Source organism: Girardinichthys multiradiatus, chromosome Y (genome assembly GCF_021462225.1).
Source record: "Girardinichthys multiradiatus isolate DD_20200921_A chromosome Y, DD_fGirMul_XY1, whole genome shotgun sequence".
In the NCBI taxonomy this organism is placed as follows: Eukaryota; Metazoa; Chordata; class Actinopteri; order Cyprinodontiformes; family Goodeidae; genus Girardinichthys; species Girardinichthys multiradiatus.
Genome location: NC_061818.1, coordinates 16,070,972 through 16,141,580, shown reverse-complemented (window position 1 = coordinate 16,141,580; position 70,609 = coordinate 16,070,972). Strand labels below are relative to the sequence as shown.

The following is a 70,609-nucleotide window of genomic DNA, read 5'->3' as shown; positions in this document are numbered from 1 at the left end:
TGCATCTTTTAACAAGAGCTAAACTATCTTGTACACAAGTTTCCATTGTAATATCCTGATATAATCAAACCAAACAAGTTTCTGCGGGGCTCTTGGTCTGTTCTTTACCCAAACATCCGGTTTTTGTGAGAACAGCAGTTAAAGCCTAGCCTGTTAGCAAAAATGCTACAAAAATCACCGACAGGACAGTCAAGAGGCTGTCTATTGTTGTGTTTTATAGCTCAGACTCGCTTCTGTTTGCCTGTTTACAGGTTATTAGAGACAGCGTCTGCTGAAAGCCTCTTCATAAACTTTATTTACCGCTGACAGTCGCCTATAAGTATTAGCCCGCTGGTGTTAGCATTTAGAAACACTGTAGTTACTGCTGACCGCTAAAGCTGGTTAGCTACATCCATTTTGAGGGGGTTAACCACCAACAGGACCCGTCGCTTTTACCTAATGCGACAAATTAAAAGCATATAAAGCCAATGTTTCTCTGCATCCTCTCTGAAATCGATTTATGTGCAGATATGACATGCTAGCCTAGATAATACCAGTGTGTATCGATTGGCGTTTGGCTGCTGTGCTGTGTCAGCTGCAGTTAGACTCGTTGAACTTATCCCGACCTGGGGAAGTTGGACACCCTTGCTCTCCGGGCTTCACGTACTCAGCCCACCAAAGATATGTTTTCAGTTTCTGGGTCAGGATTTTCCTCGCAGGGATCGTAGGGTGTCTATTTCTCCCACTTCCTTACGTGGATAGAGCATGAACAATGGTTTTCTCTGGAGCTTAATGTAACGCCACTAGGCATCGGGGGGCCTCTATTTAAATGGAAATGACCTTCCTTTTAGTGACTATTTGTATGCTGATGACTTTAAAACGGGACTAACATAACTTGCTTTACTTTGTTTGAGTTGCGAGTGTGTGATGGTAAAGAATGTTCAAGCTAAATCTGGGGAGGTCACCTGTCTAGAAACGTTCCCCATCACCTTTATTTATTTATTGTCGCTTTTTGCTGAACTGGATTTCAAGCAAGTAGAGAAAAAGTCAATGAGCTAAAGCAGGAGTGATCTTTATTTCAGATTTTACTCAACTCTAAAGTGTCTTTAGGTAATCTCTTTAACTGCGCAATGGGCCAGGTTCCTGCCGCCTTTTGTTAATGTGGAAACTATGTTTTTTGGCCTGGTCGCAATCATGACAATTCTGCTGAACTATGATGTAATTACTGGTTAGAGCTACACAGTATCCCTGTGTGCTATGGATACAGCATTCAGTAAGACTAGTTTATTTCATCTGAAGTGAAATGATTGTATGTAAATGATTTATTTGGTGACTCTGGGTCAAATCGCTCCTTCGCCAGTTAGTGCCCTTGTAGTAACACTTTTCTTTCTTTTTTTATTATCATTTTGTACCTGTAAGCCATCTGTTTTCCACAAATATTCTAAAAGTATTACTTATTAGATTTGTCTCTAGCTAGTTGCGTTTTGTTTTTTTTAACTATGGAGATGAATTTGTTTCCCAACCTGTTTCCATTTATTTTAATTCTGATTTCCTGTTTGGGTTTGTTGATGTATGAAATATAACCGAATATAACCCCTGCCCTGATCAAACCAAAATAACTCAACACACACACAACCACATTTTCTTACACTAGACCTTCAGGAGATGCTACTAAAATACGTTTAAAGACTTTTGATCTTAAATTCGTGTTATTTTTTTATTAAAGACATTGGGTGGGAGACATCCTCCTGGCGCTTATGAGTTGACACCTGGTCGATCCAGAATGTCCTGCAGCAAACAGCTCTTTTATTGTACAAAAAACGGTTTGGTATGAACCCAGCAAAACAACAAAGGCTCCTACGCCTGTATTTAGCCAGTTAGATGAGCTTTCACTGCTCTAGATGTCCAAACCTCATATAGATTTAAGTGAGTGAAATGCTAAAGCACACAGTCTTAATGACATTGTAATGAGGTAGATTGCATCTCCTGTAATTGTCTTAATTTGTGATTGTATTTCATTAAAATGTTGCACTGATTGTCCACTATTAGCCAATGTGCACAGACCTCTGTACAATAATAACCAACTCAGGCTTGCTGTAATTTTGAGTATGAAATGCTCATGACTGGGTTGAGATTTTCATGGTATAAATAACTAAGTTGAAATAAAACCCTGTCACGGTGTGCACGAAAAAGTAGATGCAAAACTGTTTATCTTTATCTTGTTGTCATTTCTTTTTTCCAAAATAGACAAAACAACAATTATTTCCGTTGCTGCTAAAATTATATAACAAATGGATTATTACAGTTATAAACATGGTATCTGTAGAGTTTATTTATTGTTATTTTGATTCTGACACATAAGCCAAAATATAAAATAAAGCACTCATTGAATTTAGTGGTGTTTAATGCTGACTGTGTTACTCTAAGCCAGCGATAACTCCTGTCACCCCAACACTTTTCCCTGGCATCTCATTAAAAGAATTTAAACTGTAGTAATGGTAAGGTTTTAGCAGCCTTAATAATATAACTTTTTAAAACGTCGGTATTCCTTAAACCCAGAAATAAATCCACACCTACTTACAACTATGCAAAATGTGGCTAATTGAATTAAATGGTTCATTGAAGCAAAGCATTGTTCTAATCAAGTTATTTCGGGTGCTCTAATTGTTTCGACTTTACTCCATTCAAAGAACTTCAAGAAGATCCAAATAGATCTGATCAGAAAGGAGAGACTCAGATGATTTACAAAAAAAAAAAAAAAAAAAAGCAGAGAAAGTGTGTGTTTCTAAAACACTTTGCTCATTATTTCAACATGGATGCAGAGGTTATTACCCCCCAAGTGTTGCCCGCCCCCTCAGGTATGACTGGAATCCTAATTGGGTGAGGAATGTGCATTGAGCCAATGGGCCGACTATGCTGCTGGCCAGCTCTGTTTAGTCTGACAGACTGAACGATTGTTTGGCCTACATCAGAGAAGCCTGTGTGTCTGTGACAGGGAGTCTGACTCTGGGTCACACTTCAGAGCGCCCTCACAGTGTTTATGCAGGCTTTTATTTAGCTAGGCAAAATGTAGTTGTTGTATTTGATGGGTTCTGTATAATACCCCATCTGTATTGTGATTAAGCCTTAAATTAGTGGTTTCACAAAGATTTTCCCAAAGAGGTCGGCACGAGAACATAAGAGTGTGCAGCATTAACTCCTGGCTGGTTTCCAAACTCCTGCAGCTAGCTCTTAAATAAAGCACAGACGGCCAATGGAGACAGCAAACATGCTGTTTTCCTCATGTTCTAGTCAACAATAAAATTTCCGTAAATATCTCAAAATGATTGACCAATATCAAAAACACATGTTGCACCATTAGAATCCAAAACAAAAGTAAATAGTTAACTTCCTGTAGAAATGTCTGACTCAAAGGTCCAGCTAGTTTCTCTCAATTCGACAAAATGAGAGTGCAAACGTGATGATTCAAAACGTTTTTATTTCCCTTCTTTTGTTTTATATTATTGAAAAAGGCTTTATATAACTACAATATAGTGTACACAGGACAGCAATTTAGGTGTGCATGGTCAAAACTGAGGAATGAACCAGTCAGTCAGTCAGTCATTTTCTACCGCTTAGGAATGAACCATTTCCAGGAAATAAAGCCATCTTAGCCTAGGCTGCGTTCAAACTTGTTAATCACTAACTGTTAGGTGGGTGCTGTTGTCAGACAACAAACCATTCATGCTGCAAATGGCCAACATTTTCAGTTGTTTGTTACTGTTATTATCTGAGCTGGTATTTGGAGCCTGGAATTACCAGCATTACTTCCTTTGGTTGTGCATCTCTGAATGAATTAGGAATTTCACTGTAGACTTCCTGATTTCATGTAGCCGTCACATGATCAAGATCTCCAGTCAGGAGCTTCTAGACATGCTGTCAGCACTATAGAGTTACTGATCCCCACATGAGCCTAAACCATGCCCGATAATGCACTCATTACAAACTGGACTGCTAAAGCTGGTTTAGATGAGGTTATATTATAGTGTTGTTGCAGGTTATTGAATATCTTTACACAGTACCGCTGCGTTTTAGATTGCATCTTTAAGACCTCTCTGTCAAATAATTTAGATGAATAATAATGTTAAGTACTAAATTAATAAGACATACAAAATGCAAGGGAGTTAGGTGAAAAATTAGGACCGGTTCTGATGAAAGGAGAAGGAATGTGGCAAACTATGGAGCCAACAGCAGGGGACGGTTATTTTCTCTCTATTGCCAATAAATAAATAGATAAACAACCATGATCTCACCAGAAACTATTATAATTTTGCCATAATATTATAGCTGTAGTGAGACATTACTTGCAGTTGTAATTCTGCACAATTCTGCACTTTTTATACAAGTGTGGAGGTGCACTGTGAAATCATTGGGTGACTGGAATCTGACAGTTTCCAACTTTATGATCAGCCTAAACTTCAGTAAGAAACTCGAAAGTCCTATTTTTTTCTCATTAGTGAATGCATCATACCTAACAGATCAAGGTAACAACACTCTTTGTTGTAAAGGTTCTTACTGACGACCAAGACTTAAAGTTGGCTATTTTCAGTAAGTTGTTAAAAATGAAGTCAGAGGAAGCATAAAGGGGTCTGTAAAGGGCATGTTAATACAGGTAGCTGTTCAACAGCTGCCTGTATCAAATATAAATACGACGTGGAATGAGTCGGAAAAAAATATATAATAAAAATAAAATCGGTTATCAGCCTTAACAGCAATATAAATATTGGAGATCAATATCAGCCTGATTTTTCACATCGATGCATCCCTGGTTTTATATTATTGTTGTTGAACATAAGTCAGAATCATCTCAAACATCTGGCTAAAGCTAACTTACTTTGCATTAGATGCTAGGCTGCTGAAATCAGAGGACTACTGCTGTTGTTTTCTTTTGCATGAAGGACAAAAACATCTTCAAACAGTTTTCCTGTCACTGTTATAAGAACAAGTATACAAATTTAAAAACTGGTTATCCAAGGCAGTTGAAATGTCTCAGTTTTGACTGTCCAGGTGTTCTAACTTCATTTTAGAACAGAAATACCATCGGCACGGTTCTTTTCTGTTGATTATTTTACGTGCTAGGACATTTTCTGCTGCATATTAGCAGAGGGTTTCTTGAGTTGTGTTCAAACAGCGAGAGAGTGACAGGAAGAAGGCTGAAGAGTGAAAGGAGGATTAAAGAAAAATACCTTAAAACTGTGGTGTGCAAACTTTACACCGCACGAGCCGTAATAAAAACTAATGGGTATGCTTTATATACATTTGTAGAAAATTGACGTCTTACCATGAGTCTAGAAGCATTTGTTTTTGCTTTCGAGTAAAATCTGTAAATTACCATTAAATAAACAAAACAAAAACAAAAAACAATACATGAGTGATGAGACTTGTTGTACCAAACATGAAGAAGATTCTGGTTTGTCCTTGAATGTCTCGGTTTAAAAATACATTTAAAATTGTTCTCCATCTGCACCAACTGCTTGTGCTGGTGGCCCAAAACTGGACCGTTCATAAATTGTGGTAATGAGCCTCACATCATCATGTTAGGGGGAGGCCCTCACTGTGGACAACACTGTCTTAAAGGGGAACCAAAGTGCGTGATCGTAGGAAGGAATAAAAATGTGTAGGATGTGTAAAATACGCAATGATATTCAAAATGGAGAGTTTGCAATAAAGACATCAATACTGTGACACTTTTTCTTTACTGAATATTTTATTTAGCGTTGCCTGAAGTTGTTTGGAAGACAAAACCTTGGTTCACGTGTTCACACATTTTTCTTTTATTAATATAATTTACACCACCACAAAGGAAAGGAACGGGCTTATTAATATGCTTCACATGCAAGTGAATGCCTGCTCCATCATCTCATAATAGTTCCAGCACACAGTAAACATTAGTTGGTTTATTAAAGAACACGAAATGCAAATGTCATATTTGTGCCTTAGTTACATTTCTGTTGTTTTAGGAAGGGAAACTCTAAAAAAGGATGTTGGAAGTAACAGCTATCATTATTAGAATAGAGCAATGCTGTATTTCTGATGCATGTCATGAACATTGTGTGTACATATATTATGCCTTTATTTGTTATTAAAAGGTGTTTGTTCTGTCCTGGCGGGGGTCTCGATGGCTAATTGTATTAGAAACTGACATTAAGACCTCACAACCCGGTACTGAACAATCTCCTTCTTCATCTGCTCCCAGACCTGTTTTCTCTGCTCCTTACTCTAACTTTAAAGCCAATAATGCCAGGAAGTAAACTGGCAGTGGGGAAATTGGGCACCGGCTGAATTGTCTATGTCCTGGCCATCCGTTACCTTGGCAGCATGGGAAATGTCCTGAGACGCTGTGAAGGGGCCCATCACACATTCAGCACCACTGAGGAGGTGGTCAAGAAGCGCATAAAAGCAGGGTGTGAATCTTCTGTTTCTGGGGAGGGAGCGGAAGATTAGAAGTGCAGCTAGCCCAGCGTGACAGAGGAAGAAGGGTCTTCCTGTACGGTCTGAATAAAAGAAAGGTCAGAGATCACACTCTCAGTTCTTTTCCCCTCTCTCTCCTTCATGGCGTCTGCCGAAAAGATGAGATTTCTGTGTGGAATGCGTGAGTCAGATGGGGGAGCTTTGAAAGAGGTTGACTGGGGAACAGGGAAGGATATCCTGTAAGCATTCTCCATGGGTTGATCACAGGAAGTAGGACCCGGCTGAGCCAGACATATGCTCGCCACCAGTCACCACATCCTAAACCACCGACTCCCTTACTCACTGCCTGGATGGCTGACTGGGGGGAAAAAGCTTGGCGGGTTTTAAATCAGCCTGAGAGGATGGTTTCAGGGATCAGTCCTATTAATCAGTAACAGACACAAGCAGCCGGCTTCATTCACTGATCTTAGCTTGGATACCATCCCCAGTCAGGGGTAATAGTAGTGTCTCAGAATTTAAAAGAAAATCATGTGGTTGGTTTTATTTAGAACAGAATTCTTTTCAATTAAATCCAACTTACTGTTTATTAAAGTTGCATAACTATGATATAATGTTATATGTTAAACCTTTTGTCGTTTTGCTCTTTATAGAATAGCATAAATATTTTAGGCTGATATAGGCTGATATAAGTTAATTAGCAGGGCCATCTGCTCCAGTACCCAGCCTGCAGTTAGAACTGTTAGCAGACTGTAGATTAAAGCAGTGTCACTTTAATAAAAGTGAGGGAAGGTGCTCCTTTGTTTACACACCATGGCTCTCTGTTTTTGTGACCAGAACTATTTTTAAATAAGTGGTCATCTTTCAGCCACCTGACCAGCAATGTGCAGCATTATGTTAAAGCTTTGGTGTAGCTTGTCCAATTATTTCAGTTAGAATAGAATATTGTTATCTATAACATTTTTTTCATTATTTTGATTATGATTTACATATTTGTAAGTAAAACTATAGACTGACGTTTTCTCTAGCATCCTATTAAAAGGAGTTTAAACCTTTGGAACGTTATTATGTTTCATTTGAACTCTTTGTTAACTGCAAACTAGAAGCAGGTTTGTAAACATATTTTGATGATTATAACATACTGTATGTTAGTGGAGTAGGAAGTGTAATACAGCAGCCAATAACAGAGAAGATCAACTTCTACCTACCTAATAGGTTAGCACACAGCTAAAAATGGCTGTAGTTGAGTAGTGTTTTCTACACCTAAGCCAAATTAAAGTGACGCTGTCATCCTCGCACTCCATAAACAACACATGCTTGCCTTCAGTCTGACAAAGTTCTGATCAGTTCGAGCTGTTCTGGTTGCAGCGGGCAGCCTCGTCTCAGCAGTAGCATTTATTTCCCTGCTCACGCAGTTCTTAGCTCATCACTATTCTCTGGCATTCATATTTTATCTTCGACTACATTCGTCCTCCTCAGAGTGTTTATTATGCACCAGAATTTATTAAAGCTGCCTACACACTAAGATTAGCCTCTTGTTTATGCGTTGTTCATTGTTTTTTGTTTTTTTTCTTTTGCAGTATTATGTGCCAAGAACCTAGCCAAGAAAGACTTCTTTCGTAAGTATTGTTGCATTTTCCATAGATCTACTGTTAATTATGATTCATGCACACAGAGCTGTGTTTTTGTGCTTGTGGGAGCATCTCTGTTTACTGAAATGTGTTCAAACGTTGTGCGTACAGGCCTACCGGATCCTTTTGCTAAGGTGGTGGTAGACGGATCGGGTCAATGCCACTCCACAGACACAGTAAAGAGCACACTGGACCCCAAGTGGAATCAGCACTATGACCTGTAAGCCTGTAATCCCTTATGCCTGAATTTCAGGCTGTGTTAGAAGACACAGAGTGTATCTAAAGACATCTAATGGGTTCCCTGTTTTTGCAGCTACATTGGAAAGACTGACTCAATCACCATCAGCATATGGAACCACAAGAAGATCCATAAACGTCAGGGAGCAGGTTTTTTGGGCTGCATACGACTGCTTTCCAATGCCATCAGCAGGCTAAAAGACACAGGATGTAATTTAGATTCTTTTTTTAAATCCAGTTCAGCCTTTTAATTTTAATTAATTATGTTTTTATCTGATGTGTGATTTTGTACTTTCTCCTCCAGACCAGCGTCTAGATCTATGCAAGCTGAACCCCTCTGACAGTGATGCAGTAAGGGGGCAGATTGTAGGTAAGGATGAACACACTGATAACCTATCTCTGTCACCCCTTGGTGTTTTTCTTTGCAAATTCTCAGCTGCAGGAATGTTGTGTGGGTCGGTACCAAACTTTTTTATTCATATGTTTTTTGTTTCTTTGGTATGAAAGGTACAGTTTGATTGTTTCTGTCCTGCCACTTAGGGAGTTTTTCAGCTGTTATTTATCTTGTTTGTAGTGAGCTTACAGACGCGGGACCGCATTGGTAGCGGTGGTCCTGTAGTGGACTGCAGAGGACTGTTGGAAAACGATGGGTGAGCGCGCCTCCAGTTCTTCATGATATAACGCGCTAACTTAAAGTACATCTTTTTGTCTGTGTGGTAACAGTTCAATCTGACTTCAGAGCTTTGAGTAAAACTACTCTGTTTGTATTTTACGGCTTCACATACTTAGGCCTGTTTTTGAGGGGTGTTTCAGTGAAGAGCCGCTGCCATACTCCGACCCCACCGGCGCTGCGGGGGGCGGGAACTGCCGGTTGGACTCACCAGGTCAGGAGAACCGCCTGCAGACTCAGCGAATCAGGGGGCAGGACTCCAGAGGTCATGGCCACACCCCTCAGAACAGGCCTCATGGGCATCAGCCGCCTGATTTGCCAGAGGGTTATGGTCAGTTATGGAAAAAATATAATCACCCGTTTAAATCAAATATGGAACATTTAAAAAGTTCATGAATGACATGTTTTGTTATTGTAACAGAACAACGAACAACTGTGCAAGGCCAGGTGTACTTCCTCCACACACAGACAGGAGTCAGCACCTGGCACGACCCTCGGATACCACGGTAAGATTACCTACCACCGCGATTGAATCCAAACACAACTGGAACATACAAAAGATCTGACAAATGTAGCATTTAACCAAAACCGTTTCTGTGCTGCTATTATGTTTAATTGTGTTTAATAAAAATCAGCTTTTCTGTTTGAAAGAATGGGTTGTTAAACATTAAATGGATAAAAAGGCTGAATTTAGTCTTGGCTTTGTTTTATTTCATTGCTTTCAGCTCAGTTAACGGGGAAAAACCCTGCAACTTTAATCAGGGTTTCCAAGCAGCACTGAAGTCTGAATGAGTATAGAAAAAAAAAACCTGAGCATAAAATGTATTCCTTATTCAGTTAGAAAAAAGGTAAAGATCTGAATTTCTAAAAATAACTAATTTTTCTTGTTGTTTTATATTTAAATGGTGTCCTTCATCTTTGATTTTCATCTCGACTTGAGTTTTTATCAAAGTCAGAGACTGTTTTGATTTTAAAGTTTCTGACTGATAGCCCATAAATAAAGGCTCACTCAATATTAAACAAGGGACCGTTTCACTACTTTTTAGGCCTCTGGGCCCTGTTAGATCCCGGGTAAATCTGGTCTGGTTTAAATACCAAGCAAAACTGGTAAAATCTTCCATATTTACAACAGATTAAAGGCAGCGAAGATACCAAACTGCACATTTAAAGAATCTGGGTCCTGCAGATACAAATTCACTACTAGGTGAATGTTTCTGTTCAAATGTCTTGAATGTTATAAAACCTGATGGAAAAAAACTTCGAGTCAGAAAAGGAAACCTGTGTCTCTGCTTCTGGAGTAGGGATCTGGCCAGTGTGAGCTGCGAGGAACTCGGTCCGCTGCCGGTGGGTTGGGAGGTCCGAAGCACTGTGTCCGGCCGCATCTACTTTGTGGACCACAACAACCGAACCACGCAGTTTACAGACCCACGTCTACACAACATCATCAGGTGTGTGATCTGGAAATACTCCTGTTTTTTCCAAACTGTATCCTGAGCCAACCTCAGGGTGGCATCTACAACAGGTCCTTATTAAGTGGATTTAAGTCCGATTTCGACATAATCTATTCTGGCACTGGTGTACAGCTAAAACCAGTCTGGATCTGAAGGTGACCTACTAACACTCATCAGTTCTGTTAGCACTGCTGAGAGATGTGGTTTACCGAAACGTTGGCTTACAGGAGTTTTAGCTGCACGGCGTCTAATCCTGACTGTCTCTCATGGCCTTCTGCCATCTCACCGAGCTCCTGCTTCTTCCCACCTTCCAGCCACCAATCCCAAGTGAAGGAAACGCCCCAGGCCCCACCGATGGATGTTGGGGTTGATGAGGGGGGAGGCGGAGGGGTGAGCGGCGGAGGAGACGGAGATGTAGCGGTGCGCTACGAGCGAGACCTGGTGCATAAGTTGAAGCTGCTCCGCCACGAGCTGTCGCTGCAGCAGCCTCAAGCAGGACACTGTCGCATCGAGGTGTCTCGCGAAGAGATCTTTGAGGTAAGCAAGTTTAACGTTCCAACAGGAATACATACTTAGCAGATAAATATATATTAAAAACAGCTTGCATTTGGACACATTCTTCAGTAAAATACATTAAAAAGTGCAAATCTATATGTTTCTAACACCTTTTTGCCATTAAAGTTGAAATAAAGTATTTTTAACCTCCTCTCATAAAGTAAAACTGATTTATTCTCGCCAGATGAATCAGTCTCTTCTAAACAGTGAAAATTAAGCCACAGTAGAAAGATTATTCAACTTTATGGTCGACAGTGTATAGTGGATAGAACATGCAGCAGTACCATTCATAGAGATCATCCTGTTAAAAGGAGCCTTTTTTAAAGTGAAGCACATATAATGTAAACTCAGTTATGAGCGCCGTGTTTAAAACAGAGCACTAGGACGCAGTAAAAACTCGTGCTTCAACAGTGATAAAATGTCAGATTAGCAGCAGAACAACAATCTGTTTCCGATCTTCCTGAAGTTTCTTTTGAAATCTCCCATCACAGAGTTTAAACTAAGGTGGAGTTAATGTATCTCACTCACAGTGTTTTGTTTAACTCAGCTGATTAGGATTGTGAAGCGTTCACAAGCACCGCTTGTTGTTTAAAACCGTTTCAATAGACCACAAGTGGTGAGATTAGGGCATCTGTTTGCAGGGGTACTGGGATAAATACTTTTATTTATGTGATAAAATTGTTTCTGTGCAAGGAAGTTTAAAAAAACGAACTGGATGAGACATTGAAAACGGTGTGGCTCTGATTTGGCTTTAAGGTTCGAAAGTAAAACAGTTCTTTTCTAAACCATTTAAAAACTGGCTCCAGTAACAGCCCTGGCTAAGAACTGGAACCTCTGTGGTGAAAAAGCCCAATAGGTTCATATTTTGCTGTAATTACAGATGCAAGTCTTTTAGGATATGTCTTTACCAGCTTTGCACATCTAGAAAGTCTTCTTTACAAAATGTCTCAAACTCAGGAAGATTAGATGGACTGCTTCTCTGTGCATTAATCCTCAAATCTTGCCATAGATTCTTAGTTGAATTTAAATCTGGCCTTTGACTTGACCACTCTAGCATGACTATGCTTTGATCTAAACCATTCTATCGTAGCTCTCTGACTGTATGTTTAGGGTCCTTTTCGTGTTGGAAAGTGAACCTCCGCCCCAGTCTCAGGTCTTTTGCAGCCTCTAACAGATCATCTTCCAGGATTGCTCCGTGTTCAGGTCTATCCATCATCCTATCAATCTGACCAGCTTCCATGTGACTGCTCAAGAAAAGCATCCCCAGATCATGATGCTTCCACCTCCATGTTTCACAGTGGGAACGGGGTGTTCATGGTGATGTGCACTGTTAGTTTTCCACACAAAGTTCGGTCTTGATTTCACCTCACAAGATCTCCTTCTTTAACAGGTTTGCTGTGTCCTCTTGTGGCAAACTCCAAACTGGACTTCTTCTGGCTTTCTTGTTGCCATTCTTAGACGTTTGAGGAGTGCACAACCAATACTTGTCCTGTCGATGGATTCTCCCACCTGACCTGTGGATCTCTGCACCTCCTCCAGAGTTACCATGGGCATATTTGCTGCTCACTCCTTGGCAGCTTGTCAGTTTAGGCGGACAGAGATGTTTAAATAGGTTTGCAAGTGTGCCATAATTGTTGCAGAGTTCAGATTGCTCAGAGCTCTGTGAGATGTTCAAAGCTTTGGATATTGTTTTATAACTTAATTCTCTGTGCTCTCCCTGACCTGTCTTCATGATGCTGTTCATTCTCTCATGTTCTCTGACAAGCTTCACAGAACAGCTGGATAAATACGAAGGTTAAATGATGCCCAAGTGAACTCTGGGTACTATTAAGGGACTTTTAAAGACCGTGCAACAGTTGGATGTTGTGTATCGGTTGTATTATTTATTCAGGTTTGTGTGTGATGTACGTCTGTATGCTGTGTTCACAGGAGTCGTATCGACAGATCATGAAGATGAGGCCGAAGGACCTGAAGAAACGGCTGATGGTGAAGTTCAGAGGAGAGGAGGGCCTTGATTACGGAGGAGTGGCCAGGTGATTATTTTTTTATACTTTTTTTAAAATTTATTTTCCTCAGTGACATGCCTCAGCTCAGCAAACAGAGAGAATCAGACATTGGCTCTTCATCTTCTATAATCTCCATCCTGATGTCATATTTTATTAAAAAAGACCGCTCTGAAGTAAAATTAGTTTGGGTGAAATGATAAGAATGTGAACCCAGTGTTCAACTTTCTTACAGAAGTACCAATCATAACTTTTCAGGTTATATAGTGTGTAAAAGAAGCAGCAGATCCTTCCAGTTCGCAAATTACTAATTAAATGTGTGTGTGAAAAAATGTATGTCCCCATTGTAGCTTTGAATAGAATAGAATAAAATGTTCCTTCATTTGTCTTCGTTTGTGGAAATTTCAGTGTAACAGCAACAAATGGACAGTAGATGTAGATACACCCATATAAAGACTAAGCAATAATAACTGGTTTTGTTGTATCTTTAAATCATTTATCATGTTATGAATGTTGATTTTACTGCAGTCATTTAATACTGCTTAACATTGTCTTCAGGGAGTGGCTGTATCTGCTGTGTCATGAAATGTTGAACCCCTACTACGGGCTCTTCCAGTATTCCACCGACAACATCTATACACTACAGATCAACCCCGATTCCTCCATCAACCCTGTGAGTTTACGCCACTAACAGCCGCTTTATGTCGGTGGTAATAATTGGATCCAGAACTTGTGTCGTCTCTGTCTCTCTTTCTTAGGACCACTTGTCCTATTTTCACTTTGTGGGCCGTGTGATGGGCCTGGCGGTTTTCCACAGTCACTACATCAACGGCAGCTTCACGCTGCCCTTCTACAAGCAGCTGCTTGGAAAACCCATCCAGCTCAATGACCTGGAGACCACGGACCCTGAGTTGCACAAGAGCCTTGTCTGGATATTGTGAGAACATTGCACTCTGCACAAAGATCAGCTCAGTCTAACATTAGAGAGCCTTTAAGTTACTTCCTTTATTTTACTCTATATTTTACAGTCCAGTGTTTCTCTTTTTATTGTTGTTCGTGCAGAGACAATGACATCACTTCAGTCCTGGATCACACATTTTGTGTGGAGCACAATGCCTTTGGGAAGTTCTCCCAACATGAACTCAAACCTAACGGCAGAAATATTCCCGTCACAGAGGAGAACAAGAAGGAATATGTTAGGTGAGAACAGATTTGGTTCTTCTTAAGTTGTTGATGCTTAGGAATGCTTTCCGGTGTGGTGTGCTATACTTATTTTGCTCCTGTTAACGGTGTGTTACAGACTTTATGTGAACTGGAGGTTCATGCGTGGGATCGAAGCCCAGTTTTTGGCTCTTCAAAAAGGATTCAGTGAGTTGATCCCACAGCACCTCCTCAAACCGTTTGACCACAAAGAACTTGAGGTACATATCTCTGAACAATAAACCATTATTTGAGCCAAACAAACTTATGTTTGCATTGGATCATCATTTCTTCATCGGGCTCGGCACATGAAACCCTGTTCTTTCGATCTCTGCAGTTAATAATCGGTGGACTCGGAAAGATAGACCTGGCAGACTGGAAGGCCAACACCCGCCTGAAACACTGCACCGGTGAGAGCAATGTGGTGCGGTGGTTCTGGCAAGCCGTGGAGGCCTTCAGCGAAGAGAGGAGAGGGCGCCTCCTGCAGTTTGTCACTGGCTCCACTCGAGTTCCCCTGCAGGGGTTTAAAGCGCTGCAGGGTGGGTCATGGACTGGTTCAGAGCCTCCACACATCATCAGCACACACCTTTCATCACTTGTGTTTAATATTAACATCTGATCATTTATTGCCAATAAGTAATAATAATGTAGTTTTGATTCATACAGCACTTTGTTTATATAAGGAAAACACAAACAGGTGACTAGCATATAAACCCTGAAATACACATAGAGTTTAGAAGCAGCTTCAGAGGTTCTGAGAAATGGACCCATAGTTGATTAATTGCACAGCTTAACACTTACTTACAGGTGAAACGTAGCTGGTAGTTAGGTTTTATTAAATGGGAAAAGTTGGTTGGAAACAAGATATGTAGTGCCTTTAAAAAGTATTCACACCCCTTGAGCTTCTTCACATTTTTGCCAAGTTACAGACATCATGTATTTTATTGGGGCTTTATCTGATGAAACGACAAGCCACACATAATGGTGATATAAAAGCCAATGATACTTGGTTTTTAACATGTTTTACGAATAAAAGTCTGAAATCCAGTGCAACTAATTGACCTTCAGAAGTTACTAAATAAAGTTTACCTGTATGTAATTTAAGCTCGGCATAAATCCAGCTGGTTTGTGAAGGCCTGAGAGGTTTAATGAAGAACAAACAAACTGCATCATGGAGACCAAGGAACACCTCAGACAGGTCGTGGAGAGGGTTATGGAGATGTTTATAAGGAGCTCTGGGCTTTATGCCCTACTGTCTTGAACTGTGTGCAATGATCATGTGACCAAGCCATGTAGACAAGAGATTACCAATATTACAGCAACTACTAGAAAAATTGTATAACAAGCATAAAAGGTAACAAAAGTATATACCCACAAAATATAGAGTAAAGCCCCCCTCACCACTGACGAGATAAAAAAGTCATCATCAGGTGGGGACTATGCAGAATAACAGTGTAGCTTTTACTGAATCTAAATGTGCTCCACAGTAGACAGAGACAGGACATTTACAGAAAGCCAAGGCTTCACTTCACCTGGAACGCATAATCCCAACTGTGAAACATGGTGGTGGCAGCACCATACTGTGGGGATGCTTTTGTTTACCCTGGACAGAGAAGTTGGTCAGAGTTGATGGGGGAGATGACTAGATATGGTACAGTCCTGGAAAACCTGTTAGAGGCTGCAAAATACTTTAGACTGGGGCAGAGGTTCACCTTCCAGCAGGACAACAACCCTCAACATGCAGCGGGAGCTACAGTAGAATGGTATATTCATGTGTTAGAATGGCCCAGTCAAAGTCTAGACTTAAATCCAATTTATAATCTGCAGCAAAACTCTGTGAAAGAGACTTAAAAATAAATGGAATAATAACAATAATAAAACATTGGGCTCCCAGATGCTCTCCATCCAATCTCACTGAGACTGAGCTACGTTGCAGAGAACAATGGACAGAAGTGTTAGCTGGTTAAGAAATCCTCCAGAAGACTTGCAGCTTTAACTGCAGTGAAAGGTTTTCTACAAAGTACCGACACAGGAAGGCTGAATAGAAATACACACACAATACTTCACACATTTTTATTTGTAAAACATTTTGAAAACCATATAACATTTTCAGTCCACTTTCCAATCAGGTGCTACTTTGTGTTGGTCTTCCACATAAAACATGTTGAAGTTGGACTAAGCACTGTGTTTTTATACTGGGACAGACAACTGGACATCTGTGGACGTTTTTTTTTTCTGTTTTTAAAATGACAGGCAATCTGTTTCCCATTGTAGAGCAGTGATAACTAGAATGTATGTGTGTAAGGCTCTACAGGTTCTGCAGGACCGAGGCTCTTCACCATCCACTTGATAGACGCCAACACAGAGAACCTACCGAAAGCTCACACGTGGTAAGGAGATACAAATACCCCCTGGTTTATTTTACAACTACACTCTGACAAAGTTGGTCACTAATAAATCGTTTCTGTCTCCAGCTTTAACAGGATAGACATCCCTCCCTATGAGTCTTATGAGAAACTTTACGAGAAACTGCTGACCGCTGTGGAGGAGACCTGCGGCTTTGCCGTGGAGTGATGAATCCACCACAAGGACAAGATACACACAGTCACACTTGCTTGCACTTGCACACCAACTATATGACATTTTACATATATGCACACACACACAAACTGAACTTCAAGTATACTCCGAGTATACAGAACAGCCAAGCATTACAGTAATACACCGTCTCTTGCCACCTCTGCACCGCCGAACCGCCTGCGGTCAAACGAGGAAGCACAGCAGGAGGAAGGAGGGGGGGCAAACAAAAGAGCATTTTAAAAATTTTTCAAATATTTTCAAGAAGCATTTTTATCCTTCAGTTTTAACAAGCTATGATGTCACTCTTGAAAATGTGTAACCACGGCAAATTCGACTCGAGTCGTGCTCAAGTCTTCGGGCACAATCAGCCAATTGCTTACGAGCCTGCAGACGTTGAATCCAGGTGTGGAGAACAAGGTGGGGAGCGATTGTTTTTCTCAGTAACAAGCCGATTGATCGACTAGTATTCATGCTTCATGTTTAACCACTGTTGCGTGTCTTTGTGTCTCGGTCTGCATGTGAGAGAGAGTGGGATTTTTGTATGCGTGTTGTGTGTGTGTATGCATGTGTGTCAAGCATGGCACTCAGTTACGCTGTAAAGATGATCAAATGAGCCTGGTTCTTCATTTGACAACTTTTGTCTCTTACTTTTGTACCTGCGACCACTCTGATCCTCTCTGATGTTTTATTATTTATTACTAAATGATTACTGACCAAGCTGCTATATGCTCTGCAATGAGCCCTCACTAATTTCTTAATCGCAGCTCAAACCTACTGGAGCTGAAGGGTCAATTCTCATGCAATTCAAGTCATCCACAAAGTGGATTTTACTGAGTTTTGTTACTTTTAACATTCATGTTACTGTGGAGAAAAACTCTTGTCGGTGTGTGAAAAGTGTTGGTGTTTTAAAACACCAAGTTACATTTGCTGAAGTGTAAAGAAGTTGCTATTTCCAGCCGTAAATTGAGAAATAAAACTAATCTGAACTTGCTAATATATCCAAAAGTAAATCCAGGATGTTTTTGCTTATTATTAATGAAAATGAGCCTCAAGATGCAAAGCAGAAGAAGAAGCCACTTAATTTGTAACGACTGTGTTTAAAAAAAAAAATCCCTCAAAGCTTTTCCTACGTGTTTTATCGCCCATTTTGCCATAAACATGATTTTCTCCCTGTAGCCCGAATGTTAGGAAAACTATTCATCATCTTTAAGACCACAATGAATGAATCGCTTTTCAACCATTAAAGCTCCATAGAAGAGAATAAAATCAAACTGTATTGAGCAAGAAACATGTGGGGGAGGGGGGAGTTCTGTTGTAGATTGAAGACTGTTAAGCAGTATTATTTCAATCTGCGTTTTCTATGGTCTAATTTCACTGTGTAATGGATGCAAAAGTATTGTAACTTACAATGTACTAAACATTTATGAAAAAAAACAATGTAAATAAGATTATATTAAAAGAAATTAAATTGAAAATACAATCCTGAGTCTGTGTCACCATTTCTCTGCAAATAGCTGTTTCACTATTAAAACAGTTTATAATGATGTGTTTAATGGTTTCAAGGATTGTTTTAGTAATAATTCAGAGAAAAAAAGGTTAGAATATTCTATCTACAATTTGATATTTGCCTGCAGACGTGCTACTACCCCCTGAACTTTGCCAAGTTTTGTGATGTTCATCAAAGTGTGATATGCAAGTCAAGATAAGTTTTATAATCATCAAGAGGTAATTTGTTTGCTAGCCAGCAGAAAGAGTAAAAAATGCAAAAGCAATTGACAGAATTACAATAATAACAATATACAGGATAAAAAGCAAGCTTCTACAGCAGGAGTCTCCCATCTCCTCAAGAACTACTGCATAATAACTGTTAGATGCCTCCTTGCTCCACCTCAATCAAATAAATGGTTCCTTACCAGGTGTCTGCAGAACCTGATGACATGCTCCAGAAGAAATTCTGCCTTGAATCTGTTTGATTCAAGGTTTGTTGGAGCAGGGAATGTCATAGGACCAGAGCTCTGCTTCTCTCTGGCCTATTGATGAGGTTGACACTAGCAGGGACAAATTAACATTTCCACCTTTTTGTATTGTACTTTAGTTTTTAGGATGTGAGCAGATGGGTGCAACCTGTAATAACTAATGGTGGAGGGGGGGGCTCTTCAAGATTGATCCCTTTTCTTTGGGTTTTTATGTGTCCTATCGCAGCGTTTTCAGCACACCATATGGAGCAGATGGTTGCCTACATGTACCAGAGCAGTTTTGCTCTACAAAAAGGGTATCTCAAGACAGAATCTTAACTGCGTGATTTACTATTAATTACAGATTCAGTCCAGCATCAGAGTACGCAGGCCACGTTGATGTTATAGTACCGTAATCTGTGTTTGTATGACCTTCAACCATTCATGTGTTGGTACGTGGGTGAGTGTGTTGGTAGGCATATTTGTAGAAACAAGTTTTTGCTGTGTAGACCCGGCTCCGGAAGGCTGCAGCAGTCCCAGGAAGCCAGACATACGGCCTTCACAGAAGTACAGGGGTTGGACAATGAAACTGAAACACCTGTCATTTTAGTGTGGGAGGTTTCATGGCTAAATTGGACCAGCCTGGTAGCCAGTCTTCATTGATTGCACATTGTACCAGTAAGACCAGAGTGTGAAGGTTCAATTAGCAGGGTTAGAGCACAGTTTGCTCAAAATATTGAAATGCACACAACATTATGGGTGACATACCAGAGTTCAAAAGAGGACAAATTGTTGGTGCACGTCTTGCTGGTGCATCTGTGACCAAGACAGCAAGTCTTTGTGATGTATCAAGAGCCACAGTATCCAGGGTAATGTCAGCATACTACCAAGAAGGACGAACCACATCCAACAGGATTAACTGTGGACGCAAGAGGAAGCTGTCTGAAAGGGATGTTTGGGTGCTAACCTGGATTGTATCCAAAAAACATAAAACCACGGCTGCCCAAATCACCGCAGAATTAAATGTGCACCTCAACTCTCCTGTTTCCACCAGAACTGTCCGTCAGGAGCTCCACAGGGTTAATATACACGGCCGGGCTGCTATAGCCAAACCTTTGGTCACTCATGCCAATGCCAAACATCGGTTTCAATGGTGTAAGGAGCGCAAATCTTGGGCTGTGGACAATGTGAAACATGTATTGTTCTCTGATGAGTCCACCTTTACTGTTTTCCCCACATCCAGGAGAGTTACGGTGTGGAGAAGCCCCAAAGAAGTGTACCACCCAGACTGTTGCATGCCCAGAGTGAAGCATGGGGGTGGATCAGTGATGGTTTGGGCTGCCATATCATGGCATTCCCTTGGCCCAATACTTGTGCTAGATGGACGCGTCACTGCCAAGGACTACCGAACCATTCTTGAGGACCATGTGCATCCAATGGTTCAAACATTGTATCCTGAAGGTGGTGCCGTGTATCAGGATGACAATGCACCAATACACACAGCAAGACTGGTGAAAGATTGATTTGATGAACATGAAAGTGAAGTTGAACATCTCCCATGGCCTGCACAGTCACCAGATCTAAATATTATTGAGCCACTTTGGGGTGTTTTGGAGGAGCGAGTCAGGAAACGTTTTCCTCCACCAGTATCACGTAGTGACCTGGCCACTATCCTGCAAGAAGAATGGCTTAAAATCCCTCTGACCACTGTGCAGGACTTGTATATGTCATTCCCAAGACGAATTGATGCTGTATTGGCCGCAAAAGGAGGCCCTACACCATACTAATAAATTATTGTGGTTTAAAACCAGGCGTTTCAGTTTCATTGTCCAACCCCTGTAGGTGGCCAATAAGGCAAAGGAGCAGCCGCCCTCAGGTCAAAGAGGCACAGAGCAAGACGCAGGGCACCGAGCCCCCCGGACCCAGCCACGCAGGGCAAGCCTGGGACTGGTCTCCCTGGCCCTCAGAGGTTTGTTAGTGAACAATCAGTCTTATCAAGTTTAATAATCACAGCAGGCAGGTCAGGGAGGAAGTTACGGAGTCATTTAAATGGTAAATGGCCTGCATTAGTATAGTGCTTTATCAAGTCCCCAGAGACCCCAAAGCGTTTTACACCACAATTAATCATCCACCCATTTATCCACACTTTCACACACTGACAGTGGTAGGCTACATTGTAGCCACAGCTGCCCTGGGGCAGACTGACAGAAGTGAGGCTGCCATACACAGGTGCCACCAGGCCCTCTGACCTCCATCAGCAGGCAAAGTGGGTGAAGTGTTTTGCCCAAGGACACAACAACTGAGACAGACAGAGCAGGGGTTCAAACCATCAGGACGAACCCCTACCACTGTTTAAAGCAGGGTTACATTGATGATAATGCTGTTAACTTAGGTCTACACTTCATCCTGCAACACCTCGACCATCCAGGGACGTACGCCAGGATCCTGTTTGTAGACTTCAGCTCGGCCTTCAACACCATCATACCAGACATCCTCCACCAGAAGCTCACCCAGCTCAACGTCCCAGCCTCCACCTGTCAGTGGATCAACAGCTTCCTGACAGACCGACAGCAGCAGGTGAGACTGGGGAGCATCTTCTCCTGAACCAGATCAATAAGTACTGGTGCCCCCCAGGGTGTGTTCTCTCCCCACTCCTCTTCTCCCTGTACACAAATGACTGCACCTCATTGGACTCGTCCGTGAAACTCCTGAAGTTTGCAGATGACACCACTGTCATTGGACTGATCCAGGACGGTGATGAGTCTGCATACAGACAGCAGGTGGATCGGTTGGTACACTGGTGCAGTCAGAACTACCTGGAACTCAACCCACTCAAGACTGTGGAAATGGTGGTGGACTTTCGGAGAACACCACCCCCATACACCCCCCTCACCATCCTCAACAACACTGTATCGGCCGTGGACCACTTCAGGTTCTTAGGAACCACCATCTCTGATCACCTGAGATGGTTTTCACACATAGACACTGTTCGAAAGAAGGCCCAACAGAGACTGTACTTCCTGAGGCAACTCAAGAAGTTCAATCTTCAACAGGAGCTGTTGGTCATCTTCTACACTGCCATCATTCAATCTGTCCTGTCTTCATCCATCTCAGTGTGGTTTGGATCATCCACAAAACAGGACAGGTCCAGACTGCAACGAATAATCAGGACTGCAGAGAGAATCATCAGGGCTGACCTTCCCTCCATTCAGGACTTATACAGGTCTAAGGTCAGGAAAAGAGCTGCTAAAATCTCTGCAGACCCCACACACCCTGCACATAAACTGTTTAGAGTTTTACCTTCAGGCCGTCGCTACAGAGCCCTGTTCACTTAAACCAGCCGCCACAGAGACAGTTTCTTCCTCCAGGCTGTTTCTCTGATGAACATTCAATAGAGTACAGAACAACAGCATACAGATGTTGCAAATGCACCTTTTCTATTAGATATGTGTATATTGTACATTGTAAATTGTAAATTTGTATATTCTGTAATGCAAAAACAGAACAAAAGAGCAAAGTGTACCGGAGTCAAATTCCTTGTTTGTATGTACGAACTTGGCAATAAAGCTGATTCTGATTCTGAAAAGCTTTCAACACCTGGCTGAACACTGCTCAGTTCATCATCTGAAAATAGAGAGCATATGACACTATTGCATTACTACCAGTAAGGGCTGTCCACCTAAAATTAAAAGGTAGAACAAGGAGAGCAGTGAAGAAATCTTTCTGCAAGATAACTAACAGTCATGCACTCCACAATTCTGGGCGTTGTTGCAGAATGCCAAGAAAGAAAGACATGTACAGGACAGAGCCAACATGTGAAAAGGGTACTCTAGGTAAATTAGTCCAAAACTGAACTTTTTGCCTTACATGTAAAATGCTGTTTGTGGTGGAAAACTAAGGCTAAAATTTAAAAGGTTCAAGGGAAATGAAAACTTTGCAAGCCACTGATCAATGATCAACTTTTTGCAATTAGAAAATGTTTACTTGTGTTTGTTACCTTTTTATATCCTTCTCAGTTTCGTGTTTTGATATGTACTTATTCAATTTACCCAGGTGAAAAGGAAACAAAGTCTTTGAAATTAGGAAACATTACACTTTTGCTTTATTTTCCCTTTCTGAAGCCATTCTGTTTTAGTTGTAACGATCAGTACCCCAAGGACTACATTTCCCAAAATCCACTAGCTGTACGTAGGCGAAAGGCATCTTACGTTGTGATAGCTCTTGTTTTGGCAGTTTCTTTTCGTTAAAGCTACGGATATTGAGCCTGTCAAGGAGACAAACCACTAGGCATTTTCGTGGTTATCCACGACGAAGCTGCGGTATTTTACCTTTTTATTTGTTTTGTTTTTAATACCTGGATTTTATAGTATGTGTGACTGATTTGAAGCGCTGTTAAAAATCTTGACTTCTGTCAGCTAACTAGTTACCCTTCTAGCTAGTTAGCCAGGCATGCTAATACACATTCAGCAACGCCATCGAGAGAGCGGAAAAAATTGACGATCAGCGACATATTTGTTTTTAAAATCCTCCGTCTGACCTTTCTTTGTGCTGTAGATGCGTCGGACCCGGTGTCAGGGCGATTAACCCAGCGCAGCTGCTCGGAGCAACTATAGCAACACTGTCAGCTTCTGCTGTTAGCGAGTAATGTTTAATTACACGTGAGATTTAGATTGATTTAAAACATATTTGGTCGGGTGCTGGACGAGCATAGCCGCACCGACGGGGCAAAGCTAACAGAAATGTACGGAAATGTTAATCATGGATTAGGTACGTAAAGGATCAACTTTCAGATTAACTGAACATTTTTTACATGATTGGGGGATTTTTTTTCTGTTTTCCGAAGCTTTCCGATTGTTAAGATGTGCTTCGGTGGTTATTTTCTTCATGTTCTTCTATTTTAAGCAGTTGATCATGCCATACCTGAGCCCTCACGTCACTGCGTGACATAAATATTACGAGAACAAATAGTTTATTTAAAAATGAAACCAGTTGGTGGATCCTAGGGAGCATGGCTTATCTTACTTTCCGCTATTTTCAGTGTAAAAAGGCAGGGACCTGGATTTCTGACTCAACCTGAATGAGTTTAGATAAACAGCATGGATGCTGGAGTGAGGAATGTCTGACCCTTCATGATGGAAGCTGTGTGTTTGTAGATGCGTCTGACTGGGCAGTGACTGTCAGTGTGAGCTGATTCAGGGAGCTGGTTAGTGCTGTTTCACCATGGCAGATGGAAATGATGACGACGTCATCCTCCTGGCCAGCTTCAACGTGCACCGTAGCCAAGGTGAGATGCAGCACTTCCGGTGTCTAATGTGGTGCCTTGCAAAAGGGATCAAATCTCCTTGAACTTTTCCACATTTTGGGACATTACAGCAAGAAACTTCAATGTGTATTATTTTTAGTTCTGCATGCTTGCACGCATTTATTTGTGGAGCTCAATTTTCAAGTCTTGCCACAGATTGTTAATTAGAGACATATGTCTTGACTTTGACTAGGCCGTTCTAGCAAACAAGCTCCGGCTGTACGTTTTCTAACATTGGTGCACAAACTTTTTCCCATGTGGGCAAAAATCATCAAGTTGAAATACTATTGGGCTACAAAAATAACATTTGTTTCTAGGATTAGGAAACTAAACATGAAAGAAGGAAGTGGTGTAATTTTTGTTGAAAAAGTGTTTGGAAATCATTGAAAATCCAAGACATTAGACATTTTAAAAGAAAGACATATTTCTTACTTTTAGGGCAATCTGTTCTATATTCTTTGTCTAGAAAAGGTAACAGGATATGGATCACTAATTCTTCTGAAGAGCTTGCTCTATTAAGCCGAGTTAACTGATTGGGTGACCCTATTTGCGATGAAATGAAAATGAAAGCAATAAACAGGGTCACAGTAACTTTGTGTGATACCTAACACTGTCCATTTTAAAAAGGTTTTAATTTGTCAGTGAAAATCTCGTCCTTAAAAGTAAACGTGTACATCTGCTGATGGGCCAAATTTGTACCATTGATCTGTGGTCAGGGGCCGCACAAAACCATGGCCAGGGCCCCAAATGGCCTACGGGCCGCTCTTTGGACTTCCCTTCTCAGGGTTTCTTCCTGAATTTTGCACAGCATTTATCTCTATTAGTTCTGACCTGCTTCCCTTTCTATTCTGATGAAAGTATCCACTCTGCATGATAATGCCACCACCAGTGGGGATGGTGTGTTCTCTGCGATGTCGCAAGTCCGTTTTCTGCCACACAAACATTGCTTTTGGAAAATATTTGTGTCCTTACAGCTTTTTTTTAATGTTTTGCCATTACAAAATGCAGTTTTTAAATCAAGATTTCTTTTAGTAAAGGAATAAAGGTATCCATACCAACCTGGCCCTGTGTGAAAAAGTTTTGGTTTCTTTGTTAAAACTGTGAGTAACTCTGTTTAGTAATTAGAGGACATCTGAAGGGAAATTAGTTGGACCAGATTTTATCAAGGGGTATCAGAGTACATGGGGGGTAAATACTAATACACACCAGAATTTCAGTTTCCTTTTGTAAAACATGGAGCTAAGCGTTTCCTTCTACTTCTCAATCCTGCACCACTCTGTGTGGGTCTATCACGGAGAATCCCGCTAATTTGCATTGGAGCCTTTGGGTGTAACAGGTCAAAATGTGAGGAAGATGAACTCGCTGTACATGAGTAGCTATGCATCTTCAGCAAATGTATGTAGATCTATACATTTAGTTCAAGTTTCTGAAGAATTTTGTGTTCATGTTTCGAAATCTATGGCTGTACATCACCTTACTGTCTTTCAGTTTATTAATTATCGCTCAATTCCCTGACCTAATATGATCAAGGCAGTGCACTACATATCCCATATTGTTTAGTACTCTACGGTTTGCATCTTTACTGGTGAACCAGTAAGGAGCATGTTGTGAACCAGCGTGTTGTTCTGTTTGTGCAGGCTCTCGTGCGGGTCAGAAGGAGCTCATCACCATTTCAGATGACTCAGATGAGGAGCCTGTGACTTTTTTACCCGGCAGTCCTGTTTTAGTCCCCGATGATGCAGATGATGACGACATCAGTATATTAGAGGTGATTGAAATACCATTCCGACCTATTTTAATCTTTCTATCACTTTTTTTGACAAATTTTAGAATGTTTCTGCGTATGTAGCATTTTAAATTTGTTGTATTTATTATTTTCTTCCAGCTACCAACTCCTGCACGGCGAAATATAATTCGCCAAGCAGCCAAATGGAGCGGGATTTCATGCAACGTTGGAGGTGAAAGCAGCACCATTGCTACTGCTGGGGACTCTGGCTCTGTTCCCTCTACCTCCAGAGACACCAGGATAAACCAACCAGCCATACCCACAGGGACTGCAGCGCCCCCTGTCCCATCTTCGCATGCACAGCCTCAGCCAAAGCATCACACGTACACGCGGCATCGGGACACCACGTCAGCTCGTTCTGCCGACACCCCGTCTACCTCCACAACTGCCATTGCCATGCCATCCGGAACAGCCGCAATCGTTCAAGTTCAGCCGAGCACATCTGGACCGTCGCAGCCCCCCGCAGGCTCCTCGGCGCATTTACCGGAGCGTCAGGCAACCACCTCTGCCAGTGCAACACGACACACCAGTGCAGTTGCGGTGGTTGCAACATCTTCCACTGCTAAGCCTCTAGAAACGCCGAGTACAAGTGGACGACCAGTAACAGAAAGTACTCAGGCCAGGGCTTCATTGGCACACGTTCAATCTCACGCATGGAAACAGCCTCAGCCTGGTACGTCTGCACCGATCCAGGCCAGTGGAGCCACATCTACACAGCTCCAGCTCATCCAGGTCAGGATGGTTCTTCCACAGCAGCCAAGCATCCAGGCTTCTGCTTTAATAACCCAGCCTCAGCTGCAGCGTAGGCCCACGAACCTGGTGCAGCCCCTGTCGCACAATCAAATGCAGGGCAATCTCATTCAGATTGAGCCGCAACCCCTGGCCCAGGCCCCCGCCCAGCCCGCAGCTCGGCCCGCTCAGACACCTCAGGTCATACCAGTCATCCCACCTGCGGTTCTAATCGCAGCTGCCCCAGAGAGATTAGGTCCTCCCGAGGTAGGTCACCGGATTATCCTGGGGAGCCAGGCGCCTGTGGAGGCTGTTCCCAATCCCCCGCTGCAGGCCTTTGCTGTGGCTCTGTCTGCCCACGGCCACAATATCAGGCAGCCTAACCCCCCAGTGCCCCATAATAGAGGAGAGGCCAGGCTCATTTTAGCACCAAATCCCGAACAAGTAAATCCAGCCCCTGCTCTGGTGGCAGTACCCCCTGCACCCGAGGCCATTCCACAAATAGAGGACGCCAGACCCGGACCCTCGGCACCACAGGAAAGACCAGATCAGCAGCCACATGTTAGAGCCCTCATCACTGGTGTTGTGAGTATCATATACACACACACACACACACACACACTTACTTTACTCATTTCCATCTCTATTAACCATTTCCTACCAAGATATATTACCATGCAAAAGTATTCATACCTCTAGCAGTTTTGTCTCATAACAACCAGAAACTTCTGAGGGTTTTATTGTCCCAGACCAACACAAAGAAATGCATATTTAAGAGGTGGAAGGAGAATGATGCATTGCTTTCAACATTTTTCACAAATAAAACAGAAATTTTACTCAGCTCCTTTTATTCTGATACTTCTAAATAAAATCCAGTACAACCATGTGCTTTTAGAAAACGCTAAATTAGTCAATAGAGCATAACTGTGCATCATCACTACACATCATCCTGGACAAACCATCCCCACTGCAAAACATGGTGGCTGTATCATCCTGCAGGCATGCTGCCCATCCAGCCAGAACAGCGAAATGGTTTAGATTAGATATGCACAATATATCGAATCCAAGGAATGTTTGGATGCAATATTTAATTGGATTTTGTTAATCAAGTGTCAGTCACTCATGGTCCAAGTATCGATGCCATGTCCAGTTGGGTGGGCACTAATCATGCCCTGATGTGTGTCTTTAGCAGCAGAGAAGCTGAAGCTCACAGAGAGCGTTGGGTAAAGAGTGATGGGTGTCAGGAAACTGTGGAGTAAATTTCAGCTTTTGCTAAGTCTGGTTCAAAGCATCTCTTCTCATTGTGAGACAAATGTTTTCTGTACACGGTCCCTGACTAATAAATAACAAACTAAACTAACTGTTGTCGACATCCCATTTTTAGCCACATTATCACAAATAAATATCTTCCTGATGTTGTGCTGTGTTAAAATGGTCGAGATTGACAGCTTGTGGCCAGATTTGAACAGTGATGTTCTCAGACGGTCTCTGTCCAAAGAAGATTTTGCAGAGATGACTGGGTAAATATTGGCTGGTAGAGACATGCGTGTTCCTGCTGAAGAAATACATGCCCACAGCTGCCAACTGTGAAGCGGTCGGTTGACCCCTCTGGGTTGGGGGTCAGTTTCTGCCTCATGTGGAGGAGTTTAAGGATCTTGGTGTCTTGTTCATGAGTGATGGTAGGTAGAACGGGAGACGGACAGACGGATTAGGGTTCTGTCTGTAGTAATGCGGCAGCTGCTCCGGTTGGTTAAAGTAAAGAGAGAGACGATCCAAACAGCAAAGCTCTTGCTTTGCCGGCTTGTCTACGGTTCAACCCTCACCTGAAACAAGCTTCCTCTGAAGGGAGGTTGGACACGTCCTTGGAGATATGGTGAGGAATACTGTCATCTGAGAGGGGCTGAAACTAGACCCGCTGCTTCTCCGCATCAGAAGGAGTCAGATGAGGTTGTTCGAGCAAATGATTAGGATTGTTCCTGGGCACCTCCTTTTGCAGGTTTTCCGGGCACGTCCAACTGGGAGTAGACCCTGGGGAAGACTCAGAACATGCTGGAGGGACTATATATGTCCCATCTGGCCTAGGAATGCTTTGGGATGTGAGAGGATGTAGCTGGGGAGAGCGATATTTGGGTTTCCCTAAACTCGGATAAGCAGAAGACAGTGGATGGATAAATGAAATCTGTGCATTATTTTACTCCTACTTCACATATCTGCATTACTTTGAGTAGATCTATCACATAAAATCCCCAACAAAATACAATGAGGTTTGTGGTTGTAGCATGGCACACAGGCATGAATACTTTTGCAGAACATCGTAAATAAGTATTTAAATCAGTCACCTCAAGTTACACTTTTATACCTATTTCTGTTTTTATGTGTTCTCCAGCTGGATCTATTCCCAGATGTCCAAGAAGCGTATGTAGCAGAACTGATCCTAAGGAATAATGTGAAAGACTTGAATGTGTAAGAAGCATTTATTGTGTTAATGTAGAAATGATGAATGTGCTTTCATGTTTTATGAAAAAATTGCCGCTGCATTTCTTTCCCCAGTCTCTGTCCCCCTGGTGTGAATGTATTAAAGCTCCCTGTGTTCTGCTCTCCAGGATCTGTAACCTGCTGCTGGAGAATCCAGAGTATCCGAGGAGGGAGACAGCTGCAGCCGCTGCAGTTCCCACCAGTATCCTACTGGAGTCAGGGGACACCCAGGCAGAGGTGGGTGGAGCAGCACGTGAAATCTGAACCCCTCGTTATAAACCGGTTGATGGACCAAATCTGCTGTTTCATGACATTGAGAACTACAAATCTTAAAATGTACAAATCTGGAAAATGTTTGGTTTCATTTAGAAAAACCATTGATGTACCACCCACACTTCACCCATCTCCTAAATATATCACTTGGACCTTAGAGGACCTCTGGCACTCTTTGTCGCAGATGTTTGACCTTTTAATCTCAGAAAGCTTTTTTTTCTGATAAAGGTTTTTTTTGTCTTACACACAACTGACTTTACAATGTCAGAGAATATCCTAGTTTTAAAATCATAAACTTCTTTCTTGGAAATCTACGATTTTTTACATTAGAGAATATCCAAGTTTTTTCTCATAAAAATGTGAAATGAATCTAGAATTTCTTTGGCAGAAACCTACTCCTCTGTGTTCACATAATTGTTTTTTCTTTGATCTACAATGACCCTAATGCTGCGTCAGAAGTACACACAGGAATGTTTTATTACTAAAAGGAAATATTTCTCTTGATCTGCGTTCTACCAAACATCTTGTCCTTTAGGGGGCTCCATTTATTAAAATAAACTAGACTTGAATCCCAGTTGAGTGGACTGTTTCAGTGTAGGTCCTTGTTAAAAAGTCCTTTCAGAGCACTGAAAGGACAAGCCAGCAGTGTGGATGTAGACATTGTTCTGCGTCGCATATTGTAGGCTTTAAGAATGCAGTTTTTGCAGTTAATTTTAGTTCTTATAAATGTTCATTGTTGTTGAACCTATGAGCTCTGCTGTTGTTCAGATGTCACAAATCTGAGAATAAAAGACTTATGTGTTTATGCTTCCAGGTGACTGAGGACCTCTTTGATTATGCCAGGCTGAGCACAGTGGGGCCCGAGGTAATCATGCAGGCTGCTGACCTGCTGATGGCGGACTTCAGGATGCTCAGCTGTCAGGACATCAAATGGGCCCTGAACGCCCTGAAGGGACACTATGCAATCACACGCAAGGTATGTCTGCATGCTGTATAACAGCATACATTGCAGAAATTCAGTCTTACTTCTAACTCGCCTTCAGCCTCTTTCATTTGCCTCACATGTTTTTTTTTCTTTTTTCAGGCCTTATGTGAAGCCCTGAAGAAGTGGCAGGAATCTGGTGACCCATCTGGAAAGAGACGACGGAGCAGGACCTCCTCGGAGCGCTGCTACATTGATTTTCACTTTCAGCACGGTGAAGACAATCTTACTTTTTTTTTCTGCTCGAATCCCCGATTTCCTCTTCACTTCCGTAGTTGTTCTACTTGATGTGTGTGTTTTTTTTTTTCCAACCTGCTGATCCGTTGTGCAGGATAGTGTACATTCTTGCATTGAAAAACAGGTTCTCTAGCTGACGAGCGCTCTGTTTGCCCTCCAGGGTCCTTCAAGTTGGACAGAAGGATGTATTTTTTGGAGAACGACCGACGCTACTGCAGGACGTACAACAACCTGGAAGGTTCTGTGCAGAAGGAGCTGTCATTCTATCAGCAGAAGGCCAAGGAATGGGCTGAGGTACACATACTGTCTTCTGTTTTCTGGACCATTACTGGTACAAGCATTAAATCACCTCCCAAACAACTTAGTGATGTTTCCTATTAAATCTGCAGCACTTGAATACAACACAGGAACAAGATGACAATTTGCTGTGTTACTAAGTTAATAAGTTGAATATTAGTTTTCTCCAATAGCAATTCTTCTTGGCATTCAAGTAGATGGTTTAACCTCAGATTTATTGCAAGTCCATCAAGATGTTCCACATGGTTCAGTTCTCGGCCCATTATTTTTTTCTGTATGTAAATATCCAAGCACAGAGCAGTTTACCTAATTGTTTTACTGTTATGCTGATGGCATTAAAATGTACTGCTCTGCACCTCTCACCAAGGTTTTTGGGTATCTCCAATATGCCTGTGAGAAAGTGCAAGAAGGCCTCTGTTGCCTTCAAATAAGCCCAAGGTTATTCATACTTCTGGCAGATTTAGAGAAAACCAAAAGATAATGACACTATGTAAAAAGAGGATCATTTTAGAAAACTAGATCTGATCTGTTTTTACTTGTATATTATTAAAAAATGGCCCAGCCAACATTATTTACCCACTTTGCAGTAATCAGTGGAAAAATCTTTATCGACATTACAGCATTCAGCCCCTTCTTATAATTTCTGGACAGCTTTCCACTGATATTTTAATGACTGAGCTCCAAGTGTTTGGGGTTGAAAGGCCTCCTTACCATCACCATAATCTCTAGCTCCCTCCACAGATTCTCTGTCAGATTCGAGTCAGGACTCTGGGTGGGCCGCTCCAAATTTTAGATTGCTTCCATTCAATAAAAACCTTGTTGATCAAATGAACTTTTAACTGTGTCTTAACTGTACAACTTTCTTTAAATACAGAAAAAATACATTTGTATTTTTCACTACTAAGTGAAAAGCAAGGCTAACAAGGTTCAATTCTTGGCCCAATATTTATGCTTATTTCACTTAAATTTCCTGCTCATACTCATGCACTGTCAAAATAGTGGATGAGTATGAGCAGCAAATTAACCAGCGTCAGCTGGTTAAATAAAGGGAGTGAACGAATGAGTGACTGAACTAAAGTGCCTCTGCTAACAAAAATGTATTTCTATCTCCAGCATGAAGACTTCCTCCTTGCTCTGCAGGTCAATGAAGATGAATATAAGAAGGTATGAAGCACGTTGGTGAAGCTAGACTGATTCATTCACTGCAACCAAGAGCTTCATTGGACTAAGCAGTTTCTGGTCGCTTCACTGTGGTTATTGTGTGTTACAAACATTGTATAGTATAGTATACAGGACACTATGTGTTGAATTTTTCGTTACTTTGAAACCCCAAACTCAGGAGAGATGTTCTCAGAGTCAGGATGCATGTTGAAGCAAGATTACTTTCATCCCCTCTCTTTTACACTTTCCAAATGTACTAAAACAGGAAAATACACCCAATCAAATACTTAGTTAGTACCAAGCTGGCTAATTGTCTTCTTTCTTGCATCCCGTGCATGGCCCTCAGTCCAACAAGTTTAATTGTTCTCTCCAAATGCCAGTGTGTGTGTGTGTGTGTGTGTGTGTGTGTGTGTGTGTGTGTGTGTGTGATGGACTGGCGACCTGTTCAAGGTGTACCCCTTGATTGCCCCCATACAGGTTTCTTCTGTTTTGCCTTTTTTTCACATCAAACAAATGTTTATATTGGATAAAGAGAACTAGAGTAAATAAAAAAGCAGTTTTCAAATGAAAATTTCATTCATTAAAGGAGAAAAGCTATACATATGGACTAAAATGGCCCTATGTGAAAAAATAATTGCCTCCTTTGTTAATTCATGAATTAACTGTGATAAAATTAAATTTTTTTAGAAATCTGAGCTCAACTCCACAAACCAAACCCCAGGTCTGATTGTTACCTGACCCACAGATAAAATAAATAATTTAAACAGAACCTCATTGACAGCTGAAACATTTCACAAAGCAACACATCATCAAAACAAAATTCAAAAACTGTAGAAAAACAGTGTTTGACATCTGTTATTCTGGAAAGGGTTACAAAGCCATTCGTAACCAAAGTGAGAACCATTATCCACAACTGGAGATGACATGAAGCAGTGGTGAACCTTTACAGGAGAGGCCAGTCAACCAAAATTACTCCAAGAGCACAGCACCGATTATAAAAACATACCCAGCATGACATCTAATGCATCGCAGATTTTACGTGCCTCGGTTAAGGTCAGAGTTCATAGTTCAACATTCAAAAAGAGAGATTGGACAAAGTGGCTTCCACAGTTCCTTGTCCAAAATCATCGCTGACCAAAAGGAAAACTAAACCCTGTCTCACATTTACCAAAATCATCTTGATGATCTTCAAGAATTTAGGGAAATATTATTTAAGGAAGGTGTGGTTCATGTTACATCTGACCTGAAACTGAAAGCATTTCAGAAACACACCAGCACACTGACAGTCAAACACCGTGGTGGTAGTGTGAGGCTTTGGTACTGCTTTGCTTCCTCAGGACCTGGATCACTTGCCATAATTAATTCTGTTCTCTACCATAAAACCTTGCAGGAGAAGGTCCCGCCATCACTACAGGACCTTAAGCCCAGTCACACTTTGGTTCTGCAGCAGGAAAATGACCCGAAACACAGTAGCAAGGCCACCCCTGACTCAAAAAGACCAAAATAAGGAGTTTTGGAGTGGCTTAGCCAAGTTCTGGACTTAAAGCCAATTGAGATGATGACCTTAAACTCGCCGTTCATGCTTGAATTCTCTGAGGTGGTTGAATTAAAAGATTTCTACAAAGCAGAGTGGGTCAAAATCATCAGTGGTGATGTTAAAGACTTATTGCCAGTTATTACAAACTCCTGATGTCACGTGTTGCTTTTGAGGGCCGTGCAACTAGTTATTAGGTTTAGGGCGCACTTGTTTACACAGATCAAGGTTGGTTTAGATCACTTTTTTTCCCTTAATGAATGAAATCATCATTTGAAAACTGCTTTTTCCCACCACTGCATATATGATAGGTAAGAAGGGTGTAAGCAGGGGTGGATGGGTAAATCAGACGCAGAAACAGAACGAGGTTAAGTGTTGCAGTGTAGGTGGAGATCAGTAGTCCCTTGGTGGGTTTCAGGCCTGTTTAGCTGGTCCTTGAGGCTCAGATGTAGATTAGGCTCTGTGACCTCCTCTGCTGCCAGAGGTGGCCCACTGGCTTCCAAACCTTTTTTCACCTCCATTACCACCCACTAACAGGATTATAAAGCCACATGAGGCCTGCCTTAAGTTTATTTAAAGTCAAAATATTTGCTCCTTTTTCATTGTAAAGTGTTTGGAAATTAGAACAAAGGTTTTGTTTAGGAAGAACGTTTAATTTCTTCCCTTTCCTCCTGTCTGAGCGCTGAAATCATGCTTGTGTTTGGTTACTGGCTCACCCAAACCACAGGAGCCAGCTCTTAGTCCTGCTCAACGTTGTTTGGTACCAGTTGGAATAAAAAATTGAATTAAAAAGAAAGTTTGATCTAAGATATTTCCTCCTGTAGATTATTGTTGTTCTGATCAGGATGTAGCCTGTGTTGGTTGCGGGGTAAACATTGATTATTCTCTCTGCAGGACGGTCAACTGATCGAGTGTGGCTGCTGCTTCGGAGAGTTTGCCTTTGAGAAGATGACACAGTGCTCCGACGGACACCTGTTCTGCAAAGAGTGCCTGGTTAAATACGCTCAGGAGGCAGTGTTTGGCTCCGGAAAGGTACAACCCAAGGATTTTTCTCCGGTTGCAACAGGACATGAATGTTGTTCCAGTTGCCAGGCAACATCTCCTGTCCCACAGTTTCACAGGTTCAGCGTATTTGATTGGGATTTTGTGTGATGGACCAAAACAAAATAGTGCTTTATTAAGTGACCATGCTTGTTGTCCAAACTTTTTTACCAATAGTGCATTTTTATTCAGCCCCCTTTACTTTGATACCCCTAAAAACAAATCCAGTACAACTTTCAGATGTCAACTCCAGCTGTTCTGTGAAGACCTCAGAGGTTGTAGAGAACATCAGCACCATGGAGACCAAGGATTAGAGCAGGCAGGTCAGGGAGAAAGTTGTGGAGAAGTTTACACTACAAAGGGCTGGGCAAGAAGAGCATTGTTCAGCCAATGGTAGCTCAAGAGGAGCTGCAGAGACCCCCAGCTTAGGTGGGAGAATCTGTCAACAAAAGAACTAATAGTTAGGCATTTATTAAATAGTGAGAAGAAGAACGCCTTTCTTAATTGAAAGCCACAAGAAATCCCAGTTTTGTTTTCTACAGGTGATGGAAGGAACATGGTCAACATGTGGAAGAAGGGGCTCTGATCAGAGGGGGCTAAAGCTGAACTTTGTAGCACAAATACACAATCTGTAGTGGAAAACTAACTGTAGATCCCTGTGAACACACCATGCCCCGTGGTGAAACATGGTAGTGATGGAATCATGCTGTGGGGATCTCCTCAGCAGTGACGGGGATCTTGATTGGCTGATGGATGGAGCTAGAAACAGGGCGGTCCTAAAATAAAACATGTTAGAGCTTAATTGCAAAGAGAAAGGAGCTGATAGAGACATACCGCGAAGCACTCAGCATGCCACACTTTTCAGAGTTTTGTTGGGTGAAAATCATGAAAACCATCTTTTCTTTGTCATTCCTCTTCACTTTGATCCGTCACGTAAAATCTCAGTGAAATCTATTCAAGTTTGTGGTTCTTATTCACCAAAAGAGGTGTAAATACTTGTGGAAGGCTCTGTAGCCGTTCACATTCTTCTAAAAGGATAGTGGCTCATTTTTTTACTCAGTAAAGGTGATGTGTTACAGTACATGGTAGATAAAATGCAGCTTTGTGACAGATCTTGTTTTTATTTGGCCAACATGAACTATCTTTGTAACAACAAGCGTCTGTGTTGGTGTTGCAGTCGGAGCTGAGCTGCATGGAGGACGGCTGTCCGTGCTCGTACCCCATGTGTGAGCTGCAGAAGGTCCTTCCTGATAATATTCTGTGTAGATACAACGAGAGGCAAGCCGAGGAGGCGGTGGCAGCCACATGTGCTGATGAATTAGTTAGGTGAGTGTTTGTTCTGATGGTGCTTTCACGACATAGCCCCACATGACCACAAGGGAAGGAGCTGCAACAAATGTGTTTCTTTTCACCTCCTGACACGTCCTTCTGACTTTCGCAGGTGTCCGTTTTGTAACTTTCCAGCCCTGTTGGACAAAGACATGTCTTTGTTTAGCTGCCCCAACCCTCGCTGCCGCAAGGTCAGTCCCGCTCTTCGATTCAGTTCCTCGCCTCTGCCGCTTTTATTCTGCTGACTTTTCCTTTTAAAACTCCGTTGTCTCATATAAATCTAATCAGCTCCGATACTAGCTGTCATAAATTAAACTGCTTTCCCTTCAGCATAAATCTCATCAGTGCCTCTTGAACTTGCATCTAATCAAAGTGAGAGAGATTGATGAGCAACTTTCTGGAGGAGATAAACGGCTCCTTCTGGCGAGGTCGTCTCCTGTCTCTTCCTCCCTGTTTTATCTCTCCGGTGAGGCTATCGCAGGAATTCCAGTCAAAAATGTTTGGGAGAAATACTCAAACGTACAAATATGCAGCCGGTTCTCATTCATACAACATAGTCACTCCCCTGATGTTTTGCTTTTGGTAAGTCCCTGGCTCAGAAGAAGTTACTTCTACTCACATCCACGGCCCGATTAGATCCAAATACACAGACTCTTATCTCTATTGTTGAATAAGAGTAGATAATTTGTGTCTATCCCAGAAATGTGTACTTTTGTCATGTGGCTTTGTGTTAAAGGAACTAGGCATCATTCAACTAATACCTACTTGTTTTAGATGGAATAAAGGACATAAGAGTTTGTCTTTTTTCAAATAATTAACTTATGCTGATGTCTTTGTGAAAATATTCATACCTCTTTCCAGAGCAAAAAGGAATGGGTAGATATTCTAATCTAGGCATGCAAAGCTAGTAGAAACATATCCCCAAAGACCCACAGCCGGTTTTACAAGGTACTGCCATCTGGTATCACGGGTAGTTTCCACAGAAACTTTCCCAGGGAATTTAAAGGAGAAACTGAAAATGTGCTTTCGGTCTCATTATTAGTTTCCTTTTCGTTTTTTCTGCTTTGCCAGATGGGACCTTTTAGATGAAGCTATGGATGTTTTCAGAGCAGTAATCAGACCCTCTCTGAACAAGTAATTAATTTCAGAGCTATGTAACTTTCTGTAATTGACCTCTAGGTGGAGCCAGAGGTTCACCGAGGATCCTGGATAGTTGTTTTCCTGTACAGAGACTGGCTCATGACCCAGAACAGAAGTTCAGCAAATTCTGGGTTCTTTGGGTCCGATCCATTGCTGATTTGCATGTTTTAATAGTTAGCTCATAGAGGATCGTATGCTTGAACTGTTGTTTTTACGATCCTTCCTGGTAGCAAGCTTTTCGCTACTGAAATATGCTTCTTCTTTTATTATGTGTAAAAACATCAGGGTGTGTTTTGTTGTTTGCTACACACACACACACACCTGGATACAGTTAAACAGATGCAGGGGCCTGTTCCAGTCAAGCCATTAGTCAGATGTTGCCCCACAGCCCTCCAGATACCTCCAGGGAGGTGTTTCATTATGTAACTAACACTCTTCCCATAAGCCCGCCCACTTTAACTCCATCCAGCTGCCCCCATTGGCTAGCTGCACCGTCCACCTCCCTTTTGCTGGTTTCTTACTGGTTAGAAAGAGTGCTAGCATAATTTCAAATGCTTCAGCTCTGTTTTGGCCCAGATTCTGTCACCCGCGGCCTAGAGAACTCTCTGTCTGAGACGCATGTATGTGTGCGTGTAGAACAGCGGATGTTAATGTGACCCACATGCGTCTGGCCTGTATTTGCTTACAGAACACAAAGGAATCTAAGATCTGGACGGCCTTGCTAGGTATCTACCTCTAGCTCTTGAACCTATCCACATTTTGACACGTTACAACCACATGTTCCAGTGTATTTTATTGGGATGTTGTGATAGACCAACACAAAGTAGTGCATAATTGACTGAAATGGTGGCAAAATGACACATGGATAGGTTAAAAAGTTCAGTTTTTGTTCTTTTAGCTTATGGCTCTTTCTGTCTGTGCCTCTTCAAAAGGTGCACATTTTTTTCCAAGGCAGTATGATTCTCTTCTGGGGGGGGGGCATCTCTTCAGCCACCTCACAATTAAAAACTTACTTCTGTACAGACTTGATGCAGCCACCCCCACATCCAAAAGCTCAGCAAACAGCCTGCACTGCCTTATAAGGCCTGCTGCAGCACTAGAGTGCATGGATAGGAGGAGAGAAAATATATGAATGGGAGTAGGGAGGGCAGTTCCCAAAGAGAAAAAGGCACCAGAGACAAGTTAGAGCGAGGTGTAAAACGGATGGATATGAAAAGGTGGGGTTTATTAAAGTACATGTTTCCTTTTGTTCATAAGGAGTGTAAGACCTCTGACACACCTTAGCCTCGTCCAGGTGAAGCATTCTGAGGCAGGCAAAGCCACGCCTCTTTTAAGGTCGGACTCTGACGTCCCCGTCTGTATTTTTAGCCGAGCTATAAGAGTTCAGGTGTCTTCCTGCTTTTCAATCAGTTCTTTAAACAAGTCAGCCGCTTGTCACATGCATGCTTTCACTGTCTCCAGTCTTGTTCCTGTTGCTGCTCTCTATCACAGCTAGGGGGCGATCTTTCTATACTCCGTCTCTGTCTTTTCTCCCCTCTAGATTTTCTGTCTCTCTTTGTTTGATCTGGGTTTTTTCGCCACTTCTCTCTGAAGACTGGTTCCTGTTTTCTTGCTTATTTTGTCTTTAATGTCCTTTAGTGCTTTGTCATCTCTCCTGCTGCAAACGCCAACAATAACTCCTCCGATCCAGTTCCCCATCCTTTGGCTGAACTTGCACACACACAGCTGTCTCAGGAAATACTGTGAAAGCAAATAAAAAGCTGCTTTATGCAAACTCTCCTGACATGCATACTCGAACAGCGATTTCAGGATGCACACAGAGGCTGCAGGACATAGAAGGTGTGACTTGTCTTCCCATGCAAAGGTCAGATTAGATTTTGTTTTATAGACATCAGTCACACTGTGCTGCGTCAGCTGTCATGTGCCGCGCTCTTCAATATTAGATGAGCAACTTAAATATTAATGGCAACACCACTTAGCTAAGGGTTAGTGAGGGGAGAGAAATGAACAAATCCGAGCTGAGGTGGGCATGTGCAGCAACGCCGGCCTCCTCGCTCGTCGCTCATCCACCCGCTTGCTCTGACAACACAAAGCAGGATGGAGTTTTGTTCTTGTTTCCTAGGCAACCAAGCAGTCTGCAGCGGCAGACAAGATTTAAAGCAAAAAGCCGCACCTAGGTGTCTGTGTCTGCGCAAATCAGAGTCCCTGCAGTGGCCATAGTAGCAACATACAGAGCAGATGCTGAGGGGTAGCGTTACTCTGATTGCAGTGGTCCTCTCTAATAGGAAGATGTCAGAGAAGATGGATGGATGTGGTGTGCAGGATGCACTTTGGGGTACCAACAGCTGCAGTGACTTACAGAAGGCTACATGTACATTGCCCTTGAACCTTTTCAATTCTTGTCACTTTATAAGCACAACCTTGTTTGTACTTTATTGGGATTTAATGTGATAGACCATCACAGAGTAGTGCATAACTGTGTGGAAGGAGAACATATTTAGATTTTATTTTTAAATTGAAAAGTGTGCCGGCCGTTTGTGTTCAGCCCCTTTCACACTGATGCCTCTAAATAATACATAAACCCATTTAAGGGACGTAGCAACCATGTTGAAGAAGATGCCCTGGTCAGATGAGATCAAACTTCAACTCTTTGGCCTACATACAGAAAACGCTATGTGAAACACGGTAGTGGCTGCATCATCCTGTGCGAATGCTTGTCTTCTGCATGGACAGGGAGCTGGTCCAGGTTCATTGGGAAAACAGACAGAGGAAATGTGGAAAAATCTTGGAGGAAAAGCTGTTAGGACCCTAAACCTTCAGCCAGGGCTACAGATGACATGACGCTCCACCCACGAGGAAATGTAACCCAGGGTGAACTAACCTCTGACGACAAGATTGTTGGAAGGGTGGAGATAGTAAAGCTCATGATGATATCTGAGGCATTTGGTGAGGCATTTTTACCTTATCAGCCAACACTAGGCAAAAAGCCTTTCTAATGAGTCGTACATCAGATGAGTGACGTTATTTCAAGGCATGAAGTTCAATTCATACATACTGAAATTCAGTATTAGGAGTCTAGATTTTACATTACAACCTACTAAACACTTCGTGCAAAGTTGGCGTAATGTTAACTGATCATAGCAAAGCCTAAACTTGTGCCACGAGAAGTTGCAACATATATCTACACGCAAACCACCCAAAGCAACTAGTGTTAAGCATTAACCTTTAATTTAACCACTAAGCGTACGATGTAAATATGACACAAAATGGAAGATTTGCTTGCAGTTACCTTCGTACAGATGAACTTGGGGTAGTTCCCATCGATCACTGTTGTTTTCAGCTGATCAAAGTCCAGACTTAAATATACTTGACAATCAGTGGCAAGACTTGACATTTGATGTTTACAGACCCTCCCTATCAAGTCGAGTTTTTCACAGAAAAATGGTCAAATAAATTCAGTCTCCCGACTTGCTGCTGTAACTGCAGCTTTTGATTTTACCTCTCAGATTTCTCACCATCCTCGCCTGATTAGTATTTTTTTCTGCTTCTTTAGGAGAGCTGTAGGAAATGTCATGTCCAGTGGAAGCAGCATGTGGGAAAAACCTGTGAGCAGGTCCTGGAGAGAGACGAGATTCGAATGAGAGTGCTGTTGTAAGTGGATCACAGAATCTTCCAAAACATCTGGTTTTTATTGTTGGTATTCTTCTAAAACGAACGTGAATATGGGTATTTAATGGAAAGCACATTTCTCCAGCATTTTAGACACAGTACTGAATATAATCTACCCTGTTTTCCCATTAAGAACATCTGCATTCAGCAGTGCTAGTTAGTTAGGCAAAGTATATCTCATGTGCCGCCCCACTGACAAAAACTTTATTTTTCTGCAGATTTATTTTTTTTTACCCATTTTGACTCTTTGTGCACATTTGGATTCAGGCCCTGTTAGTTTTTCCATCTCCCATCCCTCTCGCAGAAGAGGATGCTGGGTAAACATCTCAGTTTCCCGGACAACACTCCAGGAAGCAGCCGGGCCGGTGGGCCAGCTGCTTCCTCTGAGCCCAGCAGGCTCTGAGGCAGCACTTCCTGTTTTCAGAGCAGCTTCCTTCCTGGTGCTGAGAGACAAAGGAAGAGATCTGGTAGATAAATCAGTTGACATGTGGTTATAACAGGACAAAACTAGACAGAAGAATTCACTCTTGCAGTTTCCCAGAAGCCACGTAGAAGCAAGAAGAAATTTATTATTGGCCTAGATGGCATAAGTGATTTAAAAACAAAAAAATAACACTGACCACCATCCTAGAAACACCATGCGCATGGTAAAACACGGTGGCAGCAGCATCATACTGTGGGGACATTCTTGATCACTCAACAACACAAGTAAAAACCTGAAACGTTCCAGACTAAGTGATCCAAGTATTGTCTTGATCTCGCATCATTGTAGAAAATGTCATATTATGAAATGTGAACCCTGTCCGTTTTCCCCCTGTGCTGCAGTGAGGAGCGCATGACAGCAGCCCGTGTGAGGAAGTGCGTGAAGTGCGGGACGGGGCTGGTGAAGTCAGAGGGCTGCAATCGGATGTCGTGCCGCTGCGGCAGCTTTATGTGCTACCTGTGCCGAGAGCCCATCACGGGCTACAACCACTTCTGCCAGCACGCCCGCTCCCCCGGTGCCCCCTGCCGACACTGTCGCAAGTGCTCGCTCTGGACTGACCCCACGGTGCGTCTCAACACAAAACACTGACATCCTAGCCAGGCTGGTTAAAACATGCCCTGAAATAGTTGCTGTCTTGTAACATTGCGTCAGCTGCAGCACGAAGCCAGCAGAACAGGTCTGGGGTACTAGTTGCCCCAAACCTTTTTTATCCATCATCTGACTCCTTGTTTACCCACAGTGGCTTGGCTTCAGCATCTCTGGTAACCAGAAGCATCATTTAGCTCCCAGCTGGTGAAGGAGTTGGAGAAGCTCCAGCCACTCTGCAGAAGCTCATGAGCTGGCAAGGAGCTCACCATGACAGCAAAGCCAAAGGAAGGGATTAAAAGTTAGGCCAGTAAAGAGATGCTGAAGGGAGGCAGGTGCCCTCTAACCTCAGGGTTCCCAAACATTTCTACCTGTGACCCCCCCAAATAACAGTACCAGAGATTGGCGACCCCCTAAAGATTTAAAATAATAACATTTTAATGACATTTAATTATTTGATTTAATCAAAATATATATATTTTATGATTTAATGGGGTACAAGTATTTTAATTGTGCATTTCATAAGGACATGGTTATTTAATAATTAATAATGTATTAAATAAATAATATTTTAATGGCACATTTAATGGTGCATTTATTTATTTCGTGATATATTTATTTATTAGATTTTGTCCCTTTTGGCCCTACGTACACCTCAGGGGTCACATCACGATGATTCTAAAAATCATCTTGCCAAACCCCACTTGGTGTCTGGCGACCCCCCCGGGGGATCTTGACCCCCACTTTGGGAGCCCCTGCTCTAATCAGCAACAAAGATAAGGCAAACAATCACTGAAAATGAAAATTAATGGAAAAATATTAACTGACTTTATTCCCTTCTCTGTTATCTTAAAGTCATATGTATGTCCATCCATCTGCCCACCTTCACTCTTCCAGTCGCTTCTTTGTCTAGGTGCCATTGTAGAAATATATGGTGAGATTTAGTATTTTTTCCTTTTAAAAGTACTAAAAGTTAGAATTTAGTCATGTTTTATGTTGGCATGACAATGTGAAGGAACCCTGACTGTGAGCTCCTGACCTCCTGTTTCATTATTTTTTTATTATTATTATTACAGCTCCAAAGAACTTCTTAAGTTTAGAGAAATGTTGCAAGTACCACACATGTGATCACAGATCAGCTTTGGGTTTTCCTGCATCAGTTGCTCCTGGTTGGACCTCTGTCACATTTAGAATAAAAAACAAAACTACTAATAGAGGTAAAAGTGTTTTTTTAGCATTCCTGTGACACACAGCTGACGCAGTTCTGTTACTTTACCTGGTTTTGATTTAAAGTAGGGTTGGTCCAGAGCTTTCATAAACCAGTTTCTTTTGTGTGTGTTTCTGCAGCAAGACGATGAGCGAATCATTCAGGAGATCCAGAAGGAAGGTGAAGCTGAGCTGAGTAAGAAGTGTGCAGGTCAGTAAGCCAAAGGTTTTGTTACTGTTTCCCTTAACTTGGTCTCGTCTGTTCTTAAATGTTTCTAAAAGAAAGCAAATCTTTTGCTCCTGGCAGGAAAGATTCAGACTCCCAGGCCTTTTTAATCTAATACAGGTGCATCTGAATAAATTAGGATATAATCAAAATGTTAATTTATTTTAGTAATTAAGCTCAAAAAGTAAAACTCATTATATCCATTCATTACATTCCACAAAAGCCCAGTGCTGAAGAAACTGGTAACTTGGAGTGCTGTATACAGGTATATTAATAGAAAGTTGAGTGGAAGGAAAAGGTTTAACAGGAATTCTGAAAATATTTGTCTGTCTGTCAGTCCCTTTTTATTCCATCTATCCGTCTGTGTGCTATCATCCATCCCTCCCTTATCTGTCATCTGTCCATTCATCCATTGCTCCTTTAAAGCTTGATAAGAAACTGAGAGATGTCTTTTGTATTATTAGGCTTATTTCTTGTTTTATTTTCTTCTTCTGTCAGATAATTCGGGGAAGAGGGTTGGCCTGCCATCGGAGGTCACCACCGACGCTAAACGGCCCCGAGTGGGTCCCCCCCCAGAAAACCCACCCCAACCGAACGCCCCGCTCCCAGCTCCTCAACCTCCTCAAGCGGTACAAGCCCCCCTGTTCGTCCCTCCACGTGCTCGCTACCACCCGCCAGCCCCCCCACAGGGCCGGATATACCACCAGATCATCATACCTCGGCTGCCCCCGGCACCTTATGTGCCCCCGCTGCAACACCTGCCCCCCCTGAACAATAATAACCAGCACAACCACAACCCGCCCTTCAACCCCCACCACAACATGGACCTGCCCATGCACTATGGACCCCCACCACACTACTACAGACGCTACTAACACTGTGTGGTGAGTGTGCCACTTGTTCAAATGCAAACACTACTTTATAGCCAAGCTTGTCACATTAGAGCTTTCATTTCTGATGAACAAATCCTCTCTTGCATAACAAACACTGAAATCAAAACTGCATTTATGGGGAAATTAAGAGACATCTGCGCTCTTTGCCTTCTGCTAATTGTTGGAGCTCAATATTCAAGAGGATGTTCCCTTTTTTCATCTTTTTCTCTTTACAGACCCAAACAGAACGGATGGACAGCTGAGAATTGAGGCAATTTATGTCTGGTTTATACAGATATTTTGAGTAATAAAAATGTATAAAAGGAAAATAAATCATTGAAACTAGCATTCCTTCTGTATTTTTGTCTAACAGGTGTGTTTTCTAATAAAGTTTTGTTCTCGTTGCCTCAATATTCTGCCTTATGCTAGCCTGTGCCTCCGCCCGTCCCATGCAGGAGAAATGGGCTGACTCATGTTAGCTGAGCCCAGAGGCTGCACACCAATCACGTGACAGAGTGGGGGTGCTCTCCACCAATCGCAGCATCAGCCCAGGCTTTGTGATGTTTCTCAGAGAGAGTTCTCCTTTGTTCAGCCAAGTGTGCTTGATATGAGTGTGACAAATTACTTGGCCACACGCTGTCTCCTGTTTCAGCATGAAAACTGGGTGTGTTCAGGGTAGTTTTCTGCCTCAATTAGCATTTTACATACCAAATAAGTAAACATTTTTTTTGGCACAACTAATGATTGTCCTGTGAACAGTTTCTCCCACCTTTCTGCAGCTCCTCCAGAGATGCCATGAGCTTCACCGTTGCATCCCTGATTCATGCTATCCTTGCCTGGCCCATCAGTTTAGGTGTTTAGGTGCGTGTCTTCCGCTGACTCCGTTACATAGAGATGGACTCTGTTTACTAACGAGGCAACTTCTGATAGGAATTCATTGAACTGGTATTTCCATAAGCTGTATCAGACTAAATTGGAAATTCCTTTTCTTCCTCATCACAATATCGTGCTGATCTGTCACACAAAATCCCAATCAAAACTACACTCATGTTTATGTTTGCAACAGGATAAAATGTAAACGGGTTCAGGGGGCATGGAGAGTTTGCCAGGACACTGTTAAACTGCGACTTCTCTATTGTTATTTTAAGCCCCTGAGGACACCGCCAGATTTGGAGATAATTAGAGGAGTATCAGCTAATGACTGTTCGTTTAGACAACCAAGGGCCTGCTCAGCTGATGCGATTTGACAAAAATAAAGGAGAATCCTACCAACGTCACTCATACACACCCACAGCTATAAAGATTAAATGCACAGAGGATGGAGTAGGATTGTTCAGAACCTTTATTGAAAATAATGAAAATAAATGTATGCTATGAGTACATTTACCTTCTGGGTGGATTTAAGTTTGCTTTTGATTTCCTTGACAGTTTTATTGTTAACTTTCATTATTTTTCCCTGTTTCTTTTTTTTTTTTTTTTTAATCAAAAAGAGGTTCAACATTGAACCACTTCTAGCCAATCCCACTGGATGTTAAGTTACTTCTCCTTTTCCCTGGTCGAGCCAGGTCCTAATAATGTGAGCTTGTTAGGAGATTGCATTATTCCTTTGAAACTTCTTCAAACTCAAGGTTCTGATGGAAAGACCTCAAGAACTACTGGCTGGATTGGCCTGAAATGTTGTGACATTTGTGAATGTAAAAATAACGTTACTCCGAGTTTAGCCAGCTGGTTGCCTGGGGAACTAAGCAGCTGCACATTCAGTTCAGATTAGTACATTTATATAGTGCAAGATCAAAAACAAATGTCATCTTTAAGGTCCTTTAGAGGACTAATAGGTCCAACTCATGTGCAAATATACAGACTCCAGAGTGGTGCAAAGTTGGTGCTTCCTGTTCAATCACAGTAACAAATGAACGTTTCATTACCAGACCTCTGCAGAACTTGATGACACCCTGGGGACGTTGTTAGGCTATTTGTTTCAAGTGTGTTGGAGCAGGTTTGCATCTAAAAATTGCAGGACTGGCTCTCGAGGACTGGAGGTGGAGACCCCTGGTCTAATCCTATAGTCAGGTTTAGATCCAGCCAAGTTCAGTCCAAATGATAATGCAGTACTGTCAGATTTAGTGGGTCACATTGCCAATTGGTAAAAGCTATCCATCTTATTAAGCCCAGCTGAGTGCTGAACTAGCAGGGCAACAGTGGAGAGGAACCACCCCTTTTTTAACAGCAAGAAACCCTCAATGTGGACCTGACTCGTGAGCGACCATCCGCCCCAATCGGCTGGAGATTGAGAAGACGAATAACACAGAAGAAATGCACAAGGTCTACTTTCTATGAAAAAGAGGATATTCATAGATAACGGCACCAAAAAGGCTTTGCTACGGGTTTGTTGGTGTTATATCTTCTAGTTGTCATGAGGTTAAATATGGAGTTGTCCAACATCAAGATTTAATGGTCATATAAAGATTCAGTCATAAAAAGTATAATTTTAATCATGTGACAAGTAGTCTTAGCAAAATATTTACTTATAATTAAAATGTAACACACATTGGTTTATTTCTTTTGAACTGAATTTAATTATTAATTTAACAAAAGACAGATACCCTGTGATACTCGTCCTATTTCTCTATAATATTCACAATCCAGAATTACACGTTTATCTATTATTTAAGCATATCTTTAGAAAATTCAGCAGACAAAGATATGCATAAACATTGAAAAAACATATTTCTATTATAAAATTAAATGTTAGTACCACCAACCTTTCTGCGCCGCTAGATCTAAAACCAGTTCTCCTATTGCACCAAACAATTGACGGAGGACACAATTTCCATCACTTTGCAGAAAATACTCATTCCTCTGGACATAGTATTAGAATCCTGTACCTTGATTTTAGCCGAGCATCAAATGCATTTATTCCTCGGAGACTGATGGAGAAACCTCTCCTGTTTGGTCCCAACACTGCTGCTTGTTTCTAGATTCTGAAATTCTGGACTGAGAGACTACAGTCAGTTCACATTTGGACAGACCACCTTCAGCTCGATCACATCGCTCAGCACTAGGGTTCCTCAGGGTTGTGTGCTTGGTCCATTGCTGTTTTCATTGTTAAACACACGAGGGAAACTGGATCTTTAACTATGGAGATGGTACCACACTTGCACGACTTTCATGAGGATGATGACTCCATGTACAGGGAGGAAGCCAAAGAGCTAGAGAGCTGGAACAGAGACAACATTAAGCTAAATCTAGATGAAACTAATGATGTTGAGCACACACCGCTCAGTATCAGCAACTGTGCAGTAGAGAGAGTAGATAGCATTACGTTCCTTGGAGTACAAATATCTGATGACTACTGGGATCCTAAAACAAGCCCAACTGAAAATACACTTTGTAAGAAATCTGAAACAAATATCACCCCCTACCAACATCTCAGCATGGTACTCTAGGTACATGCTAGACAGGAGTGCCCTGCAGAGGATAGTGAAGACAGCTAAAAGTGTTGGTGTCTCTTACCCTTGCTCCAGGATTTGATTCAGGACCGCTGCAGGAACAGGTCTCTGAACATTTCCATACTTCTCCATAAACGTTTAGTTCTGCTGCCCTCAGACAAATTGCAGAGCAGCATCAAAAGCAGAATCACCAGACTGCTACACAGCTTTCTGCCTCAAATTGTTAAAATGTTGACCTCCTGTTACACGGATGCACTTTATGTTATTGCATATCTTACGGCATGGATTTCATCAGTCACATCCGTTTTGTGTTTTGAAGATCCCAGAAAAACGCCGCCGTACAGAATCTTGTTAGATTTGATATGCATTATTTATCTATATAGCTGATTTTGTGTCATGGATTAGACTGATATCACTATATAAATTATGTAAAGTACATCAGAAGATTTTATCTATATCACCAACACCTAACTTGTGCTTTATTTCTCACTGGGGATAAAAACTGGCACCAAAGCATTATCTTACTTGCATTGACATTGAAATGTGTAAGACAAGCTTCCAAAACAGTAACCTTCAGCCCCATTTTTAAACTGCATTCAGAAAAATAAACAGGATTTTCATCGAACCCTGGCTCCAGACCTGATGTTCTCAATGGGTTTTTGATGGCACAGATTAGACCTTTTGTCCTGAAAAACATGAACCAGACATGACCCAGATATCTTCTGAGACACCTGAGATGAACAAAACAGCTCACTGCCGCAAGCTTCCTGCTATTCAGATCCATGGGCCTGCAAGAGGGGTTGTAGCAGGGATTTGTGTTTACAAGCAAAGAAGGTGTTTATATCCTGAAGGTCATGTGTTGCTTCCAGGATTGTCAGATCTTTATGGACCAGTTTGAATTTTGCACAATTAAATATCTTGGAAACGACTTTGAAGACGTGAAGATTTAGGATAAAGGCCCGGGTAAAGACTGTGCATTATGCCAGCGATTGTCCTCATAAGGCTAGATGTAGATGAATGTGTGAGTGTGCATACGAAAGCCCTCTGCAGCCTCCTCCTGAGGGACCGCTGGTGTCTGCCAGCATTTTGCTCCCCTGATGGTTTTGGCTGCTCCACCTCTGCCGGCTTTGTTTGTGCTTGTTGTTGTTTGTGTGTATCTTTACATGAGAGGATGTAATTATAATTTGCATGTGTTTCTACAGCTGTGACCCCAGATCAGCTGCTCATGCTGCCCAGCTGCTGGGACATGTCTCAGTGATTTATATGTGTTTTTCACAACAAAATGCCTTTCTAATATGGAAGCACAACCTTAAAACTGAGCCAGATATGCCCAGAAACCTCAGGTGTATTAATGCAAGATTAATTTAGAGTAGCTAAGTCTTTACTTTACTCCATAAAGCACAGTTTTAGCTGATTCTTGTAGCTCAGTTGATTATTTCCAAATTAAGAATTAGGAAAGGGCTAAACAACTTTTGTTTGAGATAAACAAGCCAATGGGTGTTAATTATGCAAAGCTGCAAACGAGGCACTTTTGGTTTGTCTTCTGTGAGGCACAGTAACTAGAGATGGTCTTAGAAAAAGGTTGATTTTGTGTCTAGTGAATCATTTCTGTGCTGATTTGGCCATGCGTTTCAGATTTAATGCGTTATAAGATATATTATGCATATATCTTTATGTCCTTAAATATACATTTATATATATATATATATATATATATAAATGTATATATACATACATATACAATATGCTGACTCAAATTCCTTGTTTGTATGTACAAACTTGGCAATAAAGCTGATTCTGATTTTGGAGTCTGATTCCTGTCCTCTTTTTATCTAAAAATCAAATCAAATGGTGCCATCAAAAACAACACAGTAACAAGGGAACTCCCATTGCGACACACAGGAAACATTATTCCTGCAGACGTATATGTGAGAGCTTGCAGAAAGTCTTTGATTTACATTAGTGAGTCATCCAGCTATTCATCTTCCACATCTCCTAAAGAGATTACTGACTGACCCACTGACCCGGAGCCCGAGCGCCTGGATCTGCCAGTGACTGGGAAACGTGGAGGTAGATTTGATCAGAGCACAGAGCTCTGCAGAGCCACATGGTCTACATGATGGAAGGCAGACGCCCCCTTCTTACTCTGTTGGTGTGAAGGACACACCACTGAAATGGTTTGAGTCCTACTTGTTTCATAGTTTTTCTGTCCAATTTAGACGGTTTTCCTCCACAGAAGCCCCACTTAAATGTGGGGTACCTCAAGGCTCCATTTTTAGAAAATACTCAGATTCATTGTTGTGCAGATGACATCCAGATTTATTTACCTTTGATCATGGAACGAACAAACAAGCTGTGCTGTGAGCACAACAGAGCTAATGGTGGCTACCCTTTAATGCTAGCAGAACTATTAGCTTTAGCATTAGGGGTACCAGTGACACTTTAGCACATTTTGAAGGATTATGCAGACATATTTTAGCAAGTTAAAGAGAAGGAAGCTTTTATTCGGCCAGCGAGATCAAAGACACTACCATGTGTGTTATCCCCAATGTCACCAGTGCATGGTAAATGTGGGCAAACATGGCTGCAAACCTGAGTTTTGTAGACCTATGATGTCACAGGGATTCCAGCTGTGACTCCTTCTTCTTGAAAATGAGTTGAAAAACGCTGTGCATTCTGGGATTCAGAGTTTTTACCAGTCTCTTCTGTTTGTGTAGTTTAGTGGTTGTTATCCATCCATTGCTGGGCGCAACAACATTGATTGTTTATTTTATTGTTCTGTTTTGTTCATTTTTTTGTGTGTGTGTTGCTATTCCTTACTGCTTTTATTATTACCATTTTATCATGCTATATTTTTTCATTCACTTGCAGGACTTTGGTTGCCATATGGTCTGTTAAAGCTTTATTAAAATAAAATTTTTAATGATTGATCCTCACCCTAACCCATCAAATTTTTACGCAGCCCCACCCCCTTGATACCACAAGAATTCCTGGAGAGGCGCTCGTGTTTTAGGTGCCTACTTGCTCGTCTCTTTGAATCAGACCCTTCTGCTTCTTGCAGCTGCTGTCTCCATGGTAACAGTGAGGCTGGATGGGGAGTTGGGTTTGCTCGGATATCGGAAGAGATGGCAGCCATTCTGCACTCGGCCTGTCTGAGCTAGTCAGCATTTTAGCCACAAACCACTGCACCCATTCCTGAGATCTAGGTCATAGTTTCAGTGACTCATCTTCGGAGCACAAACTCTGAGAGGGGGAGGGAAAATAGGGGGCAGGGGGAGGATGGAAGAATTGATGGAAGAGGAGGGCAGCAGGAGATTAGAGGGGTTTGTGCATGCTTGTTTCAGCCATGTTTACGTTCCTCTGGGATCTGAGAAACAGATTGGAGAAGTGCTCAGGAGGCACCATCAAGAAATGACCACCCTGATCTTTCAGAGAGTCTGCCCCCTCTCTGGTCCAGAATAAATGTTTCAACACAAAGGCTCCATTCAGGACACAGGAAAAAGTGTGTGGCTCTCTCACATAAATGAACGCAAGTGGGACAACACACGGAGACTGCTGCGGTCAGAACCTGGGGGGAGGCCAGAACCTGGAGCTATGGTTACGTGAGCAATGGGAACAAAGAGAGAAAAGGCTATAATTTGCACAGCTATGAAGGGTAAATGCTGAGAAACCTAAGCTGAGATTTGAGAAATTTAAAGTGATCATCAGAAATGTCACAGCTGAACAAAAATCAAGCTCTGCTCTCACTAAACCTGCATGACCACTGTAAAATATCAGGTTATGACTTTTTCTCCAAAGCCTGTTTGCTTAGCAACCATTTATTTAGAGACATCTCACAGGGAGTCGGCTGACAGCTTCCAACATGGAAGGAAGTGATGAACAATGCTGAGAGTTCAAGATGCCATAATGATTTCAGCTGCTGTGTGCCACGCTGAAAATTCACAAAACCTTTGTCTCAGATGTTTGCATTAGTCTGTGTGTTTCTGGTGGAAAGGATGTATGAACAAATCAAAGAGTACATTTTGTACATTTATGAAAATCCTCTTATTTTTATCACGTTTAAATAGAAATGCTTGATTTTTTTTTTTTTTTTTTTGCAGTGATGGTCTGTAAAGTTCAAAATCTCACATTTAAATTTTACTTTTGGTCTGCTGCTTTTTCCTCATATGGGATTTCCATTTCAGCTGATTTGATCAAATTAAAACCTATACTATTTAGACGTTTGGAAGAGCAGTTGACCTGTCCCTTTAAGAGAGAGCTGGCTTTCTCCTTTTACTTGGAGACTTTTGGTGCAAAAAGTGTAAGTTTTTATGGTTGTGCATCATGCATCTATATTCAGCCCTCCTTAATCAAGACTTTGTATAAATTCTCTCTGCGGGTCTATCTGCAAGCCTTTTGGGGGCTGCATCTCTACCAGCTTTAACAAATACAGCCTGACCCCCCCAATCTAGCTCAGTCAGATCAGATGAACATCCTGTCCTGCCACAGAGTCTGTTTGATTTAGATCAACTTTGACTAGTCCATTCTAAAATTAATATGCCTTGGTTGTATGTTTAGAGCTGTTGTACTGCTACCAGTACAAGTCTTTTGCAGATTCCACCAGGTTTAACTGCATTTAGCTCCATCGTGAAGAAAAACGTTCCCACAGCATGCTGCTGCCACCATCATGTTTCACTGGGGATGTGTTCAGACTGAGTGTTTTGCATGCAGACCAAATATGCACTACATTAAAGTCTCTGGTGTATGCAAATACATATTCAAGGCACTGTAGTACAACTATGCTTGCACACTGAATCCACCATTTAAAACAAGTGATGCTATTGAACACACTAGAAAAAATAAAATCAGTCACTTTGCGTTCCAAATTCCAGTTTTTATTGGTTGCTGGATTTCAGGTGAACCAATGGCACAAGATATTTTACTCCACAATATTCCAAAAAATTGTACAAAATAATACAAAAGGAAATTCCAGTTTTACAAAGCAAAGATGTGGACTTTCATTTTCTTTTTTTAATCAATTACCCTACGGCCAAAAATCAAAAACTCAAGAGTAAGGCACAGTCATTACCACACGTTTACCTTCCCAACACCCAGTTTGCCGGAGGCTTCTCGGAGAACTTTTTCCCCTCCCGCATGAGATTTCAAAGCCTTTCATAAAAACACTTAAAACATCAGAAGAAATGTGATACAATCATGCATCATTTCATAGGACTGCAGTGATTGGTCGTTTGAACGGATTTTAATATCTCTGTAGGATTGTGAAAAATTGGATGGATACCATTTCTGTTGGCAAAGACTGAAAGGATCCCACGAGTGCCTTATGCTACAGGACTAAACTACAAAAAGACAATGGACATTTTTTTTGTTTACATAACAACTGAGATGTTAAGAACTGGAAAAAAAAGAAAACGGAGCAAACAGATTTTGGTAACAGGGCAATAAGGCTCTCATATGGAGCTGAGATGATGTGGATAGATCACCATGAAAGATGAACATGTTGGTAGCACCAGATTTCAGTTTAACAGCTTGATGAAAGGTTCGTCTACCCGGTATCGAAGTTTGGTCGGCATAAAGGCTCAGATGTACGTTTGGTCGAGGGAATCAAAACAAAAGCAGCTTTCTAGGCATCTATTAATGGTTTCACTACATTTACTCTATCTACCCGCTGTACACTTTGCCATGATAATGTCTGTGCCTTGAACTTGGAGCAAGAAATGAATCCAACTGTGCAAGAGTGCAGTAAACATACAATATGTGTATCTGCACAGTTTACCTTTTATACTGTTTCTGACTACAGCTTCCAGAGGTTTTAATTTTCCAACAACCAGCTAAGATCTCCGACTTCTGACTCCTCACCAACCAATGATAATACAGCTAGAGAGCAACACAGTCTTACATCTAAATATCATACACTTGAGATGAAAGGAGCGGGGCTTCTTCCCATCTGTTACATCATCACCATCAGCTCCACTCGTCATTTTTAAGTCAGGGGCGACGACGCCTGCTCTTATAAACAAACACTGAATCTAGACTGATGGAGGCAGAAACAGCTTCTCCTAGATCCATCTTCACAAAAACAGACCTCAATTACTTGAACCTAGCAAGTCTGCATTTGGAGCTCAGATCGAGTAGAGAAAGCTCCACCAGTTCAGTTCAGATGCCATAAACACAACCAGCTCTTTCTGCTCGTCAACAGCGCAAACAGAAACGTGGAGCTTCGCTCGGAGGGGAAGAGGGCTGTTTCAATGTGGCACTGCTCAGGTAGCATAAGTCGTGCAACAAGACAGATTGAAGCAGGAAAAGTGCAGAGCCCTATGGTAACTATGGCAACAGATGTAGGATGGCAATGAAGGGCAGAGCTGACAAAGGAGGTTGAAAAAAGGAAGGAAAGGGAGGGATAGAGGAACGTCTCATTCCTTCAATCCTTGCTGATCTCTTTGTGCAGTTTGTCAACATATAAAGTCAAAATGGACAAGATTTAATATGGGGGGGCAGGGAGTACGGGGACAGGTAGATCTGGGGTGTTGAAGGGGGTCGGACTGCATCCTTGTTGCTTCCCTCAGTACTCCCACAGCGTGGCGGTTTCCAAGTCGTCAGCGTTGGCCTTCAGCACGCCAGCGTGGTCCCCACGGAGGTACTTCCCGTCGGCGGCGTGGCGAACAGCCAGCTTGTTGTAGTCACAGAACTCGAAGAAGAAATCGACAGGAGTGTCGCTGCTGCTCACTACGGACTGTTCGGTCCCCACCATCCAGTACTTTCCAGTCGAATCTGCAGGATGACGATCAACAATAAGCAACGTTTAATGTAATTTAGGTGAAGACATCTAAATCTTTTGCCACATATCCTGCAAACAAGGGAAAAGTAGAGAAAAGGCGATTCAATCCCAGCAGGGATCGTCCTGCACCCCGGCTGACCTTGCAGACTGTAAGCTCCATCTCTGAACTCCAAAGTGAAGTAGTCGTAGGAAGAGCGGTTGGAGTCCAGCGTTCCGGTCACCTTCCTGCAGCCGATGAAGCCGTGCTCTCCACGCAGAACAATGATCGGACGGTTGATCAGCTTCATGATAAACTCCTCAGGCTCTCCTGAACACAGAGGTCATGTGACCAAAAGCTATTTAGAGACCGTATTCTAATGTCTTTCATATTTTGGTGCAATAGGTCGAAGTAACAAGTTATCCTGTACCAAGTAAAACAGCAGTCGTATGTCAGTTTTGTGGTAATTTTCCCCTTCATCTCCGACATCAGAAACTTTGCATTAACAAAGCCTCTCAGGTGTGATCAACAAATACTGGAACACCACAGCATATGTAATCTGAGATGTTTCTGATTCTCATGGCCTGCAGCACGACAAGTGGTTGGATCGGTTCCAATCCTCTCCAACAACTAAGTGTTGAGTTTATGTTTTTGTGGTGTTAAGGTGCAGCCGATTGGTTAGTGCAGACAGCATCAGCGATAGGTGGGGGCAGCTGTTTCCAACCAAAACATAAAACAACCTATGATTTTATCAAACCAGTGAGATATTAAAAACCTGAACCATTTCATAATAGAACAATGCCTTCTGATTCATTCAAGGCTTGAATGGTTTTCATACATCAAACTGAGGGGAAGCATTTGGCTGGGGAGACTAACTGGAAATCTGAAACAACCGACTAACAGGTGACCAAAATCTGATGTTTTTCCGATCAGTGAACGGACGGTATGAACTGGTCGTGGTGCCAACAGCAAAGCTTTCTGCAGTGGATGTCGTTATTGAGAACAGAAGATTTAAAGCCATGTTTAAAACATGAAGTCAGAGAAAGTAAAGACATTCAAGGTGTTTGAAAAGGAAACCATTTTCTAACCTTTGTTGACTTTCGCCTGCAGTTGTTTCAAAACAAAAATAGGCTTGAAGAATAATAGATTTGGTATTTTGTGCACATCAACGCAGTCAGTTTCTGGCAGCTTATTTCTTACTCACACAAAGTGGGACTCCGCGTACTCAGAACATTTTTTATTCCCGTTTCTAATATGTATAATTAAAGACAGAAAAGGGAGGAACTAACACACTAAAGGCAGTAAACTGCAACGTTTAGCTGCTTCACTCAGAAACGCTGAGGCCTTTAAAACCAACAAACAACTGGAGCATCCAGACATGATTTCATCATTTCACTCCTCTGAACCCCCATGTGTCAGCACCGAGCTGTAAATCAGTTATCTCTTTGTTTCTGTCAGCACAGCAGATCAACACCTCCCACTGACCTGCAGAGTCCATGGTGGCTGCGAGTTGTCCGTTTTTCTTGGCCGCCACGTATTTCCCGTTGGCTGCACGGAGAGTCAAACGCTTCCCACGCCACTCGATGTCAAAGTAGCAGTTAGTGGACCTCCAGAGACAGAAAGAAAATGTGAGAATGGTATTTTAGCTTGTAGATCAGTTTGAGGCAACTGGATGGAGTGTATGAGTTGATCTACCCTGCTACTAAACTATACTCTAAAGCTTTCTAATGTTGTCCTTTTGGAGCCAAACAATTCGGTCTCATCTACTTCTCACCTTTATGGCAACAAGGATGACTTTTAGGATCCATAAATCCAGCAAAAAGAGATGAGTCACTGTTGACACAATCATGGAATTTTAGCCAACAACAAAGAGCAGAGTTCGGAGCAGAATGAGCAGGCCGTGACGGAGAATGGACATGTGTCCCTGGTTGAACTACAGAAGTTGCAAGCCAGCAGCTCAGGGAACCAGAGCAAACATGCTCCGACAGTCAAGGGACTGGGTCCATGCCATCTGCTTAAGTTTAGGATTTAAAAAGATCAGAACCATTGGAGAAAAACTGATTTTACTTTGCCTAACTTAAACCTGTCCAGATGGATCTCAATACGTCATTAAAAAGTTTATTTCAGTAAATAAAGTGAAACTCAATGCGGTGTGGCATGAAGGCGATAAGCCTGTGGTTCTGCTGAGGTGTAATGGAAGCCCAGGTTGCTTTGATAGCAGCCTTTAGAGGATCTATGATGTTCAGGTCAGGCCAGTTTGGCAGTGTGGGTCAGTACGGGTCAGTACCAACTCCCACTGGAAAATAAAATCAGCGTCTCCATACAGCTTGCCAGCAGAAGGAAACAAGAAGTGCTCTAAAATGTCCTGGTAGATGGCTGTGTTGAAGGTGGACTTCAGAAAACCCAGTGGACCAACACTAGTAGATGACATGGCACCCTAAACCATCACTGACCGTGGAAGCATCATTCTAGACTTCAAGCAACATGGGTTCTTGACCTCTTCACTCTTCCTCCAGACTCTGGAACCTTGGTGTCCAAATAAAAAGCAAACTTTACTTTCTTCTGCAAGAGGACTTTGGATCAATGAGCAACAGTCCCTTTTCTCTTTAGCCCATGTAAGATGGTTCTGACGTTGTACCTGGTCCAGGAGTAGCTGGTTGTAGCCTTAGTTGTAGCCCGTGTCTTGGATACTTCAGTGTGTGATGGCTCCTAATGACCGACTCCGGCCACAGTTTGAACCTTGCAAATGTCCCCCCACACATACACTGTGATGCAGCACTCTGTACAACCTCCTTATCTAGCAACAACCTTTCGTGGCTTACCCTCCTTGTCAATGACCGCTGAGCTGTCAAGTCAGTTTTCCCATGATGTGTAGTTCTTAACATTTTTAGTTTTACAAATGTTTTATTCTTATGCAACGTTCATATTTTCTTAGAAACTTCATTTAGGGTTTTCATTACCTATGAACCATTATGATCAAAAGAAGCAAAAAGGCTTGGAAAATATCTGATCAGTTAAATTATCATTAAGTAGTTTAATATGGAAATCCTTTGATTTGGAGACATCCCAAAATCTGATTTTTGCCATATTGTAAAGAAGCTAAAAAACATTCAGCCTTTTCTTAAAACCACATCTGGCCTAGTGAGAGATCAGATTCCTGTGGTCTGTTCGGAGGAGTCAGTTGAGCCAAATCTCAGGAATTTGACAGAGGAATGTGGGGAAGTTGCTGCAGAGGACTCAGAAATGGAGACACCCCCCCACCCAGTAGCAAGAGCTATTAGGAAACATCTGCAGCTTAATTTTAAAAATGTTTTCACTCTGTTTTAATATTTCAATAACATTTATTTTGCATCTAGAGGAATCAAATCCCCCCCATCCCTTTTAAAAGAGAAAATCTGCCTCAGAGATTACTCGAAAACCAGACACAACATGGTGCATCTGAGCTGCACACAAAACATTTTAAATGGAGAATTAGCTCCAGACACGTTTAGCTCCTACAAACTTTTGATTAAAATTCTAGTATTGAACACGAGTTCGCTTTCTGTAATTTAGGATGAAGAGTCCTTAATCCTGGGTCATGGGCCTTACAGGGAAATCTTTCCGGAAAACTGGATCATGGGTCAGAGGTTAACAGCCAGCTCCCTGCTCAGAAAGACTTACTGCACATATGAACCTCCAACCCCCCATACACAGTCTTCCACAACATGCCACTGCCAGGACATGAGGTCACTCACTCTTAACCTCCCACTCTCAGAAAGCTCCATCATCCCCCCTCACAGACCCTCTCATGGCAGAGCTCGTGTTACGAGGAAAAACACCAAATGCTGCAACAGACCTTTTACACCCCATTCTGACAGACCGGAACAGGTGTGGTTATCGTGAACATGATGCTGATGGATTCTTACTTGCTAGAGGCGGTACACTGCAGGCCCCCATTAGCAGTGAGGGTCCAGTACTTTCCAGCTGCGGTCCGGAACGCACACTTCCTGTTTTCACGGCAGATCTCCACCTGGAACACCTCCTGGTCACTTTCTTCGTCCTGATTGGCTGACAGGTCCATGCCTGGATGGGGGGTACAGAGAGTTGGGTGGGGTGGTTAATTAAAGTGCAGAGTACATGGTACAATCCTGAATCCATCATGAAGTAGGCGGGTTAGCTGGGTTGACCGGTGAGAGACACACACACATCCTGTGGTCAGGATCAAAGGGACTAAATGAGCAACATCAGGCAGCTCAAATTAAAGAGGGATTTCATGCAGCTGCACACCACCACATCTGTCAGACCTCGATGAGCCACAAAGGCTCAGCAGTCAGGATGGACGGTGGCAGCAAACAGGCAACTGGAGGTCGTACTATAAACAGAGATGACTGTTCTGCATCTTTAATTGCCATCTCAGCAAGAAAAAGGGGCATCTGTAGACTCGACCAGAAACTGATGAAACCCATTTTCAAGTTTGTTCCTGGTAACAATCAGGAATTAACACCAACCTCTTACAAAACATCAGTAAACTCTAGTAGATGCTCTAATTAAGGTACGACAGCAAGGCAGATCTTTCTCACCAAACTGCATCAAGTCATTGTCAGGTTCAGACATCTCAACATCTTTCAAAGTATTAACAGGACTTCTGAGCTCCCTTTGACAGCAAATCAAAGCGATTTAATGTCGCCAGATCTTGTTATGCCCCTTACCAATAATCAATAATAGTTCTTAAAGAGAAATCTAAATTGGCTAATTGATGTATTACTGATCAAGGATTCAGTTCTCTGGCCATTGCTATAGTAAGAGTTCTCTAGTCTGCATTGCTTTTGTCACAACCGTAAAAGAATATTTTAATGCTGTTATTTCCAGGAAAAGACATTTAAGTTTACAACATCTACGGAGACAGCTGGCATGCACTGAAGGCATGCCAGCTGTCTCCAAGCTCAGACTACAAATGTAATTCACTCCTGTCGTGCAAAGGCTGAAATCTTTAGCTTGCCAATATTAGTTGATGAGAGGATGCACAGCAATTAGGTAGCGTTGACCGCTATATAAATGTGTTCAAAGGCTGAGCAGTGTTTGTATGCGTTGGCCAATCGTTTCCATTGTATGAGTACAGAACCAAAAAAGAGAAAAAATAAAATAAAATCACACCACCCTCACACTGGCTTTTAAGAGCAACAAAGTGGTTGATAAATATGATTCAGCCACTGAATGAACACGCACAGATACTTCCTACAGCATAATGTGGCCCATTGTCCACGCTGAGCTCATGGTGTGGCTCGACGTATAGCCGCAAGGCTCAGAGAGAGACACAGACAGTGTTTGGGATCTATGTAAATGTGTGGTGAGCAGCAGAGCAAACCCAGCAGGGATAATAAAAAGACTTGTTTGAGAAAAGACAAATGGAGTCATGGTTTCACAATAACTCAGTTTGTGCCTCTCTACAGTCTTTACACTGGCTCTGCTAATGTTGCTAATGTCAGGGAAAGTATTAAAGCAGGGAGAGTGTTATTCCATGCATTCCTCCTGGTTTTTTATCCAAATCTGAAACCTCACAAGCTTATAAAATTCTGTAACATGAGGTCCAGTGTGCAGGCTGCACACATCCCAGGATTGAGTTTCTGCAGAAACACACTGGGACACACTCATGCACAACTGCACATGTAACACAAACACAGATGAACTGGAGAATAGAACAGATCATAATGGAAACCACATAGCAGAGGAGGAGGAACATACAAAGACAATTAAATCTGAGTTTATCTGCTGCAGGCATAGAGTAGAAGATGGTCAAAGCTCTGATCTGTTGGACGATCAGTCAGTGAACTCAACTAGAAAGCCCTTCTAACACTATACAGTAGCACAAGAGACCATTTATTGCTCCAGATGTGGAGACAACACATCTGCTGGATGCTTCAGCCTATAAAGAACCATGCTGATGCAAAAAGTAAAAATCAGTCACTTTACTAGGAAGTAAGTGATTTTCTGCTAGATAGTTTTAATGTAATGATAACCACTGGCACAGGATGAGTAACGTAACTTTTGAACATAAAGTTAGTCAAAATCTCCACAGAATGTTAAACTAAAGCAAATAAGACACTGAAAGTAAAAAAACTGCTTTAAACTGACAATGTTACACTTCTCAGTTCCCGCTCAGGACAATGAAAACAAGAATTACTTTGTTCTTATTCCTCTTTCCTCTTCATCTGATCCTGAAAGCATCACTGGATGGTTGTTCCTGTTTTAATGTTTTTGATGTTTTCAACATATTTGCATTTTATTGTATTGACGATTGAAAATGAGGTCCCTTGTCCAAAGAGAGTAATCTGTAAAAACTATTTTAAAAAGGGGTGGCAATTCCCAATATAAAAGAGGTATACCAAGGTTTTAAAACCTTACAGTCTTTCATGAGATGCTAGCAACAGTGCTGGAGTGACCTCTTTTTTCCTCTGGCTAAAACCAAATTTAAAGTAACAACTTCAGCAGGCCAAAGTGCCCAACCTCAACAGCCAATGCAGAACGTGATCTCAAACACCTCCATCCTCCTGCACCAACTGCACAAAAGGAGTGGCCATGCATTAGGTTTGTAGCCATAACAAACCAAAACTGTAGTCAGAAGTCTGAATATTCAGAGAAAGACGCCAGACTTAAAGTCATGTAAATCTGTTAGTTGCCAAACTTTAGATGTAGCAGTTGGGTTTTGTTAACAGAGACCTGCTAAAGCTCGGTATCCTGCTCATTTTTATAGACACTGAGGGAAATATATAACATGAAACAGCAAACTAGAGTTGAATGCAGCACAGATACTTTATTCAAATGAAATATTTGCTCAGAATTCAGGATTAATGTCAGGAGACCTTTTAGGTGTCATCTTACCTATTTTCCCTGTATTTTTTTTATTTTTTAGAAAAAGCTCATATTTCAGCAGTGGAAATATAAAGAGGATGATATGTAATGCTTGAGAAAAAACTGGTCCAAATGTTACCCATTAAGGACAGAAAAATATTTTTAAGGACAAACAAGCATTGAGACAAAACACTCCTGAGCCATGACCAAGAGAGAGAGGCTGAGGCTGCCTGCAGCTCCTGAACAGATTTAGCTCTGCTGATCAGTTTGTGAAGCTCACAGGGATAAACAGGGGAGAGGGGAGGATCATGGACACACTTAATGTCCTTTTTAAACCAAAAATGGTGACCACAGGAGTAGAAGGATCCTTAACCACAAGCATAGATCCACAAACAACCCCTCCATCTTTCTGTCCTCTCCACCCACCGCATTCAGCCTGACGGAGACGGGCTCAGTCCTTACTTCCAGAGAGTCAGCACAAGAGGCCTGCTGCGAATGCACGCGATTGCGTCAAGGGCAATTGTGTGCCTGTGTGTGTTTTTGTCTCTTCTATTGTTCAGCAGGCCTGAGTGAGGAGGCCACCAGCTGGAGCACAAACAAGGACCCAGATCAGCAGCCTTTATTCTGATCTGAACAAACAGAATAAGGAACCAGGCAGCCAACAAGAGCCCACTGAAAGGTCTAACAACAATGACTGAGATGTGACTGCATTATACACAGGGATGTCCCAAATGTTTGTAGAAACGGATTTCATCCCCAGTGTGTGTTCAAGTTTGGACAGGAGACACACCCATAGCAGGCTGACACAGTGGAGCCCAGAAGACGTTTAACCTATAATAAAGAAGAAGCCAGAGAGGAGGAGGAGAGGCTTCTCTGTGGTTGATGAAGCTAAGATGGCTTGGCATGCTCCAAACAGACCCAAAAAGTCCAACACCAAAACAGACTGAGCCTCTATAAACACATTATGACATATCAGCTCGCTGCGACACTCAGCTTTACCAAGAAAGCGTAAATGCATCCATCTCGTCAGGTCCAGGGCTGAATGTGCCGCGCTGCAAATGGCAGGGACAAATCATCGCCCTTCACCCTGCAGAGATTATCACAGCAGACAAGGTCGAATATGTGCAACTCATCTCTCATTTCCTGTCGGCAGGAGGTGAAGGATGCAGAAAGGGCGTCAGGGTTGACTCATGGCCAGACACAACAGCTTCGATCTACAGCCTTTAACCTGCAGAAACGCTGGATAGTAGTGTGTCTAAATTATAAACCAACTATATTTAATATTGTAGGAGCCCCTAAAGTCTTACCAGTTACCATTAATAGGCCAATAATGTTTACTTAAAGGAAAACTTCTCCAAATTGTAAAGCTCCATTTTTTTTTTTTTTTAAATCATCAAGGCTGCTTGATATTTTGGCATTTTGTTTTGGCTGTGGTAATATTTTGTAAAAGCAAAAAGCAAGTGCAGAATTTTATTTCACCAGGAGAATCAGACACTGGCCCTATGCCTATCTTATAATCTCACCTATTAACATTAATAAGCTGGTTTCCAAAAATAGAAAAGTATTTTCCATATTTTTTTTTAAATCAAGGAAATCTTTAAAGCTGCTTTTTGTTTTCAGTTTTTGGTAAAACTATGTCCTCTTTTTTCTTCCTTACAAACCTTGAAAAATCTGTTTCACAGTCAAACTGGAGGTTAGTCACAAGGGAGCTGGAAACAAACAGAGCCACAAGGCCAAATGCCACAGGGTATTTTACTGTAACCCATACACACCAAGTACATAATCAAAATAAACCTAGTCTACATTTACAAAGAACAGTTGGTAGTCACACCAGCAGCCGATGAGATGTGATGGGCTTTCATCCATTTAGCAGACGTTATTATGCCTCTTCTAACAAGTCTAAAGAGCAGAACAGAGCCGCTTTAAGAGCCACTCAGCTCCAGGCTAACTGACTGATATTTCTGGCTCGGACCACATGAGGGCCGTTAAACTGTCTCAGGGAATTTGTGACCACTGATGAGAAAAGTGGATGTTATGAACCGGAAACAGGCAACAGCACAGAGCCTGTTTATTAGCAGCTTTGAATGCCATGAGCTCAATTTGGATGATGAACAATGGGACTGCTGTAATGTCTGCATAAAATTTGTCTGAAAAAAAAAAAACAAAAAAAAAACCGTATCATTTTCTAAGTGACACGTGGGATTCTTGCTTAATGCATCTAGGAAATGATGCACATGTACTTTCCAGCTATATTTATACTTTCAGCCTGAAAAACACTGTGATATCAGGATCAAATGGTTTCTATTGGATCCATTTTGGAATAAAACCTGCTAGCATTAGCTTGATCAACCCCAACACAGACTCACCGGTTGGGAATTAAAACTAAAGAAGTCAGATAAATCGCAGATGTAAAAAGCCATTTTAAAAAAACAAACAAGTACAGCAAATTTGCTCGATTTTATTGTTTCAAAGAAACATTCAAGACTTGGGAATATTGGCAGTCTTTCAGAAATATTAAGTTAAGAAATTACATTCTCTAGCAATACAGAGACTGCAGCTTTTGTAAGGCTAGCTGAGCTCACTGCCAATATAGGACCCTGAAGTCAGTTTAAAATGTTAACTCCAGTAATTGTGCCCGTTTTACGACACAAGTAAAACCCTGTTTTACAGGTGCTTTACAGATGCATAGAATATCCCAATACAAGTAACTGCTCAGAGCAGGAAGGCAAAAATGTATTTTTGATGTCCTCATTCATATTTTATGTCCTATTATGTAGTTCTTAAAGAGAAATTTAAATTGGGTGAAATCTGTATAATCAGGATTAAGCCTCAAAAACCCAGAGATCGGAATCTGGACAAAATTCTGATCGGTGCATCTCGAACTTTTATACGCCTAGAGGACCACTTGTTGATCAGAAAAAAATCCTCGACCCACCGTCAACTAATGTACTGAGGAAAAGCAACCGAGGTCTTGATTTTGTTTAATTTAAGTATTGTATGAGATAAAACTTTGGTCAAGGATTGGTTAGGTTCCTCCTAATCTCAAATTGGCACACTGGTTTTGGTCAAACGTGGGGGAAACTGGGTCACTCTTGCAAGAAAGCTAAAGGGAAAAAAAATATAAATTTGAGTAGGCATCTACTATACTGCATATCAGCGTGTTACTCCAGCTCAGTATGACAAGACACCCCTACAAGGTTACTGAAGTATTCCCACACTCAAGGTCTTAAAAAGCTTAACTGCTGTTGAGATTATGTACATTATTGCACTGATCTCACATTTTAACATGTATCTGTTGAATTATCACAAAGAAAATCTCATTTTGATAAAAACCATTTGATTCAAAATAAAATGACTCATTTCAACAAAATACAATGGACTATTTCCCAATTCAGTTGTAAAGGAGACTGTAGTCACTGTAGTGTAAAATGTTTTTCTTAATAAAAAGGATTGTCACCTTAAATTTCCCTTTAAATAAATATGTATTTCAGGAGAAAATAACATTAAATCAACAGAAGGGAATATGAGCATTTCCAGTCTTACTTTTCAAAAGCTTAGAGAACATCAAAACTGGACAAAAACAGATTTTGGATTGACCCACTTGAGCTGGCATTGCGTCCAAAACCTCCCACTGCTAATGAAACCCAGCAGACTCCAGCCGCCATCTTGGCTCAGGTCTGCCAGGCAAACAGCCGCTGCAGAGTTTAACTGTGAGCTGCTGCATGTTTGCTGAACATCTGGAGCCAGTTTAATTCCACTCTGCATTTAATCCTCATCCCTATCATCCAGTTGTTGGAGGGAAAAGTACAGTGTTCATGTAAAAGGATTCAGGTCTCTATGTGTAAAAATCAATACAAGTTAATGGGGTTAATTACACACAAGGAGGAAGACGTCAGGCTACCGACAGAAAGCAAACCTCCCCAAAGATTTCATATCAGAGGTCTTCCTCATTATGGAAAACCAGGCAGTATGCAAAAAACTACACTACTTTTTAAAACTAGCCATGTAGAAAGCCATGCTGAAATAATTTTCAGCTACATTGATGCTTTTGTTCACAGCATACAAACACAATCCTGAAAGCTAACATTAGCCTAGCTAAAGAGTTTATCTTTAATCCTTAATAGGTCAAAATAGCCCAGAAAGCCAATAAAAACAGAACACTTAAATTGTCCCTGGAATGTCAAATGTCAAGAATCTGACAAAACCATTAAAACAGACAGAAATAACAGAGCCATTTCTGGCTGTTTTGTAGCAGCTAGCTATGTAGCGGCTAGCTCATTTTAGCCAACCGTAAGGAGGATGTGAAATGACAATAAAAATTTTCAATTATTAGTAATTCAATCAAAAAGTAAATAAAAAGTAGCTTCACCCGCTAAAAAGTCACTAGAAGTTGCTAAATGACATCACCGAATCTCCATGAGCACCAATGGAATAAAAACACTTCAAACATGCTAAGAACTAAAAATGAAATAATTTTTCTTTTGTTTAATGTCACTATTCCAACCCACCCCCTATTTAGGTATGGGATTATACCCATGTTTATTTTTTCCTTATAATGCTTTTCAACTGTACCACTTCACAGTGAAGTTCTCACAGACGATATTTTTTTTCTGTCAATATCTTTGTGAGAAACTGAGGCAAACCGCCGAAGGGATGAGCCAATTGAGGCTCTTCACGTATATGATTTGTTTACACTCTGTAAATGGACAGACTGCTGCGAGACTTTGTGCTTTGTGCACATAAAACCTACTGTTGGGTTCAGTAGAGGACCTGGGATGCTGTGGGCCTGCTGTCCAAAGGTCATTGGAACCTCAGAGCACAGGCATTATGAACTCTTTGAAAACACCAGGAGAATTTCTATATAAAATCTGATAATGAGCCAAAGCATACAGCCCAATCAGCACAAATGACTCAGATACACAACTCAACCAAGCATCAAGAACATTGGAAAATCTAGAGAGCCAGTGCTTTCTCCAACCTAGTGAAATATTATGGGAGAAGAAAAAGTGCTGTCTTGTTGGGAAAAGGGGGTTGTACAAAGCATCGAGGGTAGGGGTACCAATTATTGTGCCACAGGCGATTCTGTTAATTTCCAGTCAAGAGATCCTTCATCTGAAAAAATGTACTGTGATTATTAAAAGGCTGGGCTTTTCTAAAGTTTTCAGCAAAAAAAAAAAAAATTCAAAAGGGCTTTTCATGCCAATAAGGCTGTCCCCCAAAGGTATTCTGCCCAGGGGCATTGATTTTGGACTGTTTTAGCAATGCACTACAACCCATGAGCTTACACACCCAATTTCAAATGAAACAGATTTAGACATAATTTAAATATCATTTCAAATTAGCTATTGCTTCATTGAGGAAATACAGCAGTTTTGCATTGTAATGTCACTTCCAGAGAAAGTTGAACGGGAAACTATGGGATGTTTGAAGTGTAATCTGTGCTCTCTGGTTCAGGTCTGTATCCAAGTGAGACTCCATTTGAGAGGATGGGAGGGATGGATTATGGGGTCTTCTTGACATATACTGCAATTAGAGCCAGATTTATGTTACAAAACACAGTCTGTGTATACCCACAGAGCCCTGAAGATCTGCAAGTGGCAACCTATTAGTTTAACCCTCTCTTTCGAGCCAGCCTCCATTTTGTGCTCGAGACAGGCCACGTCAGAAAGCTCTGTAGCTGCTGGTGAAAACAAAAGCCGATAAATATACTTGACAAGTAAACAAAGTAGAAAGAAAGAACAAGGCACTCCCAGGCTGAGGGAGACTTGGTAACAGGAAATTAAAAATGATAGATCAGATCACGGTTTCCAAAGCCACTAAAACCACATGGCATTCCCAGAGAGCTCCTCTGACCAAACAGATCTGGAGATCAGCCACGCATTCCTGTCACTCGTTACTTTCATTCACAAGCAACTGCTTTTCAGGCAATTCCCTCGCATCCATCTCAATTCCACTGATTTAGTACACAGTGTCCAAAATCAAACATTTGCTTACTCTGATCTTGCATTTAAATAGATCTGTTTAGATGTTCTAGAGCATCCTAAGAGCTAAGGTCAAATTTAACTAACAAGCTCCCAAACAGCAGCAACAGTTCAGCATGAGGGATGGTAACAATGCCAACAGGAGACAACCAGTAGGTCTGAAGGCTGGATGAGCAGGGAGAAGAGGAGGCGAGAATGGAATAGATCTTGCATTTCTGCCCAGTTAAATAGCTGAAACACAGACACAAAACCACATCTCATTTGAAAGGAAAGAACTAGAGTATTTAAAGGTCTGTGGAGATCTAATAGTTGTAGTTATGCAGGTCAAACAAAACCAGCCCACTTACGGTTTGTTGAGGCAGCTGATGTCCAATTTGAGTACATTAAATATATGCATCATTAACTTTGAGTACCATTACGTTCAGTTAAATTTATTTAAATAATTAGCAGGTCAAATACTGAAATCAGAACCTTCTAAGAATCCCAAGCATTTTCAGTCGCAAATGCATTAACCAGTTCCATGTACTTTGAACATTTGAGTTTAATAAGTTCCATTGATTGATTCAAAGTCTCCATCTCTATTAAAAGGTACCTGATGCACATTTTCTATTGTGTTATAGTCCCTGTTAAAATCAGAATCAATTCAGACGAATACGGGAAATCTGACAGAAAAAGCCTGATCACAGTCCATCCTCCACAAACACACTCAAGCACTCAGAGGACCTGGCCTGGACCACCACACCCACCTTGCCTGGTGGAGACGTTCCTCTCGTTTCCAGCGGTGAGCACGACCTGTGGGTGGCTCTGCTCCAGCACGAACAGCTCATCCTTCCCCACCCGCGCACTCTTGCCGGACTTCATGGTTCCGGAGGGCCCAGAGGGGGCCAGGTACTTGCCGCTGCAGTCCCTGAAGGCCACCTTCCCGGAGCGGAACTCCAGCGTGTAGCCCGTGCTCTTGTCCGCGGTAGCGACCAGCGCTCCATCGTTTCTCAGGAAGCGGTTGTCGGAGGTCTGCAGGTGGTACCGCTGGTCCCGGAACACCAGCGTGATCATGGAGTCCACCCCCCACGGGACGTCCCGGTCGATGGCGATCTCGTCCACCTTGTCGCTCAGGTGCGCGTAGCGCTTGCGCGTCATGCTGAAGATGTTCACCTGCGGGTGCATGGCGATGTGCACGCTCCATTTCTCTGCCACGGACACGGTCTGAGCGAAGCAGATGATCCGGTCCTCGGTTCCGCCTAGGTACCGGCCGTACTGCTCGGACTGCAGGGACCAGCGGCCGTCGTCGTGGGCGGTGATGACGAACCGGCACTCTGGGCCGGGGGTCTCGCTGTCCCCGGTGACGTTCCCGTCCTTGTCGGCTGCGATGTACCGGCCCAGATGGGACTTGAGGAAGAACACATTGGCATTAGAGTCGTCCCCACTCTGTTCCAGGGTCCAGATCTGCTTCTTCTTCATGCTGGTGGCCGAGGCGTTAATTTTAAAGCCAAACATCTCTGCGGTGAGGTATTTGTTCCCGCAGTTGATGAGACCAAACTGGATCTGCAGCATGTCGCTGGTTCCGTTAGTTGAGCCGTTGGTTGTCATGGTCGGGGCTTCGGTTCGGACTGGTTCTGCGTTGGAGGAATGAGCGGGGTGGGGGTTGGGGGGACGCTTCTGCAAGTGGGCCGAAAGGGTGGGATGCTCTGCTGCCTCGCGTGCTTCTCTTTGTTTGGGGGAGCGTGAGTGTGAACGCGCGCCTGCCGGTCCTCAGTGCTCTGCTTGTCTCAGCAGCGCGAGCCCGTCGCCACAGCTGCAGCCTATATAACCATCAGTGACGTAGTTCCACGAACCACGCCGACCTCATTATGGCTGCTATCTTGGCACCTTGAGACATAATGTGGGAGAAACTGTGCTTGAGTTGACTAGATCCACATGACAGACCTGCTGATTCTGCTGCATCATGATGCAAATGCTGGGAGATTTGTTTTAGGCAGAGTAAAGTTCAACCACATACCAGTTAATGTCCAACATGCAGAATCATTGAACACTGATTTTTGTTTTTTCTTTCAACTTGTAACAAATCAGATAAAGCAACTGTAATGTGCAACATAAGGCTGTCTTCAGGACAGGACAGTCCTTGAAAGCTGGGGAAATACAACTCCTTGCCAAAGTTTGCATACCTCTTAAACTCTTTCACACTTTGTCACATTATAGCCACACGCGTCCATCTGTTTTATTGGGATTTTATGTATAAAAAACTACACAATGTCATAAAAAATGAGATGTGAAAGAAACGTCATATGTGGTTTTTAAATATTTGTTACAAGTAACAATCTGAAAAGTGTGGTGTGTATCTGCATTCAATCCTCAAAGTCATTATGTGGTAGAACCCCCTTTGGTGGGAAAAATTTTGCACAAAGTCTGGACTTTGACTGGGCCATACTAATATAAATATGTTCCCTTGTAGCTTGTAGCTTCCCTTGTGGCTATATGTTTGTCTGCTAGAAGTTGAACTTACAACCTAGTCTTAAGTATTTTGGAGCCGTTAGCAGGTGTTCTTTCAGGATTCTTCTGTATTTAGCTCCCTCATCCTCCCATAAACTCTGACCAGCTTTTCTGTCCATGTTAAACAAAGGCAGTTTTACAGCGTCATGCTGCCACCGCCATGTTTCAACCATGGGATGGTGTGACTTGCAGTGTTAGTTTGGTCCGTGACCTACAACAAGTAGAGGCGAATGGCCGTGTTTTTGTAGGTTTCCAGTTGCATCTGTTGGGACCTCAGCCATGGGGACAACATAAGAACTTTTCTGGAACTTTCAAAATAAATTGCATTAACCTACTTCCAGCACAGCCAGAAACAGGGTAACAGCGGACTTCCCGTGACGTCACTGTCCGAATAAAAGCCCCCGCTTTTGCAACAAACTGACCTCTTCCACACAGGTCCCCAGAGGAACTGGACGGAGGGAAACAGCGCGCTAATGTCTCTTTGCTGGCAAACAGACATAACTCTTCTAACTGGATCCAAGAGTGTCATACGATCACGCGATCATATGTACTAAGTTAAGTAGGAATGAATCACTGTCTGTGTATCCGGTATTCATTCATGAACGGGGGTAATTAAGGTACAAGTGTTGCTTGACTTTCTCGCTGAGATCTACAGAAGCAAACTGTGTTCCAGAGAGTTCCCAGCAGAGATACTCTCTCTACGACGCCGAGTGGAGCAGTTTTCCCAGTCTGAAGGAAGGACAGCGGGACCGCATCACCGTGGCTACAGCAGTAATGTGCAGTTCGTTCAGCCGGCAGAACGAGCCGCCCCACCCCACAGCTACAGAGGTTAGCTGCAAGCTAACCCTGTGTTCACGGTGGATGCTTCCTTCAACTCCGTCGCCCCATGTAAGAGGTTGTGTTTTGGGCAGAGAGAGAAGTACTTTAGAGTGAAATAATCTAAACATTTTTTTGTTTTATGACGTTTGGTTTTGTTTGTGTTGAAACTCAGCCATCTTAGTGCTAGCAGATTATCTGCTCAGCACATGTGCTCAGTTTATGTATTCTGTGTTTGTGTTTTTTTTTTTTTTTTAAGT

At 42.1% G+C, this 70,609-nt stretch overlaps 3 protein-coding genes across 8 annotated transcripts in view; 2 read left to right on the top strand and 1 right to left on the bottom strand.

Moving 5' to 3' along the window:
- LOC124864596 (E3 ubiquitin-protein ligase SMURF1) overlaps positions 1-18,233 on the top strand; it is an 18,572-nt gene extending 339 nt beyond the window's left edge. The window contains exons 2-18 of one of the 4 annotated variants that reach the window (XM_047359440.1): positions 8,007-8,045; positions 8,169-8,277; positions 8,371-8,504; positions 8,599-8,664; positions 8,869-8,944; positions 9,084-9,295; positions 9,386-9,470; positions 10,266-10,412; positions 10,730-10,952; positions 12,900-13,003; positions 13,532-13,646; positions 13,732-13,910; positions 14,036-14,173; positions 14,274-14,394; positions 14,511-14,712; positions 16,488-16,563; positions 16,648-18,233. In XM_047359440.1, the coding sequence (XP_047215396.1) occupies positions 8,007-8,045; positions 8,169-8,277; positions 8,371-8,504; positions 8,599-8,664; positions 8,869-8,944; positions 9,084-9,295; positions 9,386-9,470; positions 10,266-10,412; positions 10,730-10,952; positions 12,900-13,003; positions 13,532-13,646; positions 13,732-13,910; positions 14,036-14,173; positions 14,274-14,394; positions 14,511-14,712; positions 16,488-16,563; positions 16,648-16,747 (2,126 nt within the window). In that variant the 3' untranslated portion in view covers positions 16,748-18,233. Of the gene's footprint in view, positions 1-8,006; positions 8,046-8,168; positions 8,278-8,370; positions 8,505-8,598; positions 8,665-8,868; positions 8,945-9,083; positions 9,296-9,385; positions 9,471-10,262; positions 10,413-10,729; positions 10,953-12,899; positions 13,004-13,531; positions 13,647-13,731; positions 13,911-14,035; positions 14,174-14,273; positions 14,395-14,510; positions 14,713-16,478; positions 16,564-16,647 lie in introns of all 4 variants that reach the window. The other 3 variants (XM_047359437.1, XM_047359439.1, XM_047359436.1) reach the window with 3 other exon arrangements.
- A 4,659-nt stretch (positions 18,234-22,892) lies between these two features.
- Positions 22,893-44,382, top strand: LOC124864770 (E3 ubiquitin-protein ligase RNF216-like). 3 transcript variants are annotated; one of them, XM_047359676.1, is made up of 18 exons: positions 22,893-23,027; positions 23,862-23,992; positions 25,648-25,778; positions 25,896-27,110; positions 28,912-28,988; positions 29,129-29,237; positions 30,088-30,249; positions 30,358-30,469; positions 30,653-30,786; positions 31,903-31,953; positions 34,379-34,516; positions 35,703-35,851; positions 35,967-36,045; positions 40,548-40,645; positions 41,489-41,711; positions 43,080-43,149; positions 43,663-44,048; positions 44,273-44,382. In XM_047359676.1, the coding sequence occupies exons 2-17, from the start codon at positions 23,929-23,931 to the stop codon at positions 44,037-44,039; spliced, it is 3,189 nt and encodes a 1,062-aa protein (XP_047215632.1). In that variant the 5' UTR covers positions 22,893-23,027; positions 23,862-23,928; the 3' UTR covers positions 44,040-44,048; positions 44,273-44,382. The 3 variants fall into 3 exon arrangements, with proteins under 3 accessions (XP_047215632.1, XP_047215631.1, XP_047215633.1); XM_047359675.1 differs by having other exon boundaries at positions 43,663-44,382; XM_047359677.1 differs by lacking the exon at positions 22,893-23,027 and adding an exon at positions 23,296-23,475 and having other exon boundaries at positions 43,663-44,382.
- A 7,955-nt stretch (positions 44,383-52,337) lies between these two features.
- LOC124864687 (fascin-like) lies at positions 52,338-68,877 on the bottom strand. Its single transcript, XM_047359563.1, has 5 exons — positions 67,793-68,877; positions 58,143-58,299; positions 55,723-55,844; positions 54,400-54,567; positions 52,338-54,253 (listed from the first exon to the last, which is right to left on the bottom strand). The coding sequence occupies exons 1-5, from the start codon at positions 68,631-68,633 to the stop codon at positions 54,045-54,047; spliced, it is 1,497 nt and encodes a 498-aa protein (XP_047215519.1). The 5' UTR covers positions 68,634-68,877; the 3' UTR covers positions 52,338-54,044.
- Between the last annotated feature and the right edge of the window lie 1,732 nt (positions 68,878-70,609).

What these genes read in the sequence shown, in the direction of transcription:
- LOC124864687 (XM_047359563.1), bottom strand. Translation starts at nt 68,633, where the DNA reads ATGACAACCAACGGCTCAACTAACGGAACCAGCGACATGCTGCAGATC. An exon ending in GAACGTCTCCACCAGGCAAG is followed by an intron (nt 58,300 to 67,792) that starts GTGGGTGTGGTG and finishes CCCCCCATCCAG; the next exon opens with GCATGGACCTGTCAGCCAAT. An exon ending in TGGAGCTTACAGTCTGCAAG is followed by an intron (nt 54,254 to 54,399) that starts GTCAGCCGGGGT and finishes GTCATCCTGCAG; the next exon opens with ATTCGACTGGAAAGTACTGG.
- LOC124864770 (XM_047359676.1), top strand. Translation starts at nt 23,929, where the DNA reads ATGGCAGATGGAAATGATGACGACGTCATCCTCCTGGCCAGCTTCAAC. An exon ending in CAGGGGACACCCAGGCAGAG is followed by an intron (nt 29,238 to 30,087) that starts GTGGGTGGAGCA and finishes TTATGCTTCCAG; the next exon opens with GTGACTGAGGACCTCTTTGA. An exon ending in GCTGAGTAAGAAGTGTGCAG is followed by an intron (nt 43,150 to 43,662) that starts GTCAGTAAGCCA and finishes TTCTTCTGTCAG; the next exon opens with ATAATTCGGGGAAGAGGGTT.